The following is a 69,772-nucleotide window of genomic DNA, read 5'->3' on the forward strand; positions in this document are numbered from 1 at the left end:
CAGGCAGGTGGAAAGAGCAGACCCTAGAAACACCTGGAGCTCCCCACAGCACTTCTGCCACCGGGGTCAGCTGTTGAGCGACTCACAGCGCCCCTCCCCTCCCATTACATTCCAGGAGGGGGTGGCAGCACCCCCCACCCAATGCAGGGGAGAGGGCTGAGTGTATCTCTGCACCCTGAGCCCAGGGCACCCACTCTCTCTGCCCCACACATCGAATCTGGCCTTGCAGCAGAGTGACCCCTAAGAACCAGCAACTTCCAGGACAGCAGATTTGGCCTCAGAGCAGGGAATGTGTCCCTCATGCTGCTTTTAGGCCACTAGGTGCTCTGGAAACAGGAGGGCTCTGAATGTAACCTATAGCACAAATGGCCCATCTGGGGATGTAGCTCAGTGGTAGAGCACATGCCCAGAGGTCCTGGGTTCAATCCTAGCATCTCCAGGTTCTTTTCACCCTGCTGCTTTGCTCCTGCCCTGCAGGAGTTTCAATCCTGCTCAGTGAGGGGCAAGTGCCAACTGCATGGAAGGTCTGGGGGGGTTTCTGCTCCTAAGTCTCCTCTGCACATTTAAGATTCCTACCTGCTGTGCTGCTTGGGACAAGGGTAGATGAGAAGGGCAAATCCTCCAGCACTGGAGGGAAAGGTCCCATCTGCAAAGACTGAGAGGCAAAGACTAGACTTATTTCTTGTCTGGGCCCAATCTTTTCACCTGCTATAGCCCTTGTTCCAGCTCAGGTGGTAGCTAGGGGATGTCTCATGACTGCAGCATGTTTGTTCAGTTCCACCCCCTTATAGAGCTTTGGTACCAGGCAGGAATCTTTTGTCTCTCTCTCCTGGGGAAGAGCCCCAGGTTTAAGATGGATTCCTGTACCAGGTGACATGGTCACATGTCCCATGAGACACCCCCCCCCCCCAAGCCTTCATTCTTCCTGGCCTGACTCACAGATGGTGCAGGACAGAGCCATCTCCAGTCAATTGTCCTGGTTAATGGGAGCCATAAAGAGTCCAAACCACTATTAATGGCCCACACTTTGCATCATTACAACAGGACCTCAGAGTTATAGTTCATATTTCTAATTTCAGATACAGGAATGATCGGTTCATACAATAGGATGAACACACACAGTAGATTATAAGCTGTGTAATGATACCTTACAAGAGACCTTTTGCATGAAGCATAGTCCAGTCACTTTATATTCACACTCATTAGCATACTTTCATAAAATCCTATGGAGTGCAACGTCACAGCAGGGAAAGGGTTTTACTGCGGCACCTGGGAGCAGTTGAGTTGCATGTTCAGGCTGTGGTATGAGTTCCTTCACGTTTCTCGTAAGCACACAGAGACCTTCGCGGGTGCTCTCGATACAGGAATGGCCCAGATATGATAAAGTGATGGGAATTGCATTTTCCTTTTTTATTTCTGTTTGTGATTTCATTTTGCTTTGTATAACTGTTTTCTCCTGGATTTGATATTTAACAAAAAAAAGAATACGGCCTCAGGGCACCAGATGGAGGAGCAGGCGGGGCTAGGACTGCTAAGAGAGCGAGAGTAGCAGGTTTTCTGTATAGTTTCCTGCCCTCATTTTTCTTGACTAGTTTCTCTTCTGTATGAAATTTGCTTTTTGAAGAATATGAGCCTAGCTAGCTCAGTTGGCAGTGCATCAGCCTTCTAATTTGAGGGTCCAGATTTCAAGTCCCTGGTCAGGGGAAGAAACACTTTCCCCCTGTGACATACCCAAAGAGTTTTAGAAGGACCCTCCTTGACTTTAGTTTTTCCTTTTCAGGACATGGCCTTTCCCAGGAAGGGCCCTTTACTGCCTGAGACTGAAGGTGCTACTGCCTCACCTGTCCACTGGCCTCGCAGTCTGGAGGAAGAAAGGCCTCTGGGCCTGCAGCAAAGTGCTGGGTGCTGACTTTTTCAGCAAATGCAGGGCTGGCCAGAGAGGCATGTTCCCACTGAGTCCTCCCTGCCAGAAAAAATTGTCCCCACAGACAGGGGCGGCTCCAGGCCCCAGCACGCCAAGCGCTTGCTTGGGATAGCAAGCCACGGGGGGCGCTCTGCCGGTCGCTGCGAGGGTGGCAGGCAGGCTGCCTTCTGCAGCGTGCCTGTGAAGGGTCCGCTGGTCCTGCGACTTCGGCGGACCTCCCGCAGGCAAGCTGCCGAAGGCAACCTGCCTGCCGTGCTTGGGGCGGCAAAATGCCTAGAGCCGCCCCTGCCCACAGAGTCCTCCCTGCTGGAAGTCTACAGTAATCAACAGGTGCTCTGCTGGTCCCATGGTGTAAGGGCCAGCACTCAGGACTTTGAATCCTGCAATCTGAGTTGAAGTCTCAGTGGAATCTGAGAACAATTCCTGGGCCACAAACCCTGCTGGGTCTTCCAAAGCTCTATCTTGCTTTCTCAAAGGCCACGAAAACCTCTACAAAAGGTTTTTTTCTCCTGCTGATAATAGCTCACCTTAACTGATCACTCTCGTTATAGTGTGTATGGCAAAACCCAATTTTTCATGTCCTCTCTGAGTGTGTGTGTGTATTTTCCGGCTGTATTTTCCACTGCATGCATCCAGTGAAGTTGGTTTTAGCCCAGGAAAGCTTATGCTCAAATAAATTTGTTAGTTTCTAAGGTGCCACAAGAACTCCTTGTTCTTTTTGCAGATAAATTAATGGAGGTTAAGTCCATGAATGGCTATTAGCCAGGATGGGTAAGGAATGGTGTCCCTAGCCTCTGTTTGTCAGAGGGTGGAGATGGATGGCAGGAGAGAGATCACTTGCTCATTACCTGTTAGATTCAGTCCCTCTGGGGCACCTAGCATTGGCCACTGTTGGCAGATAGGATGTGAGGTTGGATGGACCTTTACTATGTGGGAATCAGGAAAATTATTAGAGAAAAAAAAGTATTGATAGCCCTAGAGGTGTTTATGTTGTTGATCTCCCTTGCAGATTCTCTGATGACTAACATGGGCAAAGTGCCCACAGAAGGTTTTCCCGCACTCACTGCATTCATAGGGCCTCTCCCCTGTGTAGATTCTCTGATGGGTAAGCAGGTGTGAACTGCGACTGAAGGTTTTCCCACACTGACTGCATTCATAGGGCCTCTCCCCTGTGTGGATTCTCTGATGTTGAGAAAGGGCTGAGCTGTCAGTGAAGCATTTTCCACACTCAATGCATTCATAGGGCCTCTCCCCTGTGTGGATTCTCCGATGTTGATAAAGGCCTGAGCTGCAAGTGAAGCATTTTCCACACACACTGCATTCATAGGGCCTCTCCCCTGTGTGGATTCTCTGATGGGTAAGAAGGTTTGAGCTGCGACTGAAGGTTTTCCCACACTCACTGCATTCATAGGGCCTCTCCCCTGTGTGGATTCTCTGATGTCGAGAAAGGGATGAGCTGTCAGTGAAGCATTTTCCACACTCACTGCATTCATAGGGCCTCTCCCCTGTGTGGATTCTCTGATGGACAAGAAGGTTTGAGCTGCTAGTGAAGTTTTTCCCACACTCACTGCATTCATAGGGCCTCTCCCCTGTGTGGATTTTCTGATGGGTAAGAAGGTTTGAGCTGCTAGTGAAGTTTTTCCCACATTCACTGCATTCATAGGGCCTCTCCCCTGTGTGGATTCTCTGATGTTGAGAAAGGCCTGAGCTGCTAGTGAAGCATTTACCACATTCACTGCATTCATAGGGCCTCTCCCCTGTGTGGATTCTCTGATGTTGAGAAAGGGCTGAGCTGTCAGTGAAGCATTTTCCACACTCACTGCATTCATAGGGCCTCTCCCCTGTGTGGATTCTCTGATGTTGATAAAGGCCTGAGCTGCTAGTGAAGCATTTACCACACTCACTGCATTCATAGGGCCTCTCCCCTGTGTGGATTCTCTGATGCCTAATAAGGTGTGAACTGTGACTGAAGGTTTTCCCACACTCACTGCATTCATAGGGCCTCTTCCCTGTGTGGATTCTCTGGTGTTGAGAAAGGCCTGAGCTGCTAGGGAAGCATTTTCCACACTCACTGCATTCATAGGGCCTCTTCCCTGTGTGGATTCTGTGATGCTTTATAAGGATGGAGTAATCACATACGTTTTCCCCAAACTCAGTGCATGTATTTTTTCTCTTTCTGCTGAGGATTTCCTGTTGTGTTGTGGTTTCCTTGAGATCCTTCTGAGTTTCCTGACAGGAAATACATTTACCCACTTTCTCCCCTGGCTGGTTTCCCTGCTCTCCTTCTGGTCTGTGCTGAATGTCATGGGATTTTTCCTGCTTATGACTCCAGGACACATTCCTTTTCGATCTTTGTGATAATGCTCTGTGTTTATCCACTTGCTCAACATTCTCCTGCTGAGAATTCTCCTCCTCTTTCTCACATACCATTGCGTCACCTGCTGTGATAGAGACAGAAACCTCAGACAGGGATGGAAAGGGGAAGGCCAAACCAATACAAGTACTGGAGAGAGGTCAAATAAAAACAAGAACTGAACTCCCCCAAGTTCTTCCCCAAACAGGAGAGAGGAGGGGATCAATTCAGGCTTCACATCCCATCCAAATTCACAGGGGGAAGGGAGGAAGCTACTGCCTGGTGTCTGCTAGTGTCTACAGGAAGCCATGAGCTATATTTACCCTAAGGATACGACCCCTGCTAGGGACAATATTGAACTGAGAGACCTTCCAAGGGCATTGTAGGGCATCCCAGATGTTTCCTTCAGGCACTTACAGATTCTGAGTTGGTTTAATATTTCCTCACCTGTGCAGGGAGCTCTCAGGATCTCTCTTTCCTCTGAACCCTGGAGGTCTGGGACCCATGGCTCTTCCCCTTGTTCCAGCTGGGAGATCACATCAGGTTGGGAAATTGGAAACCCTGCTCAGATGAAAGAAAACAAAGGAGGTCACTTGATTTCATAACTTTGTCATAAAAAACATTCTATTAATTTAACTTCAGTGCTTAGTGTGACGGGTGTGCCTGGGGCAGTCCACACTGAAAATGCCAGGGTCAGGGCAGGATGAAAAAGGGAGAGCAGATGCTCCCAAAACTGGTGGTTAACACTGAAGTTAAACTCAACGACCAGTCACAAACTGTGCTTCTGATCCCACACACGGGTTATCGAGAAGCTGAAAAAAGAAATCACACGGCCCCCTTTATTGCATTCCAGTTCTCCGACTCCCAATCAGCACCTAGGTCCAGTACAGTGAGAGGTTATTTAAAAACTCTGCTCATATACAAAATGTTTTTCTGACCCCAAAAGGTCAGCCACATTACAAGATCACTATAGGTTTGGATCTTACCCAAAAGACCACACTGCCAGCCAATCCTTTAGCATGGAAAGACAAGACACGACACGACACAAAAAAAGTTGTTAAATGGAAAAGCAGTGAGATGCATTCCAAAATCTATATATCAGGTTATTAGCAGTATTGCTGAGCTGCTGGCTTGAAAGTCCGTCTGGAACACATCCACAAGTTCGATGGGTCTTTCAGTCCTTTGTTCCAGGCTTCAATTTGTAGAGAAGTTGCTCCAGAGGTAGGAAGAGGGATTGAAGACAAAATGGAGATGATGCAGCTGCCCTTTATATTCCCTTTGCCATGTGGCTTGTACTTCCTGTGTCCCAAACACAAGCTTCACAGCACATGGCATGGAAAAGCCTCATAGGTCTCAGCACACAGACATACCCCTGCATGTCTTGCTGACTCAATAGGTTTATGCCCTTGATCAGGGATGGGCAAATTACGGCCCACGGGCCACATCCAGCCGACAGGACCGTCCTGCATGGTCCCTGAGCTCCCGGCTGGGGAGGCTAGCCCCTCCCCCACAGCCACGCCACCGCGTGGGCAGCGCTCCTGCGGGGCGGGGCTGTGCGCTCCTGCTGGGCAGTGTGTCTGGCTCTGCGTGGTCCACGTGGCTGCCAGACACGCTGCTCTGAGCGGCATGGTAAGGAGGTGGGTGCGTTGGATAAGGGGCAGGGAGTCCCAGGGGGCAGTCAGGGGACAGTTGGATGGGGCGGAGGTTCTGGGGGGACGGGGGCTGGATAGGTGTGGGAGTCCCAAGGGTCTGTCAGTGGACAGGGGGGTGGATAGAGGTCAGAGCAGTCAAGGGACAGGTAGCAGCGGGATTGGGTAGGGGGTGGGGTCCTGGATATGAACTCATATCCACACCCCTGCCCCCTGACAGACCCCGGGACTCCTACGCCTATCCAACCCCCCAGTTCCCCATCCCCTGACCGACCGCCCAATCGTCCCCTGCTCCCTGTCCCCTGACTGCCCCCCAGGACTCTCTGCCCCTTATCCAACCCCCTGGCCCCCTTACCACAGCCACGCGGCTCGCCGGAGCTAGATACGAGGTCCCTCAGGAGCGCGCAGACCAGCCCCCTTACCATGCCACTCAGAGCAGTAGGAGCTCGCAGCCCCACCGCTGCAACACTGCCCAGGAGTGGTGGGCCAGAGCGCTGGTGGTGCGGCATGTTGAGTCTACAGTGGGACAGCAGGGGTTAGGGAACAGCAGGGGAGGAGAGGGAGAGGGGAGCCTCCGCATCCGGGAGCTCAGGGGCCGAGAAGGCTGGGCCCGCGGCACAGATGTGGCCTGCGGGCCGTAGTTTACCTACCCCTGACTTACACGTTAGTTTGTAAAAAGAACAGGAGTACTTGTGGCACCTCAGAGACTAACAAATATATTTGTGTTTTATCTGCATTTCTTTTGTAAACAATTCTGACTTTTATGCCTCGTTACCTGTAGTCACTTAAAATCTTTTTTTTTTTTTGGTAATTAACAATCTTGTTTTATTGTTTTATCCAACTAGCGTGTTTGGATTAAAGTGTGTTGGAAACTGCATTTGGGATGTAGCCGGGTGGACCCCCGCTCCTGCTCAGAAGGGTTAAAAACAGCCCTGGGAGGGGGCTGTGGCTGGAGAAAGCAGCTTTTAGGCTGGGCTGATTGGGGGAAGTGGTTGCAGCTGGGGCCAGGCCCCAAACAGACTCAGCTGGCCTATAAAGGCAGAGAAGCCAGGGGCAGATAGAATCTCTCTCTGTTTGTAGAGGGAGATGGGCCTGGCTGCAGGGAGCTGGACACAGGGTACCTGAGTGAAACAGGGCTGGGGAAAGGCAGAGGAGCTGGGGAGCTCCAGCCTGGAAAGCCCCAGGCTGCGGCCTAGCAGAAGGCAATAGGTACTGGGGGGTTGCAGAGGGCAGCCCAGCGGTAGGCAAAGGCAGCAGGTCCAAACCCTCCTTGCCAGTGATGAGTGGCTGATCCTGCAGCCTGCCCCAGGGTGTGGGGCTAGACGATGACTGGCCTTATACTGAGCCGAGGCGGGAATAGTGGGTGGGAGTTCCCTGGGGAGAGGAGACCCTAAGACTGAGGGGTTACTGCCAGAGGGCAGCACCCCGGGTAAAGGGGCACCAGGTCCAGGGAGGGACACGGGGGGCCAGAGGAAAGGCGGATCACCGGCCTGCAGAGGGTGCGCTGGAGCTGGAATGAGCTAATTCCCAGAAGTCACCAGCAGGGGGTGCCGCAGGGGTGAGTCCCCTCATCTACATGGGATAACAAGGCTGGTGCATGTCAGTTTCCACTGATGAAATGACAGACTTCATATGAGCTTGCTGTGACGTTATTGATATAAATGGGGACCATATAGAACATGGGTTGCAACCAAGGTCCTGTAGTGGCACCAAATCCTAAGTAAAGGGGGTCATATAAGGTGTCTAAGACCAGGTTCCGGGTTGCTGGTTATAATTATGCTGTCTGTATGTCTGTATCATTTTTAGTTGAAGTTATGAATGTTGGCTCTATGCTGTCAGTATTTCAAGTTTGTGCTGTGCTTCTGGGGGAAGCCTCCCAGACAAGCTGGTGTTAGCTCTGCCTAGCCTGTTTGATGGCCCATTAAAGGGCCATCGGCTACACAATTGACCCTTGGAGAGAAGGCAGACACGCCTTGTGACTCAGCAAAGTATGCAGGGACTGGCTCATGTGACTCCAGGCTCCATTTTGCTGTAAAATTCCACAGTGAAGACAAAGAGGTTCTTACACCTGGAAAAGTCTATATAAGCCTAATGCCTCATCTCCATCTTGTCTTCAATCCTGCTTCTGACCTCTGGAAGGACTTTGTTACAATCTGAAGCTCTACTCACGGGACTGACTGACCCATCCCAGCGGGGGATGTATTCCAGAGACTCAAATTGAACCTGCAGTTTACTCCATCACTGCTGCAAGCCTGAACTAAGAACTTTGCCATTACTGTATGTAGTTGATTCCCTTTAACCAATTCTACCTCTCATCTCTACCTTTTTCCCTTTGGAAATAAACCTTTAGATTTTAGATTCTAAAGGATTGGCAACAGCGTGATTTGTGGGTAAGATCTGATGTGTATATTGACCTGGGTCTGGGGCTTGGTCCTTTGGGATTGAGAGAACCTTTTTCTTTTATTGGGGTGTTGGTTTTCATAACCATTTATCCCCAGGACGAGTGCACTGGTGGTGATACTGGGAGACTGGAGTGTCTAAGGAAATTGCTTGTGTGACTTGTGGTAAGCCAGTGGGGTGAGACCAAAGTCCTTTTTGTCTGGCTGGTTTGGTTTGCCTTAGAGGTGGAAAAACCCCAGCCTAGGGCTGTAACTGCCCTGTTTGAGCAATTGGTCCTGATTTGGCACTCTCAGTTGGGTCCCGCCAGAATCGCTCCGTCACACTTGCCTTGTTCAGTAGTGTGCTGGACAGGGAAAGATGCACAATTCTGGGGGAAGTCTGGGAACAGAGACTTTTCTGGGGTTTTCCTGTGCTGCACTGTGAGTCGCTGACTAGCAGCACTAAATACTGTGTAGCTGGGAGCGAGTTACATGCTGGAGACTGTGTGTTACCTGCCCAGGAGCGGCTGCTCTCACAGAAAAACAGTGTAAAAGTCACCCCAGCCTGGGGAACTGAGGAGACACAGCTGTTCAACACTCCAGATTGCACTGTGCTTAATGTCACAGACACTCAATTTCAAAGAGGCTCCCAAAACACAGAGAAAGTAAATCCATGTCCCAGAAATCCAAGACTCCAGAGAGAGGGCAAGTCTCCCTGCCACTGCTTCTTGCTGACGGAGAGGTCCAGAGACAATGAGAGAGTCCTGGAGAAGCTGGGAACAGGAAGCATGGGCTGGTGGGGTTCAGTGGAGAAAGGGAACAGGAAGGGCAGGGATATGACTGAATGCAGGATCTCAGCAGTACTAGATGTCAGGATAGCACATAGTGCAGCCCATTGGAAAACATAATCCCAACTAGACATATAAAATGATGAGGTCTAAATTAGCTGTTTCCACTCAAGAGAGAGATCTTGGAGTCATGGATAGTTCTCTGAAAACATCCACGCAATGTGCAGCAGCAGCAAAAAGCGAACGGAATGTTGGGAATCATTAAGCAAGGGATAGAAAAGACAGAAAATATCATATTGCCTGTATACAAATCTATGGTGCGCCCACATCTCGAATACGGCTGTAGGAGCTGGATTTTATAATGTACTGTGAGAATTAATGTATGATTTGATTTCATCCTGTCAGCCACCCTGTTTGAATAGCAGAAAGGAATGACAGACCAGAACAATCCTTCTGACTGATTATGGTCACCTTTTGTTTTAGGATAAGTTACACTGTCTACTATGGTTTCCTCTATGTATTACAAATTAGGCACTCTAGTTAAATCTACATGTCTTTGTTTTAAGGTTTAGTAAGTAAGAGACAGGATTCTCTATTGTGTCTATGTTAAGTAGAGTAGAGAAACATTGAAGGCAAGGTTTCATTTGCAATGCCTTTTTGCTCGATATAAAATACTACTGTTTGTATTCTCAGTGGGTTTGTGTGAATGAGGATGTATGCATCAGGAAAAGAGAAGGTGTAAAGGCCATTGTTATAGCCAGAGTCAAGGAAGAAGGAGTCAAGAGACTTAAAGGACATCAAAGAATCAACAACGTGCATCCATAACGAAGGGCAGATTGATGACCCTGAGGTCAAGGCTGGCACCCCTGAGGACAATTGATTAAATCAGAACAAAAGGACAGGCTGACCCTCTCGGAGGTGCACTGGAATGTTTACAACAGTTAAGAAGTAACCGATCACAAACTGATACAGCAAAATCCATAGACTTCAACAAAGGAAAAAACCCTATAAGAACCAGGGTGCTTGGCCATGGGACTTTGGGTTCATCTTGCCACACTCCCGGAGCATTGGATTGCGACCGACAAGAGCCCAGCCCCACACTCGTGCTCAGTGTAATTGGCCATTAGATTGACTCAAGCTACAACAGACTGGTAACTATGAACAGCTCTGGCAGAGGGTGTGTGTGTGTGTGCGTGTTTATCTTCCTCTATAAAGATCCCATGTGCTTTGTAGGAGCATAACACTGCATGCAGATGTGGTCACCCCATCTCAAAGAAGTTTACTTATGCAAACAGGAGATATTTGACACTGTGCAATACTGTTCCTGTGTTCTGCAGCAGGGGAGGGTCTGTGGCAGTGTGTGGGTCATTGGCATATTGGGGTGATGCAGAGACAGGACAGAGCAGAGGTGGCAATGTGGGGCTGGCATGAACCATATCTCTTCATTTCCCCTTCGAAGAACTGAGGGGACAGGAATCCTTACCCAGCGAGGTCACATTCTCATAGTTCTCCTGCATGACGTCTCTGTAGAGGGCTCTCTGAGCAGAGTCCAGCAGAGCCCACTCTTCCCTGGTGAAATACACAGCCACCTCCTCAAAGGTCACTGGCATCTGAAAGAGCAAGAATCCAACACTCAGTACCTGCTGCCCCACTCACAGCCCCACTATTTGTGGGGAGAGGAGCCAATCAAATGCAAGCTTTGGGTGGATCACAGTCAGAGTCCCACCTCCACCCCACTCAGAGCATCCTGGAAACACCAGATTAAGGGGACGAATAGAGAGTCCCTTTTCTCTCCCAGCAGATCCATCACACTCCTACTAGCCACAGATGGATAAAGGAGATGGAGCCCCTAGCAGGGACCAGGGAGAGATCTCCGGTAGGAAGCCCAACACCCTCCTCATTGTGCAGAGCTGGATATGAAAGGAGGGGAATCTCCCCTAAACCTCACTAGTGGGTGCCCCCTTCATATCTCACAGCAGCCACTAGTTAGTCAGGTCAGGCTCCAGCACTGGGAGTCTGGTCAGTTTTCCTAGCCCCATGTAGGAGGGTTATTTTCTGTTTCACAAATTAGGGTATTTCCACCTCCTAATCTCATGGGTCTGTTCCTAGAATCTGGGCCACTCATTAAACTCCCCCCAGCAGGAATGTCACAAGCTGTCCTCCTCCCTTCCCCACCTTGTGCATTTCCTGCCCCGCTCCAAACCAGACTGTGCAAATCTTCCCATCTCCGGTGTATTTGCTGTCCCTCTCCCTCCTGCAGGAACCCACCAGCAACCCCCCGACAATCCTTACCTGAACAGGCTCCTCTGCAGCCATTTCTCTCCCCTGTCCCATGGCAGGATGGGATGAGCTGGAGTGAAACATGGATGTCATTCTGCAGCCTGGGAGGGTGAGAAGGGCAGTTGTGGGGGTTACAGAACAGGCTTTAGTTAATTTCACAGGACAATTCTCCCAGGCCCTTTCCCTGCAGACAGACATCCTAGATTCTGCCATCCTGGGAAAATGCTCAATCTCTTTATTACAGCGTGGAGCTGGCCCCTCCTGCCAGGCTAAGCCCACAGAGAGATTTTTAACCTTCCTTCTCCCTCCCCCAATCGGATAACAAAGTCTCTGAACACAAGGCTGGAAAAGAGCAGAACCCAAGGAGTCACTGTGGGGGATTCCCTCGGACACTGACCCCCCCGGCAGTCACACCCCAGCAGGGGGAATACGGAGTCAAGAACCAGCTTTTCCTCTGTCTGATCCTTTTCTTGTTCACTGGAAAGTGGTTCTGCCCAGGGATGCTGCAATACATGTGTCTGCGTGGACTAGAGAGCTGGAAATCTCTCCCCCCACTCATTTCTCCCACTGCCCCTTTCAGTCTCTCCTTCCCCTGTCCTGTCTCCCTGCCCCTCTGGCTGGGACAGTCCCATTCCTGGGGGCTTTGCTCTCCCAGGGCTGGATTTGCTCCTGGCAATTGCTAACGGGAGGAGAGGCTGTTTGTGTAGAGTCACTTTCTTGCCAGTCCCCAGCACTTTCTTAGAGGTCTTTCAGTTACCTGGACTCTGGTAGAATTTGTATTAACGGGGCCCAGGGCTGCCCCAAGGGGCTAGTACCAGCTGCAGAAAGTCATCACCTGGGCTGGGCAGCTATTGAATAACTAGAGGGAAAAGGGGGACTGTTTGATTGGATTTTATATTACAGTCCAATACATAAACAGAGGGTGGGAGTTCCCTGGGGAGGGGAGACCCTAAGACTGAGGGGTTACTGCCAGAGGGCAGCACCCCAGGTAAAAGGGGTATCAGGTCCAGAGAGGGACACGGGGGGCCAGAGGACAGGCGGATCACTGGCCTGCAGAGGGTGCGCTGGAGCTGGAATGAGCTAATTCCCAGAAGTCACCAGCAGGGGGTGCCGCAGGGATGAGTCCACTCATCTACATGGGATAACAAGGCTGGTGCATGTCAGTTTCCACTGATGAAATGACAGACGTGATATGAGCTTGCCTTGTTCAGTAGTGTGCTGGACAGGGAAAGATGCACATTTCTGGGGGAAGTCTGGGAATAGAGACTTTTCTGGGGTTTTCCTGTGCTGCACTGTAACTCCTGAGTCGCTGACTAGCAGCACTAAAAACTGTGCAGCTGGGAGCGAGTTACATGCTGGAGACTGTGTGATAACTGCCCAGGAGCGGCTGCTCTCACAGTAAAACAGTGTAAAAGTCACCCCAGCCTGGGGAACTGAGGGGACACAGCTGTTCAACACTCCAGATTGCACTTTAGTTAATGTCACAGACACTCAATTTCAAAGAGGCTCCCAAAACACAGAGAAAGTAAATCCATGTCCCAGAAATCCAAGACTCCAGAGAGAGGGCAAGTCTCCCTGGCTCTGCTTCTTGCTGACGGAGAGGTCCAGAGACAATGAGAGAGTCCTGGGGAAGCTGGGAACAGTAACCATCGGCTGGTGGGGTTCAGTGGAGAAAGGGAACAGGAAGGGCAGGGATAGTACTGAATGCAGGATCTCAGCAGTACTAGATGTCAGGATAGCACATAGTGCAGCCCATTGGAAAACATAATCCCAACTAGACATATAAAATGATGAGGTCTAAATTAGCTGTTTCCACTCAAGAGAGAGATCTTGGAGTCATGGATAGTTCTCTGAAAACATCCACTCAATGTGCAGCAGCAGCAGTCAAAAAGCGAACGGAACATTGGGAATCATTAAGCAAGGGATAGAAAAGACAGAAAATATCATATTGCCTGTATACAAATCTATGGTACGCCCACATCTCGAATACCGCTGTAGGAGCTGGATTTTATAATGTACTGGGAGAATTTAATGTACGATTTGATTTCATCCTGTCAGCCACCCTGTTTGAATAGCAGAAAGGAATGACAGACCAGAACAATCCTTCTGACTGATTATGGTCACCTTTTGTTTTAGGATAAGTTACACTGTCTACTATGGATTCCTCTATGTATTACAAATTAGGCACTCTAGTTAAATCTACATGTCTTTGTTTTAAGGTTTAGTAAGTAAGAGACAGGATTCACTATTGTGTCTATGTTAAGTAGATTAGAGAAACATTGAAGGCAAGGTTTCATTTGCAATGCCTTTTTGCTCGATATAAAACACTACTGTTTGTATTCTCAGTGGGTCTGTGTGAATGAGGATGTATGCATCAGGAAAAGAGAAGGTGTAAAGGCCATTGTTATAGCCAGAGTCAAGGAAGAAGGAGTCAAGAGACTTAAAGGACATCAAAGAATCAACAACGTGCATCCATAAGGAAGGGCAGATTGATGACCCTGAGGTCAAGGCTGGCACCCCTGAGGACAATTGATTAAATCAGAACAAAGGACAGGCTGACCCTCTCGGAGGTGCACTGGAATGTTTACACCAGTTAAGAAGTAACCGATCACAAAAAGATACAGCAAAATCCATAGAGTTCAACAAAGGAAGAAACCCTATAAGAACCAGGGTGCTTGGCCATGGGACTTTGGGTTCATCTTGCCACGCTCCCGGAGCATTGGATTGCGACCGACAAGAGCCCAGCCCCACACTCGTGCTCAGTGTAATTGGCCATTAGATTGACTCGAGCTACAAGGGACTGGTAACTATGAACAGCTCTGGCAGGGAGGGAGGAAGGGAGGGAGGGGGAGAGGGAGAGAGAGATGCTAACTGCTGTATTCTCAATAAATGCTGTGTATTTACCTTCCTCTATAAAGATCCCGTGTGCTTTGTAGGAGCATAACACTGCATGCAGATGTGGTCGCCCCATCTCAAAGAAGTTTACTTGTGCAAACAGCAGATATTTGACACTGTGCAATACTGCTCCTGTGCTCTGCAGCAGGGGAGGGTCTGTGGCAGTGTGTGGGTCACTGGCATATTGGGGTGATGCAGAGACAGGACAGAGCAGAGGTAGCATTGTGGGGCTGGCATGAACCGTATCTCTTCATTTCCCCTTGCAAGAACTGAGGGGACAGGAATCCTTACCCAGCGAGGTCACATTCTCATAGTTCTCCTGCATGACATCTCTGTAGAGGGCTCTCTGAGCAGAGTCCAGCAGAGCCCACTCTTCCCTGGTGAAATACACAGCCACCTCCTTGAAGGTCACTGGCCTCTGAAAGAGCAAGGGTCCAACACTCAGTACCTGCTGCCCCACTCACACTCCCACTATTTGTGGGGGAGAGGAGCCAATGAAATGGAAGCTCTGGGTGGATCACAGTCAGAGTCCCACCTCCACCCCACTCAGAGGATCCTGGAAACACCAGGTTAAGGGAACGAAGCAAGAGCCCCTTTTCTCTCCCAGCAGATCCATCACACACCTACTAGCCACAGATCGACACAGGAGATGGAGCCCCTAGCAGGGACCAGGGAGAGCTCCCTGGTAGGAAGCCCAACACCCTCCCCATTGTGAGGAGCTGGATATGAAGGGAGGGGAATCTCCCCTAAACCTCACTAGTGGGTGCCCCCTTCATATCTCACAGCAGCTGGTCAGTCAGGTCAGGGTCCAGCACTGGGAGTCTGGTCAGTTTTCCTAGCCCCATGTAGGAGGGTTATTTTCTGTTTCACAAATTGGGGTATTTCCACCTCCTAATCTCATGGGTCTGTTCCTAGAATCTGGGCCATTCATTAAACTCTCCCCAGCAGGAATGTCACAAGCTGTCCTCCTCCCTTCCCCACCCTGTGCATTTCCTGCCCTGCTCCAAACCAGACTGTGCAAATCTTCCCATCTCCGGTGTATTTGCTGTCCCTCTCCCTCCTGCAGGAACCCACCAGCTACCCCCCGACAATCCCTACCTGAACAGGCTCCTCTGCAGCCATTTCTCTCCCCTGTCCCATGGCAGGATGGGATGAGCTGGAGTGAAACATGGACGTCATTCTGCAGCGTGGGAGGGTGAGAAGGGCAGTTGTGGGGGTTACAGAACAGGCTTTAGTTAATTTCACAGGACGATTCCCCCAGGCCCTTTCCCTGCAGACAGACATCCTAGATTCTGCCATGCTGGGAAAATGCTCAATCTCTTTATTACAGTGTAGACCTGGCCCCTCCTGCCAGGCTAAGCCCACAGAGAGATTTTTAACCTCCCTTCTCCCTCCCCCGATCGCATAACTAAGTCTCTGAACACAAGGCTAGAAAAGAGCAGAACCAAAGGAGTCACTGTGGGGGATTCCCTCGGACACTGACCCCCCCCCCGGCAGTCACACCCCAGCAGGGGGAATATGGAGTCAAGAACCAGCTTTTCCTCTGTCTGATCCTTTGCTTGTTCACTGGAAAGTGGTTCTGCCCAGGGATGCTGCAATACATGTGTCTGGGTGGAATAGAGAGCTGGAAATCTCTCCCCCCACTCATTTCTCCCACTGCCCCTTTCAGTCTCTCCTTCCCCTGTCCTGTCTCCCTGCCCCTCTGGCTGGGACAGTCCCATTCCTGGGGGCTTTGCTCTCCCACGGCTGGATTTGCTCCTGGCAATTGCTAATGGGAGGAGAGGCTGTTTGTGTAGAGTCACTTTCTTGCCAGTCCCCAGTACTTTCCCAGAGGACTTTCAGTGACCTGGAGTCTGTGGTAGAATTTGTATTAACAGGGCCCAGGGCTGCCCCAAGGGGCTAGGACCAGCTGGTGAAAGTCATCACCTGGGCCAGGCACAGAAGCAGCTTTAATTAAGGTCACATCCCAGCACAGAGCCCCGCTGGGGGAGCAGCAGCTGCTAAGCCTGGTCTCCCAGATCACAATGGAAGCTGCAGCATCTGACCCAGGAAGCTGAACCCCAATATCCTGGGCAGAGAGGGACAGAGCGTTTGAGCAGCTTCCGTCCTTTAGCTCTCTGGGGAGAGCAGCTAATGAGAACCCCGCCTCACAGGGAGAACTGCTGATCTCATTTGCCCCACTGTCCATCTGGAGTCACTCCTTGTCTTTCCATGCAGTGACTCTGGATTAACAATGGTCTCAATGAAACCAGATTTCAGAATGAATGAGTCCAGAATTCTGTGGAAGAGACCATTGTGTGGCATTTCTAGCCCCCTTCCCACCTGCCGCACCCTCAAGATCTAGTATAAAGACTCGGGGCACAAATTTTCCCAATGGAACTGGAAGGTCCTGGAGTTTTCAAGATGTTTGATAAGTGGCTAGAAAGTTATCATGGTGACTGGGCCTGGCTGGGGAATGCTGGGATGTGCTTGGAGTCAGGATTCTGGCACAAGCTGATCAGAGAGAAGGAGCATGGTTAGTAGCAGCCCCCAGAGCCTCCATCCAGGGCCCTCCAGACACCCCCAGTACCCAGAGCACAGACCCCGCAGCCAGAGTCCCACCAGATATTCCCTGGGACCCAACCCCCAAAATCCCTGAACAGGAACTCCAGATACCCCTCAGCACCCCACTGGCCAGAGAACCCCCACCAGACCATCACTGGCAGGCTGGGAATCCTAAAGGTTCCCCCCACCAAGAGCCCCCAACAGCCAGGGACCACCCCCCCAGGGGACCCCTCACTGGGAATTCAGTCCCTCACTGCCTGCCCAGGATTCCCCTACTGCCTGCCTAGGACCCCACCTGCCCTCCAGCAGGACCTGCCAGGCCGTTTGCCTGGGACCCCCTGATGCTTTACAACGGGACCCCTCCCTCTGCTTGCCGGGCATCCCGACCTAGCTCCTGGCACTCCCCCACCCAGCTCTGTGCATTGGGCACGACTGAGCCCCTGGCACAGCACCAGGCTCCCTCCAGCCCCTGCCCCGCCTCCCCAAGAGACGCCCACCCTCACTGTTCTGCACCAACAAGTCCCCAGTGCTACCCACCTCCAGGACCCACAGCCTCAGGGCTGGGCACATCAGAACCCCCCCCCCAAACCTCCAGAACCCCCTGCCCAGTCACCCAGAGGCCTCCCCCTCCCACAATGCCCCTTCAGCTCCAGCTGCAATCTCCCCACACAGACACCCCATCCCCTACCCCAGCAACAGTTACCTCACTGTGTCTGCTAAGTGGATAGAAAGTTATCACTGCCCCCTGCTGGCCAGTCACCCGGGCAGAGGGATCCCTGGGGGGTGCTGCTTTAACAGGAGAATGGAAGGCCTGGAGGGCAAGAAAGGTCCATGCCCTGTCACTAGCTACATCTTCGCACTGCGAAGCAACCTCCCAGAGACCATTTGTCATGGGCTTTGGGATACTTCTGGACCCACGCTGCACTCAGAGTGACCTCCTCACCCAGTGCCAGCTGGAGAAAAGAAAAGGGTCCAGCCAACTCTCCTGTTACCAGCTGGGAACCACTGATCCCCCAAACAGGGGGAGGCCTCTGGATTTGATGGGTATTAAATACGTTTAGAGAGGAAAGTGGAAAATCAGAGGGATTTTATATCAGTTGTTGATACGAGTTAAAATCTGAGTGTTTCCCATCAGTATCTGATAACTGAATAGAGAGAAAATGGGCAACATTTGCCAACATTTTATATCCATGTTCAGGAATCTGAGAAAAGGTGTAAATTTGAGATTTTCTTAGTATTTTATAATTAGAGTGACAGGGAAAAATCTCAGACCATAGTCATTTAGAAATAGACAATTGGAGAAAAAGTGGGGCTTAGGATAATTTTTATCAATCTTTGAGATTTGCAGAGAATACATGTCAGAAACTACACAGTTGATACATGAGAGAGGGAAGAGGGATAGCTCAGTGGTTTGAGCACTGGCCCACTAAACCCGCGGTTGTGAGTTCAGCCCTTGAGAGGGCCATTTAGGAATCTGTGGTAAAAATCTGTTGGGGATTGGTCCTGCTTTGAGCAGGGGGTTGGACTAGATACTGCCTGAGGTCCCTTCCAACCCTGAGATTCTATGAACACCACCAAGATCTGAGGGGATTTTGTATTACTGTTAAATAACTAGAGGGAAAAGGGGGGCTATTGGACTGGATTTTATATTACTATCCAATACATATACAGAAAGTGATGGTTCCCCCCCCCCCACAGGCAGCAGGGAGCCCTGTGAGGAGCTGATTTAAGAGGGCAAAGGGGGGGGGGGGGGAGCGGGCTGGTCCCGGGAGGAGGGACGGGGGCAGCCGGGGGGGATGGGCTGGTGGCTGTGGTGGTAGTTTGGGGGCAGTAACTGGGAAACCGGGGTCCGGGCAGCCCCCAGGGGGGACACGTGCCCCTCCCGTCCCCCCCCGGCAGAGAACCGGCATCTCACCCCCCCCGCCCCCGCCAGGGGCAGCCACGTGCTGGGGACTGACCCAGGGGGACAATTTCCCACCCGGACAAGGACAAATCGCTGCAGGTAAAACGGGGGGGGGCCCCCCATGGGAGAGATTTTAAATGGACACTGGAGACTCATGGAGAGACCGGGGGGGGGGGCCGGGGAGCCGAGAGAGCGGAAGACGGGGGGGGGCGAATCTCCCCGGATGTTACAGCCCGAGCGAGACCCCGAGAGAGAAACGGGGCAGAACCGGAGAGACTCTGTGCCGGGGGCGAGAGGCGCCAACAGGGACAGGAGCCAATTAACTCCCCGCGGCTTCTCCCAGGTTCCCCGGGGCAGAGTCACGTGCCCGCCCCCCCCCCGGGGTCTCTCACTCACCGGCTCACACGGAGGCGGCAGCAGCAGCTTTATTCTCCCGCCCGCAGCGGGGCTCGCACGGAGCATGCGCAGTTCCAGCTGCTGACCCCTCCCTTACCTGGGCTGGGGAGGGCGGACGCGCCCCCGGGGCAGGCTGGGAGATGTAGTTCCGGACTCTCCCTGGAGCGGAAGTGACGTCAGCGAGGGAGGAGGTGCCGGAGCGCGGCCGCGCGCGGGGCGCTGCGGTTCTCCCTGGCTCGTGCGGGGCCGTTGGAGCCTCTCCCGGGCCGGAGAAGGTTTGTGCCGCTGGGGCTCTGGGCATGCGCAGATCGCGGCGGGAGAGACCTTCATTAACCCCCTCGTGCCCGGCCCGGGCCCCGCCCCCGCTGCGGAGCTGCAGCCTCCAGGTCCCGGCGCGAGCCCGGGGGCGGGGCCGGGGGAGACCGGGCGGCGGGGTCCCCGGGGGGGCTGGGGACGGGGGGGGGAGGAGCAAGTGTCCCCCATGGAGATGGCCCAGCCCCAGGTTTCCCCTCCCAGCTACTCCCCCCTCCCCCACCCGCCCAACCCAGCAGTGCCCACCCCCTCCCCCCGCCATCACCTGCTAGTCACATTCCCAGATCCCACTGCCAGCCCCTCCCCACAGCCAGTGACCTTCTGGCTCCAGCCCCCTCCTTTCCCCTGTGAAAGCCACATCACCCAGGGCTCCCTGCCGGCCATGGGAATGTGAGGCAAGAAGAATCCGTCCCAGTCTGTTGTTGGTTGAATATCGCTGTGTAATCCCCTCAAATTTCCACTCCTCTCTTGAACTGTCGAATGGTGGCACAAAATCTCCCCAGATGTTGGTGCTTCTCTTTTACATTGGCAAATATTTAGTTTGTGCCCCATTTTCTCCTCAGTTCTGAAATACTGATATCAAATTCTTGAAAATCTTCCCGCTTTTGTCCCCAGGTGTCTCACAGAGATCAGGGCTTTTATCATACTGAGCGTGGGAAAGGCCTGGCCTGAGATCACGTCCCCCAGTGTGCCGGGCACTGCACAAACCCTGACAAGTTTGGGGCACTGGTTGGGCCAGGAACTGCACAGACCCCTCCAGAGAGCAGGGACCTTGTTGTGCCACAGGCTGCAGTGTCCCTGACTGAGTTCCGGGCCTCTGTTGTGCCAGGCCCTGCATCAACACCAAGTGAAATCAGGCTCCCATTGTGCCAGGCGCTGTAGAGACAGCAAACAGAATCAGGGACTTTGTTGTTCCTGGAGCTGCAGAGACCCCGAGTGAGATCTGGGCCCTGTTTTACCAGGCGCTGCAGAGACCCCAACAGAGGTTAGACCCCACTGTTGTGACAGGTGCTGTGGAGACCCCAAGTGAGATCTGTGCCCCTGTTGTGCTGGGCACTGCAGAGACCCCATCTGATATCAGGCCCCCCATTGTGCCAGGTAAAACTGAGACCTGGACCGAGATCACGGCCCCGCTTGTGCCGGGCAGCGCACGACTGCGGCCCAGATTGCTGCCTCCATTGTGCTGGGCACTTGAGAAACCTTGATTGAGATCTGTGTCCCTGTTGGGCCTGGCACTGCACTGACCCCGACCCCAGATCATGCCCCACCACTGTACTGGGCACTGCACAGACCCTGACAGAGATCCTGGCCCCACATTTTGCCAGGCGCTGCAGGGATTGCCACTGAGCTGCATATTGACCAAAGGCGTGTGAATGGGGTGTGGTGCCTGGCGGGGAGCAGCTCATGGTGAAAAGAAAGCAGCAGATCCTGTCCTAGCAGCGGTTTGTGGGGATGTGGGGGTTTCTTTGCAACCATGAATGGCATTGTTGTGGGTGCAACTAGACCCCCCCTCTCTTCTCTGGTGGGGCGGGGCTTCTACTGTCTGCTAGGGAGAGGGGGAGATCCATGATGTCACAGCCCATGGTGGAGGGGAGGTTGAATCATGTTTCTGAAGTGGGAGAGCAACTTCCCCGGCTCCCACTCACTCTCCACTAGGGGGCTGGGCTGGGATCTCTAGGGAGGGGAGCACAGGAAAAAACAGTCTCCCTATGGAACCCAGGAGTCCTGGCTCCCAGTCCTCCTGCTCTAGACCCCCTCCACTCCCTGGGCCAGGGATAGAACCCAGGGGTCCTGGTGCCCAGCCGCCTCCCTGCTCTGACCACTTGACCCCACTCCCCTCCCAGGGTGGCCCAGGGGTCACTGGGTCCGTGTCTCAGCTCTGCTAAGGGCCTTGGCTGATTTTCCCAAAGTGCTTCCTTCTGAATCCAGCACATCTGCCCCCCCTGCCCAGTTGCTGCCCACCCCCGTGTGGGGGCACCAGCACTGTGCCGGATTGTGAAGGGAAATTGTCCAAAGTGGCCCAGGAGAGATGTGTGTGTCCCTGCTGCCCCCTGCTGGTGGGGCTGAGCCCCGCTCTGTGTGTGTGTGTGTGTGTGTGTGTGTGTGGTGGCTTTGCAGGATTTTGTATCCTGCAGCAAGTGACACACACACACACATTGACGCACAAAGGGACTCTCAGTCCCAAGAACACTCACACACAACACACCCAGAGGGGCATGCTAGCCCAACCCCCAAAGAGACAATCACACCACCAGCCACACTCACAATCACACATACACCAGAATATTCACAATTGTGCTCAGAGACACAACCGCACACAGTTCACTCCCACTGCTCCCAACACAAGGACCTCCTGCCCCACACAGCCTGTGCCGAGGCCTGTGGAACTCACTGCCACTGGACAGCTACCAATGAGAATGGACCTTTCCAGGAGACCAATAGACATCGCCATGGCGACAGAGCGGGCTGGGCTCCCAGGGTCTGACCCGGGCTGAGACTGGTTCTGACCTAGAGGGGTCTATCCAGCAGGGGGCAGCGTGACCCACACACAGACCCACCAGAAGCGCCTTTCTTAGCGGGTCTCCCAGGCCCTCCCCCACCCTGCCCCGGGTTGGGTAACAAAGGGGCAGTACGGGACTCTGGGCTGTGTCACAACCCGGCCCCAGCCCCTCGCTCCCACACGCTGGTGAGTTGGGTAACTGCCGAGGGATTGTACAAGAGAGAGTCAGAGCCAGGGACAGAACCCAGGAGTCCTGGCTCCCCCCCTGACACACACCCTAACCACTGGACCCCACTCCCCTCCCAGGGCTGGAGATAGAACCCAGGAATTCTGACCACCAACCCCCCTCCCCCGTTCTGACCACTAGACCCCACACGCCCCTTTTAGATTTTAGTCTCGCTGCCTCTTCTATCCACCCACCCCACCTGTCCATCCCTTTGCTGCAGGTTTCTGGGGTGTCACCCCTGCTCTGCGCTCCCCCAGTGCAGCCCAAGGCTTTTCCTCCCCCCAACCACACATCCTCTCCCCACTCGTGCTGGATTGTCTGCTTGTCCCCCTGCCCCCTCTCGGGGTGCGCTGTGCGGCGTGGCTGGGGATTGTGCAACGGCCCAGCACCAGGCAACACAGAATGGACACCACATGCCCTGCCCCACCTCACCTGAGCTGCTCTCCAGGTGCATCGGAGCCCAGTGCCCCACACCTGGGCCCTCCTGCCCCACAGGGGGTGAGCTGCTGCCCCCGCCACACTCCGCAGAGGGGAGAAGCGTCAGGCCAGCCAGCCCTTGTAAGATGGGAAAATCACCACCGGGGTCGACGGTATGGGGGCTGTGACATATAGAGAAACGGTTGTTGCACCAGCAGAGGGCAGCTGAGCATTCGCACACACATACACACACACACACACAATTGCAAACATACACGAACACATGCATGAATCCAGCCACACACACACACAATTGCTAATATACACAAACACCCACATAAATCCAGCCAACATCAACACAACTACTAACAGATGCAAACACATGCACAAATCCAGTCACATGAACACACACACATTTGCACAGCCACAAACACAACCCCCAGAGCTGTAATAACACCCCCCCACACACAAAACCCTTGCAGAAAACCACACAAACACATGCAGAAATCAATTCATCCATCCATTCACCCACCCACACATACACCATCCCCATTCTGTGCACACACCTTGGGTCACTGTGACACTGAAGACTTCAGTTGGATGGGGGGCCCAGCACCATGTGTCTTTCCAAGCAAGGTTGAGCAATTCCCCATGTGTGGCCTCATGCAGGTGATGGCTGATTCCCCCAACTTACAGCTAGTGGTGAGCTCCAGCCAGTTCACACCAATTCACAAGAACCGGTTGTTAAATTTAGAAGCCTTTTTAGAACCGGTGGTTCTAGGACAACCAGTTCTAAAAAGCTTTTAAATTTAACAAAGGCTCAGGCAGCTGTCTGCCTGGTCCCAGCTCACCTCCCTCTCTCCCCTGAATGCTCCGTCCTCCTTCTCCCCTGCTTCCCGCAAATCGAATGTTCACGGGAAGCCAGAAAAAAGCAGCAGGCAGGTAAGCTGGGTGTGGGGGCGGAATGGCTCCCTCTGGCCCTGGCCGAGTGCCCCAGCCCGGTCCCAGCCAAGCGGGCCCGGCCCGGGGAGTCGGGCCCCGCGGCTCCGGCCCCGGTGCGGGCGGAGCGGCTCTGGCCCCGGTGCGGACCGGCCCAGGAGTCGGGCCCGCAGGGCCGGTTGAGGTCCCGGAGTGGACCCGGTCCCGGCCCCAGGCAGTGTGGTAAGGGGGCAGGGTGCTGGGGGGGGGTATGTGGTTGGTTGTGAAGGGGTGGATAGGGGTCAGGGCGGTCAGAGGGCAGGGAACAGGGGGATTGAATGGGGGCAAGGATCCCGGGGGGCAATCAGGAAGGAGCAGGGGTTGGATGAGGTGGTGGGGGCACTCAGGGACAGAGAGAAGGGGTGGTTGGATGGGGCAGGGGTCCCGGGGGGCCATCAAGATGAGAGGAGGGGTTGGATGGGGCTGCAAAGGGCAGTCAGGGGACAGGGAAAGGGGGGGATGGGTCAGGGGTCCTGGGGGGTGTCAAGAACATGGGGGGTTGGATGGGGCATGACCTCCCAGGGGGGCACGAACCCCTCGTGAGGTGAGAAGGAGGGAACCAGTTGTTAGTATTTTGGCAGCTCATCACTGCTTACAGCATAGTGACAACCATACTACACAATTCTTATAACTTCATATGTATGAATGGTATACATCTATGGGTAGATAAATGACTTTCAGCAGATCATATCCTTTCCCTTGATACCTTACAAGTCATGCTCTATATGTAAGATCACGATTATATGAAAATGAGGAATATGGGGGTTACAGCCGCTCCCCCAAAGGTCTAGAATGTCACACTTAGATTCTATTTTCATTTACGTAACCAACTTTGATCTCTCTGCCTAACACTTATAATCACTTACAATCTATCTTTCTGTAGTTAATAAACTTATTTTAATGATTTATACTTACTTGTGAAATTGTCCAAAGTGCTTGGGAAAGCTGCTCAGATTAAAAAGGCTGGTGCATGTTCACTTTCTTTTTGAGGAAGTGGTGAATTAATTAATGAGCTTGCACTTTTCAAGAGGTTTTGAGCAGTGTAAGATGGTACATTTCTGAGGTGCAAGGCTGAGGGCTGGGGAGATATGCTGGTGTCTCTCTATGTATAATTGAGGAGTGGCTTATAGAGCATTCATGCCACTTAGTTGGGTGCATTGCTGCATGTTGTTGGCTGAGTGATCACAGCACATGGAGGAGGTTTTGCTGCTTGTCACTACTGCAGCATTGTAAGACACAGCCCAGGCTGGAGAGATAAGAGGACAGAGCAGTTCCACAGTTTGGGATTGTACCCCACGGATCCCACCACACAGAGACCCTGCTGTGACCAGCCGTGGTAATACTGTGCTCAGTGCTCTGCCTTGTAGCTTCAACAGCTGCACATGCAAGATGAGTTACAGTGACCTTGACCTTGTTTCCATGTTTATCCAAAGCCTCCTTTTGACAGTTGTCAGCAAAAGACCCGTTTCTTTTGCAAGCATTTGTATGGCTAGCCAGAGTCGAGCTTCTCCATTAACAAAAAAGATTGACCAAAAGGGGACAAGAGGAGGCACGTTCAGCAAGGCAGCACTGGATGCTGGATCCTGAATCTGCTCTTTATCCAGCAGCTCTCTTGGCAAGCTCTGCCATGGTGCCACGCTCTGGGACTTCTCCCCGAACTGCTCCATTTTTCATCAACAATAACATGAAAGGTGAAAGGACAGTCACTCTCCATTTCCTGCAAGCCCTGCAGAGAACCCTCTAGAAGGGGCTCTGTGCACAGATATCCCCAGTGAATTGCATGGCCGCACAACACAGGGTCTCCTGTCACAGCAAATTGCAGCGGAAGCAACCTCCTTGCCAATGCCAATAGCCTTTTCATCAACACCAGACTGAGGATTTGATTCTCTCCAATGCTCTGTTGGAAAGAAGCCTTTTCCTTCACAAGCAATTACTTGGATTGTCAAGGGAGGTCTCTTCTGTTTCCTAGGAAGACACAGGAAAATGTGAGCAGAGGAGACAAAAGCTATAGAACAAGGCACCACTGGGAGTTGAAACCAGGATCTCCTGTTTATTAGACAGGTGCTTTAGCCTACTAAGCCATGGTGCCTTCCCCAGCAAGCTGTTTGCAACCACTCCACTTGATGGTCCAAGACTACACCTTCAAATTCCAAAGTAAAAATGTTCCCCATTTCCCTCAAGACTTGCAGATCTTGAGCAGGCTGGCTCAGTGCACAGAAAGCCACAGCTGAGCTGACAGAAGGCTTATAACATGCGCTTCTCCCACAAGCTGCTGTGATCAGATACTGATTAGTGCTCTGTGTTTCAGTCACAGCAGCTTCAGCTCAACTCTGAGTCATGGTAACCTTTCTATCAGCTCCAGATTTACCACTTAACACTTTCCAAGACTTAGCAAGGAAGGGTCTCTGTGTCTTGAACAAGCACTTACAAGGATTGTGCAGTGAGGTCTTTTCTTTTCATTAGAAGAAATAAAAGAAAGGAGCCTGACAGACAAACTAGGTTCAGCAAGGAAGAACTAGCAGGTCAAGCCAGGATCTCCTGGTGAGTAGGAAGGCTCTTCAGCCAGCTCTGCCCAAAGATCACTATCCAGAGGCCACTTCCCACAGAGTCCAGTTATGGTTACAGACCCATCCTGAAATTAGAGCAGGATATTTTAAAGCTTATTCTCACAGTAAAGTAACACAATTCAGCCATGTCGGCACAGAGGAGAAAGTACTCTGTCATTTCACAGTTATTGCGACTGATCTCACTGACAAACTTCCTTTTCTCGGGGCTGCTCCCAGCACTTTAGGGAGTTTTTCCTCTTCTCCCTTCCAGCTGTGGTGATGGGACTGCAGCAGCTCCCCAGGGCCAGCTTTGCTCTTTCACTTACATCCTTCACTTCTTTGGCTGAAGCTCTGTTTGCCACCAGTTTAATCTGTAACTGAGACCTCAGGTACCAGCAGCTAGTTACAAAGGCTCAATTCCCATCGCCATCAGTGGGAGGTTATCCTGGGCTGCAGGATTTGGCCCATGGACAGTCAAGGTGCTACAGCAGCTACATTCTTACATGCTGAGTCCTGCAGCCTATTACCAAACTGCTCTGCCATAGTCTGCAGGGGGCCTGACTTGCTGAGAATCTGGCAGAGGAGAGACCCTGGAGCAGAGAAGGAAAATGTCCTCAGCAGTCACAGCCGGCAGGAGCAGCAAAGACTGAGTATCAGACACACTTTTTCACCAGGACAATAAATGTGCACGACCCCCTGATATATTCTCATTTCACTCCCCCTCCCAAGGAAGCCCTATTCTGCTCTATTACACTCTCATGGGATGAGAGGGAAGGTCCTCTCATGGGTAAATAACTGGTTACAAGGTAGAAATAAATTGTGAGTTTTCAAAATGGAGAGAGGTCAATAGTGGTGTCTCCCAGGGGGTCTGGGACAAGTACTATTCAACGCATTCATAAACGATCTGGAAAAAGGGGTAAACAGCGAGGTGGCAAAATTTGCAGATGATCCAAAACTACTCAGGAAAGTTAAGTCCAAAGCAGCCTGCGAAGAGTTACAAAAAGAGCTCACAAAACTGGGTGAAAGGGCAACAAAATGGCAGATTTGTTGATAAATGCAAAGTGATGCACATTGGAAAACATAATCCCAACTATACATATAAAATGACGAAGCCAAAAATAGCTGTTGCCACTCAAGTGAGGGATTTTGGAGTCACTGCGGATAGTTCTCTGAAAACATCCACTCAGTGTGCAACGACGGGAAAAAAAGCAAAATAATCTTGGGAATCATTAAGAAAGGGATAGAGAATAAGACAGAAAATATCATCTTGCTTATGGCCGACCACATGCATTGGCCTCCTCTCAGGCAGGGGACTTATAGGCCCTTCTGCCAGTTGGTGTTGGCAGCAGCAAGGGCTGGGTTCAATGTCTAGGGGAGGAGAGCAGCAGAGAGGGAGGAGGAGAGAGAGTCCCAAGAGCAGAGTGCAAACCAACCAGCTGAGGGTCTCACAGGAGTCCTGAAATAACAGCAGCTCCAGGTCCCATCAGGGCCGCCCAGATGGTGGAGTAAGTGGCGCAATTTGCCCTGGTCCCCGCAGGGGCCCCCACAAGAGTTTTTTGGGGCTCCTGGAGCGGGGTCCTTCACTAACTCCGGGAGCTCTGGAAAACTCTCGTGGGGTCCGGGCCTCCGGAGATTCTTCCACTCTGGGTCTTCAGCGGCAACACACATTTGAAGTTCTTCTTTTCACACTGTTGCTCATTCTCAGGTTCTGCTTTGTCTCCAGACAGATCCATTCTCTTTCAGGACAGCCTTGCTCTTTCTGTCTGTGTCACTCATTGAGGTGTCGGAGTAAACATTCCCCTTCCTTCTATTCTCAGACAAACACTAGTATTAAGTGTTTGCTACTGATGGGTCTAGAAAGCATTTGTCAAGTGGAAGATGCTGTTTCTGGGGGATTGCTCCCAAGATCTAGTACTTTGGGTTCAAACGTCTCCCAGTTTCCTTGGGGAAAATAACACCAAGGCTTTGTTGCAATATACAAGAAGGAAGGAGTTTTTCCACCCCAGATGGGACTTGAACCCACAATCTCTGGCTTAGGAAGCCAATGCCTTATCCATTAGGCCACTGGGGCCCTGAAGAGCAGTAGAAAGAAGGATGGACATTCCCTCTCAGGATTGCACATTCCTCACATTCACTCAGAAGCCAAATACCCATTTAATGGCCTTACAGAAACGTCTGCATCCCCTGGCAGCAAGGCAGCTGGGCAGGTCGCTGACAGAGCTGAGCACCACCTTTCTGCCAGCCATCGTTAGAGAAGAACCCCACCCTAGAGTCACCCCTCCCTCCTTCAGCACCTCCACGGCTGTGGCTCTGAGTGGCAGTAGGATGATTAGGGGGTGAATCCAGGGCTGGAAGGGGGGTGAGGTCGGCCTGTAAGAAGTAACCAGGTGGGGCAGACCCGGGGGAGGCTGTGGGCTGCTGGTTGGTTGTTGGGATCCGAGCTCTAGATCAAAGCTGCACAGTGACCTGACACCCAGGGTTATAAGGCCGACACAGTGACCCCCTTACTGGCCTCGGTGAGCCCCAAACCCTTGTCACTAAGGGCATTGAGGAGTCTCTGTCCCTTAATAACTTCTGGGAGCTCCCCAGCAGGCTGCGGGCATCAGCCGCCTCCTGCCGCACAGGTTAGACTCTTGGTGCTGTGCCAGCCGCCCCCTCGCTTGCAGGCCCAGTGTAAGAAGCAGGAGGCCCGGTGCTGGCAGAAGAGGGTTTTGATTAATCGACCTCTGTGTGCTGGGCACAGGACGCTTCCACTCAGTAGCACAGCTGGGGGGGAGCAGGGGGAGCAGCTAAGGGCGCCCGGTTCCTCCGGTGGGGGTGTGGAGCAGCCGTTCGTTTTCCTGTTCGCACTCCTCTGCGGTGTGAAAATCGGGGAGGGGAGGCAGAAGCCCCACTTCCCTCCCGAACTGACGCCCAGTGGGGGAAGCCAGGACAACAGGGTGGGGCGGCAAGCGGTGGCCAGACTCTCACCGTCAGGGTCTAGTCTAGCTCAGGGTCCAGCTCAACTTCCTCCCCGCACCACTGGCCCCCAGTCCCCTTCCCCCACCAGGTCAACCCGGGCACTAGGGCAGGAACGGGGTGAGGCAGCAAGTCAAGCTGAGCAAGGCAGGCAAAAGCGAGTCTTGTCTTCATGGGCCGCTCCCAATGACGTCCTTTTTGTCTGCAACTGCTGCAAAAATATCTCAAGCAGAGAAGCAACAGGCCAAAACAGTCCCACACAGCTGCCAAAGTAGCTCAGTTGGGAGAGCGTTAGACTGAAGTTCTAAAGGTCCCTGGTTCAATCCCAGGCTTTGGCAGGCCCTTTCATCCCTCTTTGCACAGGGGTGGCTTTTTTTCTGGGAACACAGTGGTCCCTGCACCCAAGATGAATCCCTGAGCTTGGGCTCTACAGTAGGAAAAGATATTGTGGGCTTCCACCCCTAATTGGCTGGCCTGACCTTTAACAATGAGGGACAGGAGCTGTCTCTCCTAAGTGAGTTATTGGTGGACCCAATATGGCAGGGAGGGGGTGCTGGGGAGTGACAGGCAGGTATAGAGGATGAAAACTCTTCTGTGCAGCTGAGGGAGGGCAGTGCCAGGGAAGGGGCATGTGTGAAAGTGGCCCTGTGGAAGGGAGTTGGGGGCCCAGGAGGAGGCACTTGATGTTCAGTGTCTTGGAGCAGCTGGGCTTGGCCATGGTGGGTGTTCAGGAAATGCACATTAACGACTCTAGGGTAGCTTGATGGGCAGAGGGTGATGGGAGGAAGGGCCCATCTCTCTGGTCCTCTGGGCCAGGGAAGAATGATGGGGTTGGAGTCTTGTTCTTCACATTCATGGTACGAGTACAGAAGGTGGTGGAGCTCCGACCAGAGAGGGCATTACTGGTGGCTTTGTGCTCCATGGCACTGGTTACTGCTACATTAGTGTGTATGGTCCCCAGTTAAGGCATGAAAGGAAAGTTCTGTGAAGGAACTGGCTCCCTTCTTCTAGACTGCACGTTGTTTGGTGTCGGGGGGGATTTCAATTGTTGCACTGGCCTGAGGACTGCTGGTCCTGTTTTCCCAACCGTCAGAGGAAACTCTTCTATGATGAGCACTACCTGGTGCAGGTCTATAGCGAGGTCGGCTTAGAGAACGTGTTTCTGCACAGTGGAACCAGTGGAGGATGAGCAGTAACCTCCTATTCCTCTGACCCGAGCTCACACCAGCCGCAGAGGGGATACACCTTTCTGCGGGGACAGGCCAGGAGTCGCACTGACGGGATTTCCGTGAAGGAGAGCACGTCGACAGCCCAGTGCAGGGTGGTGCCAATGGACTGTTCGGATCACGCAGCTCTCACCATGTGCTCAATGTGGGCAATTCCCTGACCCAGGGCAGAGGATATTGGAAGCTGAACATCCAGAGCTTGCAAGATAAAGGAGCAGGGGGTGAGGCCTGGTGGTGTTGGCAGAATGGGAAAGCATCAGAGGGTTCTATGGCAACCAGGGGGAATGGTGGGAGTCGGTGAGGGAGGAGTTGGGGGCTTTGTTCCAGCGGCTGGGGAAACACCACAACATTAAAGAACCCAACAGTGCCAAGTCCTGCAGCGTCACCTGTGGGATTTCTACAAGAGCATCCAGGCAGGGGAGCCAGTCAGCGTGTGACTGTACGACCGGATCAAGCGACAGCTGCCCGAGTTCCAGGAGATGAGGCTGCAGCTGGCCGATATGAGCGGGAGCACCGAGTGAAGGGAGGAGCAGCCTCCCCTGACATTTTTGCAGCCTGCAGGGAACGGAGACAAAGCAGGGGGATGCAGGGACTCAGGGCAGGCCCCACAGATCCGGTAGTGCAGGACCACAGTCACTGGAGGAGGAGAGAGAGTCCCGCGAGAGGAAGCTGATGGTGGGAAGCAATAAGTGCAGAGTGCAAACCAGCCAGCTGAGAGTCACAGGGGTCTAGAAAATGAAATAGCAGCAGGTCCCATGGTGTAATGGGCAGCACTCAGGACTCTGAATCCTGGAATCTGAGTTCAAATCTCAGTGGGACCTCGTGGCGACATGTTGCTTTGCTACAAAGCCCTGGAGCTCAATGTGTTTGGCTACCTTCTCTCAGGGTGACCTAGAGTGAGTTTTTTTCCCTCCTGCTGGGTGACTGATCCCCACTGGAGACAGGTCTTTGGTCTGGCTGGTTCAATGTGCTGGCGGCTATAGGTTGGGGTCCTAGAACTTAACAGTCTGGCTAGAGATTCCTGTGGATTGATCATATGGTTGTTTCTCGCTGCTTCACCTGATGTCCACAACTTTGATCTCTGTACCTGCAGCTGCCACACTCTTCCTCTTGCCCACATGGCATTTAGAGGAAGGAGTGTCAGGGCCAGGCTTCACAGTCAGGGCTAGGCAGGAGGGAGGCAGAGTCCCAGGCTGGAGCCCAGCACCTCTCCTCCTCTGGGCACCTAGGACAGAGGCGGCTGGTGCTGACAGCTCCAAGGGAAGCTTAAAAGCCACAGAACAACCAAGGGCAGGGCAAGAGGAGGGGAGAACCATGCCTATGTGTGGCCAGCAGACAGCCACAGAGACACCCGGCCAGCCTGCTCCCTGCTCCCTGCCATGCCAAACCCCCACTGAAGGCCACCCACAGACCAGCATTCGTTCTGCGGCCGACTAGCATCACAAGGTGGTTGGAAAGCAGGTGGGGCCTCTGACCGTTCCCACTCCTCTTCAACAATACAACACATAATCTTCTTAAGCCCCTGCCCAGTAACCTGTGGAAACTAACCCTGGCCACTGGGTGCCTCTAAGAGGTGGTACTAACTAACAGGTGCTCTAGTGGTGCAATTGGTTAGTACACAGTGCTGGGAGGAGCTATGCTGAGATTGTGAGTTCAAGCCTCACCTACAACACTGGTTTTCATTAACCAAGTGGCATCACCCCCTTATCTGGCCCTGTGGAATGTAAAATTCCAGCCCAGTGGAGCCGGAGAAGGGGAAGAGTTAATAATGCCCCCTTCAATTATTTTCTCCTCTCCAGAGCACAGGTCAGAATCTACAATCCTTTCTCCCCCGCCAGCCCCTGTGCCAGGATCCCTCAAGCAGAGCCTGGAGTCCTGCCCCTGGCGTCTGTACTATTGACAAAGACTAAGTGACAGGGACGAAACACTCAAATCCTGCCTGGTGCGGGGAGACAGGTTTGCTCTTCAAATTCTGTCGTTGGTACATTTCCAGGCCTGGGAATGTCCCACAACAGCATTTAATGGGAAGCTGCCTGCAGAACAGTGACACTGCACAGAGCTCCTGTGGAGGAGGGGTGGGAATTAGTAACATTTTGAGGATCGTTTGGGAAATGAGCCTTTGCTGACAAGGTTTGTCTCTGTTCATATTTCACTCTCAGGTGTTATGTTGAGGGATCTTTAATATATTTTTGGGAGGTTAATAACTATCTCCTCAACTTTATTTACTCAACTTAAAAATTGGTGTCACTTGATTTTTGCATCTCCCTGTGAAAATACAACTGACGTGTGGCTTTCTACATGGGGTCATGATGTTAAAGTTAAGGAATTCAGTCTCTACTTCTGGGCGGGGGGGTGTTGCTTTTTTACAGCTGCCTCAGAGCCAGGCACACCGGGCTGTTCGCTTTACCCACTGTCCTTGCCAGGGGCCCCTGCTGAACCCTGGGCGGCTGCACTGCAGTGCTGGGGTGACTCTGCAGGGGGAGAAGCTGCTGTGGAGCAATGTAGAGCAGGTGCAGGAAGGAGACGGGGTCACTATTCTCATGCTGAACTGCACAGTTTTCCAAATTTGGGACTAGATTAATAGATTAATAGACTTAAGGTCAGAAGGGATCATTATGATCTAGTCTGACCTTCTGCACAATGCAGGCCACAGAATCTCACTCACCCACTCCTGTAACAAACCCCTAACCTATGTCTGAGTTATTGAAGTCCTCAAATTGTGGCTTAAAGACCTCAAGGTGCAGGGAATCCTCCAGCAAGTGACCTTAGCCCCATGCCGCAGAGGAAGTTGAATGTCCAAGAACAATTCTAGGGGAAGGTGAACGCAGAGCATTGGACATTGGAGGTGCCCAGACCTCCACTCGGGGCACTGTGGAGGTGCCCAGACCTCCACTCGGGGCACTGTGGAAATTAATAATGGGAAGATCATTTGTGAAATTAGTCGTCACTGACAAGATTTGTCTCTGTTCCTATTTCACGCTATGGTGTTAGTTAGAGGAATCAGTACAGATTTTTACTATATTAATTAAACACTTAATTTTATTTAATCAAGCCAAAAACTTAGTATCACTTATTTTTTCTCTGTCCTAGCAAGAATGAATTGAATTTTGTGACTTTCTGGAAAGTGCAGCGAGATTAAATGTGGGAAATTCAGTCTCTGTGTTTGTGAGCTGATGTTTTCCTCTCACAGGTCAGTGCCTGCATTGAAATACCCAGAGGGATCTAAGGGCTGGTGAACGCTGGGCACTGAATTGGCAAAGCGATGTCTCCCAGGGTGTGACACCCCCCCCAAACCCATATAGTTAAGGTGACCTAAGCCCGGGTTAGATAGTGCTAAAGAAAAGGAAGAATTGTTCTGTCCATGCAGCTATTACAGGGATGAGAAAATCCCTCCAGTCACTGTCTACTCCAAAGTGCTATAGCAGTGCCACAGCAGCGTTTTAAGTGTAGACAGAGTAAAACTAGATTTATCTCCAGTTCCCACTGTGGATGCTCAGGCACTAAGAGTACAATAATAACAACAGCAGCGCAGTGGGCAGGATTCGGACCTGCGCAGGGAGACCCCAATAGATTTCTAGTCCATCGCCTTAACCACTCGGCCACAACTACTTGACATGCAGTTGTTTCACTGCATGATGATTTTGTTCTCACTAAATTGTCACTTCAAATTGTTTGCCCAGACCAGCTTCCCCAGCACACTCATGGCTGCATTAGTGTAAGTGTGTCCTGGGCTGAACAGCGAGAATTCCTGCCCATTTCCCTTCCGGCTGGAGCAGCATGAGAGTGTGTTTGTGTGAACGACATTGCTGTAGATTGTTGTTCATTCCCCACTCTGACAATTCAGACAGTCCCTTTCCTAGTCAAATCTCCAGCACATCATTCCAATAGCAGGGGGCAGGATTTCTCTGGGGCACTGAAATTTTTGCAGGGGGCTGGTGCGTGAACTCAGCCTTGCATTCCACCCTTGATGTTTCATGGACTAACAACAGCAGCAGAAAGAAAGAAAGAGCGGAGCCAATATCTCCCTGGCAGGGATGCTGCGGGTTGGGAGTGAGGTGCACCAGAAGAGCTGTGAGTCTGCAGGTGTGGACTGGTATAGTAGGGGCTGCGGGTCAGGAGTGAGGGGCACCAGCAGAGCTGTGGGTCTGGAGGTCAGGACTGGGATAGCGGGGGCTGCGGGTCGGGAGTGAGGGGCACCAGCAGAGCTGTGGGTCTGGAGGTCAGGACTGGGATAGTGGGGGCTGCGGGTCGGGAGTGAGGGGCACCAGCAGAGCTCTGGGTCTGGAGGTCAGGACTGGGATAGCGGGGGCTGCGGGTCGGGAGTGAGGGGCACCAGCAGAGCTGTGGGTCTGCAGGTCAGGACTGGGATAGCGGGGGCTGCGGGTCGGGAGTGAGGGGCACCGGCAGAGCTGTGAGTCTGCAGGTCAGGACTGGGATAGCCGGGGCTGCGGGTCGGGAGTGAGGGGCACCGGCAGAGCTGTGAGTCTGCAGGTCAGGACTGGGATAGCCGGGGCTGTGGGTCGGGAGTGAGGGGCACCCGCAGAGCTGTGGGTCTGCAGGTCAGGACTGGATAGCAGGGGCTGCGGGTCGGGAGTGAGGGGCACCGGCAGAGCTGTGGGTCTGCAGGTCAGGACTGGATAGCAGGGGCTGCGGGTCAGGAGTGAGGGGCACCTTATCACCAGGAGCTGCTCCCCGCCAGGCACCACACCCCATTCACACGCCTTTGGTCACTATGCAGCTCAGTGGCAATCACTGCCCCGAAGTGACTCCGGTGCAGGCACCCACAGCACGAACTCCCCACACCGGATTCTGTCCACACGCAGAGAATTGTCTCCGCCGGGCTCCTTCGGTTCCTCTCGCTGCTCCCCGTCCTGCCGCCAGACACTGCTCATCTGCATAGCCCCGCCCATGGACACGTGACCCCTTCTGTCGTTTTGGTCTCCAGTGAATGAGTCGCCTGCAGAGAGTGAACACGTCACCTCACGTCACAGCCCCAGCGCACGTCACAGCCGCCGGGCGGGGATTGTCTGTGAGCCCCGCGCTGGGGGCGGGGCTTCAGGGAGAGACCCAGCCCCATAGACAGCCTGGGGCAGGGAGCTATTGGGGAAAGGGATGAGGTGATGGGGGGAGAGACCCAGCCCCATAGACCCGTAGGGGCAGGGGATCTTGGGGTCAGGAGGGGAGAAGGGGGATTGGCAGAGACCCAGCCTGGGGTGCAGGAGAAATGGGGTGGGGTGGAGGGAGACATGTCGGGTGGGGGTGGGGTGTGTGAAATGTTGGTCCAGGGAAACTGAGTCACTCCCAGGACATCGTGTGCAGGGAGAGAGCCCCAGCCCCACAGAGCCCCAGAGGGATATTGGGGGCAGGAGAGGGGATGGCAGAGGAGACACCCATCTCCATAGACCCCCAGAGGCAGGAAATGATGGGAGAAGGGGGGCGGGAGGGATCCAGCCCTACAGACCTGTAGGGGCAGGGAGATATTGGGGTCAGGAGGAGAGGGAGTTGGCAGAGACCCAGCACGGGGTGCCGGGGAAATGGGGTGGGGTGCAGGGAGCTGGGGGAGAGACGAGACATGTGGGGGGGGTGAAATGTTGGTCCAGGGAATCTGAGTCACTCCCAGGACATGCTGTGCAGGGGGGAGCACGGAGGCAGGGAGAGAGCCCCAGCCCCACAGAGACCCAGAGGGATATTGGGGGCAGGAGAGGGGATGGCAGAGGAGACACCCATCTCCATAGACCCCCAGAGGCAGGAAATGATGGGAGAAGGGGGAGGGAGGGATCCAGCCCTATAGACCTGTAGGAGCAGGGAGATTTTGGGGGCAGGAGGGGAGAAGGGAGGTTGGCAGAGACCCAGCCCGGGGTGCAGTGGAAATGGGCTGGTTCGGAGGGAACTGGGGAGGAGAAGAGACACAGGGCAGGACACATGTTGGGACAGGGAAACTGACTCACTCCGAATACATGCAGAGCAGGGCAGGGCAGAGGCAGATCATGCTGGTCCCAGGGTAATTTCGGGGGGTTCTGATTCCCCACTCAGCCGGGGGGCTCCCCTCTGGGCTGAGGAGCCCTGGGGTGGGCGGGTGCAGGGTGTGTGTGTGTGTGTGTCAGGCTGGGGGAGCTGCCTGGGCAGAGGGGCTGGAACTGGGGGGGCTGCAGCAGCCCCTGGCTTGACGTGGTTTCCATCACACCCAGGGGTTACAGTTGGTTCAGTGGCTCAGCCCCCCCCCCCCCATACAGATTGTTCTGGCACCACTGGCCTAGGGTCACCGTCTAGTGCTCAGGGCCTGCCTGGCTCTCCTAGAGCAGGGCGAGCGCCCAGCTCTCCTGGGGCAGGGCTGGCGAGAGCTCTGGACAGATACTAACAGCGCCGGGGAGCCTGGATGAATATTAGTTGGACAGAGGAGCCTGGAGCAGTTTTATCAGAGAGCAGAAATGAATCCCGCACACAGCGCTGGAGCTGCAGTGCTCGGGGTGTGGGCCTAGGTCTCCTGCACAGTCTCCCTGCACCCCCTCATGGCATAACAAGTTCCCTGCAGAGAAGCAGAGGTGCAGGAACGAGGGGTGCGGCGGGGGCTGCAGCACCCCCATGTCTCACTGTGCAAAGCTCCAGGTGCTGTGGGAACAAAGCCAGCATTATTGTGTGATTCCAGAGAACCCCGGAGCTGTGCTGCCCCTGTGCAGTGTGAGCGGGAATTGCACGTTTTCACACTGCTTGTGAACACCAGGGCCGGTGCAACCATTTGGGCAAACTAGGCGGCCGCCTAGTGGTTGGTGGCGCCTAATAGCCCCCTCAGGCGAGGAGGTGGAGCGGAGGTGAGCTGGGTGGGGGGGCGCGCGGGGAGGGCTGTCCCCAGTAACGGGGGATTGGGGGCGCAGAGGGAACCGCTCCCACCCCAGCTCACCTCCGCTCTGCCTCCTCCACCGAGCACACAGCCCAGCTCTAATTCTCCTCCAGTCGGCGTCGCAAGCCTGGGCGGGGACGAGCATTAGAGCGATGCCGGGGTGCTCAGTGGAGGGGGTGGAGCCGAGGTGAGCTGGGGCGGGCTCCCCAGGCAGGCTTAGCTGCCGCAGGCAGGGGCGGCAGGTTATATCTGTGTGCGGTGCCCGGGCTCCAGGAATATTCACGGCTGGGGGCCCTGCTCCAGCAATATTTGGAGCTGGGTCTCTCCCCGGCCCTGAGCCTCCCAATGCCCCAAACCATCATCCCCAGCCAGAGCCCTCATCCCCCTGCACCCTAAGTCTCAGCCCCAGCCAGAGCCCTCACCCCTGCACCCTAATCCTCTGCCCCAGCCCTGAGCCCCCCTGCGCAGCATGAACCCCTCATCCCCCTGCACCCTACCCCTCAGCCCCAGCCCCGAGCCCCGCAGCATGAACCCCTCATCCCCTCACCCTAATCCTCAACCCCAGCCAGAGCCCTCATCCCCTGCACCCTAATCCTCAGCCCCAGCCCTGAGCCCCTGCGCAGCATGAACCCCTCATCCCCTGCACCCTAATTCTCAGACCCAGCCCTGAGCCCTCGTCCCCCTGCACCCTAATCCTCTGCCCCAGCCAGAGCCCTCAGCCCCCCGCACCCTAATCCTCTGCCCCAGCCCTGAGTCCCCTCCTCCATCATGAATCCCTCATCCTCAGCCCCACAGCCCTCACCCCTGTATTCCCTCCTATCCCCAAACTCCCTCCCCACAAGGTGCACCCCCACCCCCGTCCCACAAACCCCGTCCAAACCCCAAACACACTCCCAAACCCTGCACCCTTCACCCCCTCCTGCACACCCACCCCCTGCCCCAGCCCAGAGCCAGCACCCAGCACCCAAACTCCATCCCAAAGCCTGCACCCCTCCTGCACCCTAATCCCCAGCCCAGGATCTGCACCCCAGACCTCCCACTCCCGAGCCCCCTCCCAGAGCATTAGGCAGGTGGGAGCAGAGTTGGGGGGGCAGAGTTGGGGGGCGGGTTCTGGGCACCACGAAAAATTCTACAAACTTGCCATCCATGTCCGCAGGAGGTCTCCCCAGGCAGGGTTAGCTGCCAGGGCAGGGGGTGGGGTGGGGAGGAAGTCTCCCCAGGCAGGGTTAGCTGCCACGGGGGGATGGGGGAGTAGTTGCTGCAGGGGGGCTCCCCGGGTGGGGGGCTGAGTTAGCTGCGGGGGGTGGGGGGAACGGACAGACGCGGTTAGCTGGGTGGGAGGGTGCAAGGTGGAAGTTTCACCTAGGGCCCAAAACTTCCTTGCACCCGACCTAGGGCTTTCCGCACCCCTGACAGGCTGATTAGACACCTGCAGCCAATCAAGGCAGGCTACTCAGGGCACCTGGGTTTAAAAAGGAGCTCACTTCAGTTTGTGGTGTGCATGTGAGGAGCTGGGAGCAAGAGGTGCAAGGAGCTGAGAGGGAGAGGGTGTAGCTGCTGGAGGACTGAGGAGTACAAGCGTTATCAGACACCAGGAGGAAGGTCCTGTGGTGAGGATAAAGAAGGTGTTTGGAGGAGGCCATGGGGAAGTAGCCCAGGGAGGTGTAGCTGTCATGCAGCTGTTGCAGGAGGCACTATAGACAGCTGCAATCCACAGGACCCTGGGCTGGAACCCGGAGTAGAGGGCAGGCCTGGGTTCCCCCAAACCTCCCAACTCCTGATCAGACCCAGGAGGAGTTGACCCAGACTGTGGGTTCCACCAGAGGGGAAGATCACTGAGGTGAGCAAATCTGCCAATAAGCGCAGGACCCACCAAGGTAGAGGAGGAACTTTGTCGCAGCCTCTAATTGCAGCATTTTTAAACCATCTGCATGTTGCTTGCAGGCTCCTAACACTTGCCACAGCAGCTCCTTTTAACTTCCATCCAACCATCTGTACTTATGCCGATAGGTCGACTTTAGGTCTTTAACTTTGATTGGTAGCTGAGAAGATGGTATATCGGACAGAAACCCGTTCGACAAACCTCTTCATTTCCTTGTTATTTCCTGTCTTCTTTATTCATCACCTTTTCCTTATTTCCCTGCAGATTGTCTAGATCTGGGTGCTAGCAGGGGGACCTGACGGGCTCCTTATTTTCTGATTTCTTTCGGAAGCATTGAACTTGCCAGGGCACAGTCAGATTCTGGATGCTCATGGAAATGTAACACCTCGTGCTCAGCTTTAGTTCTGTTTCTCAGCTCTTTTGGAAAATCGATCTTTAGTCTGTCATGTAGCATCCTTGCATTAGGAGATGGCTAATTAATAAGACCATAAACCTTGGCAATCAAATGGAACCTGAAGTCCACAGAAGAGCCCGAAAGGCCCTTGGGGAGTGGAGTGCAAGTTGAGGAAGACTTCCCTGCACAGCTTCTCTCTCAATTCTCGTTTTCCTGGATTGAGCGCAAAAGTCGGGAATCAGCTCAGGGTAGGGTTATACCATGTGTGTGCAGTGGTTAGACAAGGAACTGGACTGGTATGGAGCAAAACTATCTTATATGTGCCTGATGACTGTACGTTTGAGAAGGAGCAGAAAAGAGCATTGGGGCTGCGGGATAGCGCTTGCATAGGCTTTCTCTGGCCTGTTTTGCTGTAAGAGTTAACAGTGAGAGATTGTTAGTCACAGGTCAGTGGGTGGGTTTATGCAAATTAGTCGTGTACAGGGAAACCAGCAAGAGGATGGAGGGTGAAAGACTTCTCTGTCTTTGAACAGAATTGTGTGTTAAGGGCTCTTGCTTTGAATTCTTCCAGTGGAGTCACTTCGGGGAAGTGATCATCACTTCGAGTTACCTAGTTATCAAGTGTCGTGAATGGTGTTTGGTGCGTGTCTGGGTGCTCCTCGTGCTGAAGTAGAAAGAAGTGGGGGAAGAGCAGCTGCCTAACGTCCGAGACTCATAGCATCGCTTCTTGGCCTTTTGGCTAAGATCAAGCGTAGTGTCTGTTCTTATCAGTTTAATATCTGATAAGTCCTTTATTTGAGGACTGTATATTAAATTGATTTTTGAAACAAGGGGATGGAATAGGAGCTTGCTCTCACCACCCCATGCATTGACCTGGTATTGCACTATTTCCAGGACCAGTGCCTCTCCTTTTGGGGAGAATTGTGTGGTTAAAAAAGCAGAATAAGATTCACTCTAAAGATGCTGATTTGAGAAGATTTTTTTTTAAATTAGTTGGAAAATCAGGTTTCTTTAGCACTTAAGTTCTTCATAACAATGTATTGTTAAAATTCCTTGGGAGTGTTTTCTGAGTCTACAGCTGTGAGTTTCTTTGTCTTGCTGGAAAATTGTTTTAAAAGCTGAGATTCTTCTATCAGAGGGGTAGCCGTGTTAGTCTGGTTCTGTAGAAGCAGCAAAGAATCCAGTGGCACCTTATAGACTAACAGATGTTTTGCAGCATGAGCTTTCGTGGGTGAATACCCACTTCTTCGGATGCAAGCAGTGCAAGCAGTATTCACCCACGAAAGCTCATGCTGCAAAACATCTGTTAGTCTATAAGGTGCCACAGGATTCTTTGAGATTCTTCTGTTTGCTGTGAGTTTTTTCAACAACATGAGGGATGAATGCTTTCCAGACTGAGGGTCTGTTTGGGAGATGGTTGGTTGGGGGGGGCGGGTTGTGTGGGGAGGGGGGGGACACAGATTGGCAATATTCGAGGTCACATGTATATCAATAACTGGATGAGTTACACAGACTTCTCCCCACCCAGCCTATGTTCCATGTATCTTGACTGAGCCTGTCGCCCACCATCCCAGAGCAGAAGCCTGAAGCCTGAGCCCCAGCGCACGTGGGGAGGAGGGGAACTCCCGCTGGTTGCCTGCTCCTGCAGTGTTTATGACTCCGGAAGGGGGTAGGGACCAGCCCCTGCAGGCAGTCGGGGGGATGAGCCGCTGCTTTGCTGCCCCCGAATCCCCCTCAATTACAGCCCGGGAGGCTGTGGCCACAATAAAAGCCCCTGGTGGCCACATTTGAGAAATGCTGGAGCCTCACAGTAAACAAATCCCAGCAGGTTTGTCACACCTATCCCCACCCTGGGATTTCCTGCCCTCTCCCACCCAGACCAACCTCCTGGAAGCTCCCACCCCTATGTATTTACTGCCCTTTCTCCCGCCAAGGGAACCCGCCAGCAACTCCTGATAATCCCTCCCTCAACTGGCTCCACTGCAGCCATTTCCCTTCCCCGGCCCCTGGGAGGACGGAATGAGCTGGAGCAAAACATGTATGTTGCGCTGCAGCCTGTTAGGGCAAAAAGGGCAACTGGGGACATGTCAGAACAGGAAATAATTTCCCAGCACAATTCCCCCCAGGCTCTTTCCCTGCACACGGATATTCCAGCTTGTCCTGCATGGGACAGAAAAATTCAAATGTAGGGCTGTCAATTAATCGCAGTTAACTTACACAATTAACTTTAAAAATATCATGATTAATCTCAGTTTTAATCACACCGTTAAACAATAGAATATCAATTTAAATTTATTATATTTTTTGATTTTCTACATTTTCAATTAGATTGATTTCAATTACAACACAGAATACGAAGTGTACAGTGCTCACTATATATAGTTTTATTACAAATATTTACACTGTAAAATATAAAGTGCTGTAGTGCAATCTCTTTATCATTAAAGTGCAACTTGCATAGGTAGATTTTTTGTTGTTGCATAAGTGCACTCAAAAAGAAAACAATGTAAAACTTCAAGTCCAGTCAGTCCTACTTCTTGTTCAGCCAATTGCTGAGACAAACAAGTTTGTTTACATTTACTGGAGATAATGCTGCCCGTGTCTTGTATACGTCACCTAAAAGTGAGAACAGGCTCTCTCGTGGCACTTTTGCAGCCAGCATTGCAAGGTATTAACATGCCAGATATGCTAACATCCATATGCCTTCATACTTCAACCACCATTCCAGAGGACATGCTCCATGCTGAAAACGCTCGTTAAAAAAATAATGCATTAATTTGTGACTGAAGACCTTGATGAAGAACTGTATGTCTCCTACTCCATGGTTCTATCCGCATTCTGCCGTATATTTCGTTTTATGGCAGTCTTGGGTGATGACCCAGCACATGTTCATTTTAAGAACACTTTCACTGCAAATTTGACAAAAAACACAAAGAAGGTATAATGTGAGATTTCTAGAGATAGCTACAGCGCTCGAGCCAAGGTTTAAGAATCTGAAGAGCCTTCCAAAATCCAAGAGGGACGAGGTGTGAAACATGTTGTCAGAAGTCCTCAAAGAGCAACACTCTGATGCAGACACTACAGAACCTGAACCACTAGACAGGAAAATCAATCTTCGGTTGGTGGCATCTGACTCAGATGAGGAATATGAATGTACTTTGGATCGTTATCGAGCAGTACCTGTCATCAGCATGGAAGCATGTCCCTGGCCTCTGATTGCTGGAAGCTGGGAGGGGAGAACAGGGGCTGGAGCTCTCCATGGCCGCCTGGTCTGGTCACTCCCTCTGAAGCCCATAGCCAGGGCCAGCCTTAGGGGTGGGTGCCACCAGGGCATTGCCCAGGGGTACCATGGTCAAGGGCGGTGGTGTACGGTAGCAGAGAGGTGTGTGCTGCCGGTGTAAAGTCAGAAACTGCTCCCGGCTGGCAGGGGAGTGCTGCTTGGGGTGCTGCCCAGATTTCTCCCTGCTCCCTCCCGGCATAGGAACATGGGGGGAGGGAGGGGAAGAGAAGGGGGAGAGAGCGGTGATGAGCGGCTACTGCTCCCCCCAATGTTCCTCCGTGCCCCCCTAGGGGGCTGTGAGGGGGGAGCAAGGAGCGACATCAGGGCTCCCTGCCTCCAGGTCACCTTCCCCACCTGGGCTGCATAAGGGGAGGACAAAGAGCAGCCTGCTGCCCTCGCGGTGACCAGCAGAGCCCCCTGCAGCTTGCCCCCCCTCAACCACGCGCTGGGTGTGCTGGTGCTGGGAGCCCCCCCAGTTCCAGCCCCTCTGCCCAGGCAGCTCCCCCAGCCTGACACACACACCCAGCCCCTGCACCCAGCCCACCCCAGGGCTCCCCAGCCCAGAGGGGAGCCCCCCGGCTGAGTGGGGAATCAGAACCCCCCTGAAATTACCCTGGGACCAGCATGATCTGCCTCTGCCCTGCCCTGTTCCGCATGTATTCGGACTGAGTCAGTTTCCCTGTCCCAACATGTGTCCCCCAATGCGTGTCTTCTCCTCCCCAGTTCCCTCCAAACCACCCCATTTCCCCTGCACCCCGGGCTGGGTCTTTGCCAACCCCCCTTCTCCCCTCCTACCCCCAATATCTCCTGCCCCTACAGGTCTATAGGGCTGGATCCCTCCCTCCCCCCTTCTCCCCTCATTTCCTGCCTCTAGGGGTCTATGGAGATGGGTGTCTCCTCTGCCATCCCCTCTCCTGCCACCCCATATCCCGCTGCCTCTAGGGGTCTATGGGGCTGGGTCTCTCCCCCCTCCATCCCCTCCCCTGCCCGCAATATCCCTCTGGGGCTCTGTGGGGCTGGGGCTGGGTCTCTCTCCCTGCCCCTGTGCTCTCCCCTGCACACGATGTCTTGGGAGTGACTCAGTTTCCCTGGACCAACATTTCACACACCCCACCCCCACCCGACATATCTCCCTCCACCCCACCGCATTTCCCCTGCACCCCAGGCTGGGTCTCTGCCAACCCCCCTTCTCCCCTCCTCACCCCAATATCCCCTGCCCCTACGGGTCTATGGGGCTGGGTCTCTCCCTTAGCCCCCCCATCCCCTCCCCCGATATCTCCCTGCCCCAGGCTGTCTATGGGGCTGGGTCTCTCCTTGAAGCCCCGCCCCCAGCGCGGGGCTCACAGACAATCCCCGCCCGGCGGCTGTGACGTGCGGTGACGTGTTCACTCCCCGCAGGCGACTCCTTCACTGGAGACCAAAACGACAGAAGGTGTCACGTGTCCATGGGCGGGGCTATGCAGATGAGCAGTGTCTGGCGGCAGGACGGGGAGCAGCGAGAGGAACCGAAGGAGCCCGGCGGAGAGAATTCTCTGCGTGTGGACAGAATCCGGTGTGGGGCGTTCGTGCTGTGGGTGCCTGCACCGGAGTCACTTCGGGGCAGTGATTGCTACTGAGCTACATAGTGACCAAAGGCGTGTGAATGGGGTGTGGTGCCTGGCCGGGAGCAGCTCATGGTGAAAAGAAAGCAGCAGATCCTGTCCTAGCAGTGGTTTCTGGGGTTTCTTTGCAACCATGAGTGGGATTGTTGTGGGTGCAACTAGACCCCCCCCCCCCTTCTCTGGGGGGTGGGGGCTTCTACTGTCTGCCTTGGGGAGGGGGAGGTCCATGATGTCACAGCCCATGGTAGAGGGGAGGTTGAATCATGTTTCTGAAGTGGGAGAGCAACTTCCCCGGCTCCCACTCACTCTCCACTAGGGGGCTGGGCTGGGATCTCTAGGGAGGGGAGCACAGGAAAAAACAGTCTCCCCTATGGAACCCAGGAGTCCTGGCTCCCAGTCCTCCTGCTCTAGACCCCCTCCACTCCTTGGGCCAGGGATAGAACCCAGGGGTCCTGGTGCCCAGCCGCCTCCTGTTCTGACCACTCGACCCCACTCCCCTCCCAGGGTGGTGCAGGGCTCACTGGGTCTGTGTCCCAGCTCTGCTAAGGGCCGTGACTGATTTTCCCAAAGTGCTTCCTTCTGAATCCAGCACATCTGCCCCCCCCCCCCACGCCCGGTCGCTGCCCACCCCCGTGCGGGGGCACCAGCACTGTGCCGGGTCGTGATGGGAAATTGTCCAAGCTGGCCCAGGAGAGATGTGTGTGTCCCTGCTGCCCCCTGCTGGTGGGGCTGAGCCCCGCTCTGTGTGTGTGTCTGTCTGTGACACTGTTTGTATCGGTGTGTTGCTGGGCTAACCAGTAGGAAATGGCTTTGCAGGATTTTATATTCTGCAGCAAGTGACACACACACACACATGCACAAAGGGACTCACACAATACCAAGAACACTCACACACCCAGAGGGACATGCTATCCCAACCCCCAAAGAGAGCAACAATCACCCCTCAAGCCACACTCACAATCACCCCCCCACACACACCATAATATTCACAATCGTGCTCAGAGACACAACAGCACACAGTTCACTCCCACTGCTCCAAATACAAGGACCTCCTGCCCCACACAGCATGTGCCAAGGCCTGTGGAACTCACTGCCACTGGACAGCTTCCAATGAGAATGATCCCCTCGTGCTGGATCATCTGCTTGGCCCCCTGCCCCCTCTTGGGGCGCGCTGTGCGGCGTGGCTGGGGATTGTGCAATGGCCCAGCACCAGGCAACGCAGAACGGACACCACATGCCCTGCCCCGCCTCACCTGAGCTGCTCTCCAGGTGCATCGGAGCCCAGTGCCTGCACCTTGGCACTCCTGCCCCACAGGGGGTGAGCTGCAGCCCCTGCCACACTCCGCCGAGGGGAGAAGGGTCAGGCCAGCCAGCCCTTGTAACATGGGGAAATCACCACCGGGGTCAACGGTATGGGGGCTGTGACATACGAAGAAATGGTTGTCGCGCCGGCAGAGGGCAGCAAAGCATGCACACACACACAATTGCAAACATACACAAACACATGCATGAATCCAGCCACACACACACAATTGCTAATATACACAAACACCCGCACAAATCCAGCCCACACCAACACAAGCCTGGGAGCCAGGGGAGCAGAGCAGGCTGAGGCCGGGTCACTCCCCTTCCCGCAGGAAGTAGCCAGCCCCTCTGGTCCCATGATGGCCTGGGGCCAGCCCCCCTCTGCTTCCCCCCACGGAGGCCTGGAGCCCCAGCCTGCTCTGCTCCCCTGGTTCCCAAGCTTGGGGGGAGGGGGGGAACCGCCCCACAGCACTCGCCAGCAGCGTGGCTGGGAGCCAGGGGAGTGGACCAGGCTGGGGCTGGGTCACTCCACTTACCATGCAGTGAGTGCAGGGGCAGGGGGGGTGGGGCTGGGGCAGAGCAGGGGCGGGGGCCATGGGGAAGAGCCGGGCAGCCCCCCCTGCAGCAGCTCCCCACCCCAGCTCACCTCCGCTCCGCCTTCTCCCCTGAGCTCGCCGGCGCCGCGCCACTTCTCCCGCCTCCCAGGCTTGCGGTGCCAATCAGCTGTTTAGTGCAGCAAGCCTGGGAGGGGAGGAGAATTAGAGCGGGGGCGGCCTGCTCAGGGGAGAAGATGGGGCAGAGGTGAGCTGGGACAGGGAGCAGTTCCCCTGCACACACACTCCCGCCCCCCATTACTTGCTGCGGGCAGCCCTCCCCCCGCACCTCCCCCAGCCCCTGCCACAGCTCACCTCCACTCCCCCGCCTCCCCTGAGTGCGCTTTATGGTGCCCCAACCACTTGGCACCCTGGGCGGCCGACTAGTTTGCCTAGTGGTTGCACCAGCCCTGGACACTGCCTGTCAGCAGGATTCCTCCTCCTCCTCCTCCTCAGCGCGACTAAATCTCTGCACCTAGACAGCCGGTCCGTCCGCTGCACCACAATCCCCCATGCCTGAGCCTCCCTGCCAGAGCCCTGCACCTGGCTCCAGAGAATTAAGTCTCACATCTCACTGGGAACTCGACTTCTTGTGCCCAGAGAGTCTCGGCCCCCCTCAGTAGCTGACCTGAGAAACACAGTGTCTGCAAAAGCAGCAAAGAGTCGTGTGGCACCTCACAGACTAACAGACATATTGGAGCATGAGCTTTCGTGGGTGAATCCCCACTTCGTTGGATGCGTCAGTGTCGGCCTTTTCCAAAGAAGTGCCTGGAGGGCCTTTTTCTGTGTGACCACGTGGCCTAATGGATAAGGCGTCTGACTTCGGATCAGGAGATTGAGGGTTTGAGTCCCTTCGTGGTTGTGGTTGTGCAATTTTACCTTTGAGCTGAACGTCCTGCTCCCTTCAGGGCTGGAACCTCTTCTTGGTCACTCAGGCCAATGCTCTGGCTTCAGCTAGAGCCCTGGGAAGGAGTTGGGGGGTGGGCGTCACAAAGGCTGGGGCATGAGCTCCAGGTGCTTCCAGTCTCGCCTTTGCCATTCCTGACTTGCCAAAGAAAATGGGCGGCTGCCCGGGCTAGCGTGTGGAGCAGTTTCCCTCTGTCCCTGTGCGTGAGGGGGGTTGCTACATGGAGCCTGGGTGTTTCTCTGCTTCTCGCCAGCTGGGGAAAAGCCTCTTGGGGTAAAATCTCCTGCCCCACTGCCAAAGTGAGCACCTGGAGTACGAACGGTCAGAGGCCCCACCATGGGGGCTGGCCCTGCTTTCCTACCGTCTTGTGATGTTGGCCACAGAGCATCAGCAGCTGCCCCGCATGCTGGTGACCTTCAGTGGGTGTTTGGCTTGGCAGGGAGCAGCCTGGCTGGGTGTCTTTGTGCCTGTCTGAAGGTCACACATAGGCATGGTCCTGCCCTCCTCTAGCCCTGCCCTTGGTTGCTCTGTGGCTTATAAGCCTTCCCTTGGAGCTGTCAGCACCAGCCGCCTCTGCTCTAGGTGCCCAGAGGAGGAGAGGTGCTGGGCTCCAGCCTGGGAAGCCTGGCCCTGGCCCTGCTTCCTTTAAATGCCATGTGGGCAAGAGGAAGAGCTGCAGCTACAGGGACCAAAGTTGTGGACATCAGGTGAAGCAGCAAGAAACCCAACCATCAGGTCAACCCGCAGGATTCTCTAGCCAGACGGTTAAGTTCTAGGACCCCACCCTCTAGCGGCCCAGCTGGACCAGAGACCCATCGCCAATGACCCTATCTCCAATGGGCACCAGTGACCCAGGAGGAGGAGGAAAAAGCATCCACTCTAGTTCAGCCAGGGAGAGAGTAACAAAGCACATGGCGCTCCAAAGCTTTGCAGCAAACCACTGTACCTGCCAGAGGTCCCACTGAGATTTGAACTCAGATTCCAGGATTCAGAGTCCTGAGTGCTGTCCATTACACCATAGGACCTGCTGCTGTTTTGCTTTCTAGACCCCTGTGACTCTCAGCTGGCTGGTTTGCACTCTGCACTTATTGCTTCCCACCAGCGGCTTCCTCTTGCGGGACTCTCTCTCCTCCTCCAGCGACTGTGGTCCTGCTCTACCGGATCCGCGGGTCCTGCCCTGAGTCCCTGCATCCCCCTGCTTTGTCTCCATTCCCTGCAGGCTGCAAAAATGTCAGGGGAGGCTGCTCCTCCCTTCACTCGGTGCTCCCGCTCATATCAGCCAGCTGCAGCCTCATCTCCTGGAACTCGGGCAGCTGTCGCTTGATCCGATCGTACAGTCACACGCTGACTGGCTCCCCTGCCTGGATGCTCTTGTGGAAATCCCACAGGCGACACTGCAGGACTTGGCACTGTTGGTTTCTTTAATGTTGTGGTGTTTGCACGACTGCCAGAACAAAGCCGCCAACTCCTCCCTCACCGACTCCCAGCAATCCCCCTGGTTGCCATAGAACCCTCTGATGCTTTCCCGTTCTGCCAACACCGCCAGGCCTAGCCCCCCTGCTCCTTTATCTTGCAAGCTCTGGATGTTCAGCTTCAATATCCTCTGCCCTGGGCCAGGGATGGGGCGGCTCCAGGCACCAGTGCAGCAAGCTGCGGGGGGCGGCCTGCCGGTCGCTGTGAGGGTGGCAGGAGGTCCCCTGGTGATGCGGATTAGGTGGCATGCCTGCGGGAGCTCTGCCAGTGCCCCAGCTGCAGCCGCAATTCGGTGGTGGTACGCTGAAGGCACAGGACCGGCGGACCTGCCACAGGCATGCGGCCGAATCCGCGTTACCAGAGGACCTCCGGCAGGTGTTGGGATAGATCTGTATGACATTATACACTAATGTTAGATGTGTAGAAAGTGTGACTAGAAAGGAGCAGTGTGACAGTGCTGCCCGTGGGAGCCAGCTGAGGTCACTCAATCAGGGTGAACTCCAAACAAAACGGGGCAGACAAACCCCAAACGCTGGTGGTTATTCTAATACTTAGATTTACCAACCAGCACAAAACAGCTTCTGTAGCACCTCACTGGTTACTCAGAATCCAAACCACGCAGTTCCCTTGAAGTGGCCAGCCTCAGGCCTCCGTCCAGACACACACGTCAGATATGATGATGATTCCTGAAAATCTGATCTCATCACATCAAAGAAAAGGTTTTTCCAATCCCAAAGGATCAGCCACATACCCAGGTTCAATTATAACTTAGATCTTACCCAAAATACACGCTACAGCCAATTCTTATTAACTGAGCTAAAATTTATTAAAAAAGAAAAGAGAGAGAGAGAGTGTTGGTTAAAAGATCAATATACAGACAGACTTGAATTCAATTCTTGAGGTTCAGATGCATAGCACAGATGAGCTTGTAGTTGCCAAAAGTCCTTTTAGAAATAGTCCAGAGGTGATAGTCCAATGTCCATATTCAGGGTGACTCCAGTCATTGACTCGGGATCTCAATCCTTATGGCTTAAGGTTTCCCCGTCTTAAATCCCAAAGCAGATCTGAGATGAAGCAGGATCATGTCCCAGGGTTCTTATACATTTCCAGCAGCCTTTCAGCCTGATAAAACAACAGGCTTAACTCCTTCTCCCAAACATCCTGGCAATTAGCACAGGGTAATTTACCCATTAAACAGTTCGGATCCAGGTTAGCACAACCTTCAAAGAGACACACAGACAATAATACTATTTCACTCAAGTATCATCATAAATGTTAATATTCCTTTTTTGATCTTTGAATTAAAACTACAGCAATAGACAAGACTTGTTTGCTGACATCACAAGACCTGAGCAAACATCTCCCCTTCTACCTCTAACAATGCCGACTTGCATTTCAAAGCTCTATTCATTTACAGATCTTCCTAATCAGTCCGTAAGGTTCACCCATGGGTCAGGTCAGTGGGTGAGGTGAGTTAATTAACTCTTTCTGGCCCTGTCACCTTTCAATGAAATATTATATTACACTCATAACGTCACTGGAGGTCAGGAATAGGATAGCAGGGGCTGCGGGTCGGGAGTGAGAGGCACCAGCAGAACTGTGAGTCTGGAGGTCAGGACTGGGATAGCAGGGGCTGCAGGTCAGGAGTGAGGGGCACCAGCAGAGCTGTGAGTCTGGAGGTCAGGACTGGAATGGCAGGGGCTGCGGGTCAGGAGTGAGGGGCACCGTCAGAGCTGGAGGAGCACAGGGGCTGCGGGTCGGGAGTGAGGGGCACCGAAAGAGCTGGAGGAGCACAGGGGGCTGCGGGTCGGTGAGAGGCACCAGCAGAGCTGTGAATCTAGAGTTCAGGACTGGGATAGCAGGGGCTGCGGGTCAGGAGTGAGGGGCACCGTCAGAGCTGGAGGGAGCACAGGGGGCTGCGGGCCGGGAGTGAGGGGCACCGAAAGAGCTGGAGGGAGCACAGGGGGCTGCGGGTCGGGAGTGAGAGGCACCAGCAGAACTGTGAGTCTGGAGGTCAGGACTGGGATAGCAGGGGCTGCAGGTCAGGAGTGAGGGGCACCAGCAGAGCTGTGAGTCTGGAGGTCAGGACTGGAATGGCAGGGGCTGCGGGTCGGGAGTGAGGGGCACCGTCAGAGCTGGAGGGAGCTCACCAACACCTTCAGCTGGCACCTTTGCAGGGCAGGGCCCAGGCCATCTGTTGCCTGGAGACACGGTGTCGGCCATTCTCTGTGCAGACGGCATCACACTGTCCCTCTTGGGCTCTACAACAATCACACCCCCTTATCCCACCATCTAGAGCCTTGAGAAATGCATAGGGGAAACTGAGGCACACAGACAGTATTCAGAGAAAACATTAAGCACATTCCCACTTCGTAACACCTGTATACGACCAGTTACATACTTTGAAGGGTGTAAAATAATCAAATATTGTGCTAAATACAATGATACTCCAAACTGACCACCAAATTTAAGTTGCATGTTTTTCCCCTCAGGTGAGGGTTCTGGGGTGGGGCTGGGGATGAGGGGTTCACAGTGCAGGAGCATGCTCGGTGCTGGGGGTGCAGGCTTTGGGGTGGGGCAGGGCTGAGGATGAGGAACTTGGGGTGCAGACAGGCTGCCCCAGGGCTAGGGCCAGAGAGGACTCCCCCCCCACCACCACTGGCAGCAGCAAGCTCCAGGGGAGGGACCCCTCCTGCCCCCCACGGCACACACACTCTGCACATGCTCCTAGAACCCCTCTCAGGTCCAGAAAGCTCACTCCCCTCCCCTACGATGGGTACCGGGCGGGGGGTTGCCATCACAGGTGGCCTTCCATGCTGCTGCCCCTCACCATAACTTCACTGTGGATGGGGGATGGGGCTGCCCCTTGCCCAGCATGGGGCAGAAGTGGGGTAGGCAGGGTGGTGGCTATGGGGGGGGGGGGGAGCAGGGTGTCATAAAATTCACCCAAGCCCCAGCTGCTCAGGTCTAGGAAGCCTCCCTCTCCCATCCCCTGTGGCGGGTGGGTTGGTGGAGTGCTGGGGAGGGGCATTGCCTTCACATGTGGCTTCCTGCCTCCCTGTGCAGCCTGCTGCGCCTCACTGGGGTAGGGATGGGGCTTTCCCGTCCCCAGCGTGGGGCAGTCGTGGGGGGGGGCTGCAGGGGGGGGGCGGGGGGGGGGGACAGGGAGAGCAAGTTGGCACAAAATTCACCCAAGCCCCAGCTGCTCAGGTAGGCCTATGAACCCCCTCCCCCATCTCCCCTGTGGTGGGGAGGGGCACTGCCTTCACATGTGGCTTCCTGCCTCCCTGACCCCTGCTGCAGCCTGCTGCCCCTCACCACAGCCTCACTGGGGGACGGTGGGAGGGGATGGGGCTGCCCCCCCCTTCCCCAGCGTTGGGCAGGAGTGGGGGCTGGGGCTGGGGTGGGTGCAGGGGGGGAATCATAGGGTCAAACACTCACGGAAGCCCCAGCAGCTGCTAAGGTGAGTGAGGTCCGTCTCCTGGCTGGAAGTCCCTTCGCGTCTCCTCCAGGTAGGGGGAGGGGAGGGGAGGGCTGCCAAGCACGGCACGGCCCCCTCCACTCCCCTCCCGCTCCTGAGGTGCTACAGCACCAGCAGCTTGCACTGCTGTTATGCTGTAGCCCTTAGGCGGCGGCAGCAGCAGCAGCAAGGGAGAGAGACGCGCGCTGCGCACTCTTCACGTTCAGGCAGGGAAGCTCCAGGGTGGGGAGCGGGGGGGAAGCTCGAGCCCTGGCAGCGGCGGCGGCAGGGGGGGAAATGAGAGGCGGGGGCGCTCCAAGCAGGGGAGAAACCTAGCTCCAAATATTGGTGGAGCAGAGCCCCTGACTGTGAATATTCCTGGGGCTTTAGCCCCAGGAGCCCATATAAGTTGGTGCCCCTGGCCTCCACGAGTGCCGCACTCTGACCAGCTGAACCAGGCAAGCCACGGGAAGCTTCTCAAGGTCTTCCCCTGGTGTGGGCTTGGATGCGAAAAGCACCTGGCCGTTCATCAGCTGTTGCAAGAAGTGTGCAGAGTAGGAGTAGCGATGGGGCTGTAGCTTTCCACAGCATCTCAATTTGGGCAGCTTTCCATTCCCCTTTTCTGTGTAATGTCCCTCCCACGGGTTTCACTTGTGGAGCTGTACGACTCTGGCAGGGTGGCCATTTAGAAATCTTTTCCTTGCTTTTCTTTTTCGCCTGGCCCCAGCATTAGGACCGTTTGGGTGTTTCAGTGTGTGTGTTTTCCCATTTGGAAGTTTGGAAGGGGAGCCGAAAAAGGAGTCTTTTTCACAAGCAAGTTGGCTTTCTGCACAGGTAGGGCCCTTGGCCATAAAGCTTAGCTCCGTCAGTGCGTCTGCATGGGGTTCCTCCAGTGCCTCAAGAGCCCGTGCTAAACTCTCAGTGTGGGCGTTTGGCTTGCACCAGTCAGAGTGCCGTGCCTGCGTCTTCCCAGGCCCGGCTCCCGTGAGGCACGCATAACTTGGGAGGAAAGGGGTAGAAGAGAAAGCAAGTGAAGCTGACTTTGAGTGGTGGTGTCCCTGGGCGGAGTGGTCCTCCTGCTCCTTCCTGTCGGAGGGGTGGGCTCCAGTGTGGGCTTGGGGGGTCTGGCTGTGGGCGGTGGGAGGATGGTGTCCAGGGAAGTCCCAAAGGTCACCCTGCGCCGGCGGAGTGTGAAGCCTCTCCCCTAGGTTGGGGTGCCGAGGATTAAGCCTTCCTCTGTGGCTTGGGCTGGGGAGCGTGATCCGGCATCGGGTCCATTTGGGTGGAGCTGGCGGCCGGCAAGAATTCGGGCCATCAGGTCAACCCTCTGTGGACAATGGGGGCGAGCCGGCAGGCCTGTGATTTTGGCTTCGCTGGGCGGGCAGCTCAAGCCTGGCCTCCTATGAGCCTGGAAGGCAGCCGGCCGGGCTCACCCGTCTCCTCCCTGGGCCCAAGTTCCTTTCAGGCAGCAGGTGGAGCGAGGAGCCCAGGGAGGGGAGACCAAGGAGGTGTCCGGAGCCTCGTCCTGCCCGGTGCCCAGCAGGGCTCTTGCCCGCTCCCGGCCCACCTGGTTTTGGCCTCTGCCACCCCTAGCAGTCAGCCAAAAGAGCAGAAGTCACCCTCTCCCTCCCGCAGTGGCCAGCATGGGGCTTGAACCCATGACCTTGGCATTATTAACACCATGCTCTAACCAGCTGAGCTAGCCAGCCTACGGGAAGCTCTCCCTTGCCTGACCCTTTTGGAAGGAGTCACCGGCTGGCATGGGGAAACGATGTGGCCTCCGTTATCGAATGGATGGATCAAGACGCCACCTGCCAAGGTAGGGGAATTAGCTCAAGTGGTAGAGCGCTCGCTTCGCATGCGAGAGGCAGACGGATCAATGCCCGCATTCTCCAGCGGCAAAGCAGCCGTGGGATCTTTTCTTGCCCTTCTTTTAGAAGCCATGGACAGTCAGCCAGCTCAGCTCCTCCAGTGGCCTCCATCCCTCTCCCCGCTTGGCCTCCCAAAAGGCCAGCCCTTGCGGACCACAAAGCTCTTCCACCCCGGCCCTTCTCCCCCTTGCGCTGACTGGGAGGCTGGCGACAGCTGGGGGAAGTTAGCTCAAATGGAAGAGCATGGGAGAAGTAGTCAGACCCAGACACACATTCTCCAGCCTGCTCTGCTCTGCTTTGCTCTGCTGGGCTGGGCTCTAGTGGGGGACCTGCACCTTTCTTTCTGAGCTCTCACTGGAGCACAATCCCTTTCCTCCTCCCTCCCTGCTAGTCTACGCCAAGCTCATTGGCCGGGAGGGAGAGCCACTCAAATACAGAATTACTCACATCCCAGGGGTCCATGAAGAGAATGAGGAGATGGGCGGGGTGGCATGCGATACCAGCTCAGCTGAGACCATGAGACCTCGCAGCCTCCTGATCTCAGGCAGCATGGCAGCCGTGGAGCAGAGCAGAGCATGCAGACAGCTTGGAGACAGCCAAAGCGGGGAAGGGCTGCGTTGGTCTGGAAGAGGGAGTCGGTGGCTGTCTATCCTGGCGGAGGCAGGGTCGTTTTGCTGTATGCTGGGCCAGAGGCCAGGGAGTCTGCTAGAGTTGCTGAGCTGGGCCTGCTTCTGGCTTTGCTTGGGTTAGAGGAAAGTGGTGAAGATAAGAACGGCCCTCCTGGGTGAGACCGATGGTCCAGCTAGGCCACTATCACGTCTTCTGACAGTAACCGATGCCAGGCGCTTCAGAGGCAATGGCCAGAGCAGGCAATCGTCAAGTGATCTATCCCTGCGTTGTCTTCTGAAGCTTGGTGCTTGTTTCAGGGGCTAACTCTCAGCCCAGACACACTCCACGGAGGGAGCATTGGTGTTTGTGCCGAGGAGCGTGGCTGGGACTCGGACCCCCTTCCCCAGCTCTGGGTAGCGCCTCGCCCCCACCGCCCCATTTCAGGCTGTGTTCTGCTTAAGGCCACAGAGCCCTTGCCTTTTTTTGCCCGGTGCCTGAGAGTCAGACCAGCTGCGGGAATTAGCTCAGCGGCAGAGCGCTCGCTTTGCATGCGAGAGGTAGTGGGGGACGCCGCCCGCATTCTCCAAGCCTGTCGACTAAGGGCTCCTGATGAGCGTGGTGGCCGGGAGAGCCGGCCATCTGACTTTTGGCCTTGCTGCACGTAGCGGTCAGGCTGAAAAATCAAAAGCCATCCTCCCCAGGCCCACAGCCACCCAGGGGCTCCTCTGCACCATCTTGCCTGAGCGGGTGGAAGTGGAGCCTGGAACTGAGCTGATGCGCTGAGGGTTATTTGCACTGTGCGCTTCACATGGAGGTGAAAACACGGGGCACAGATCTTTGAGCACAACCCCCGTCCTGAGGAATGGGGGGGGGGGGTGCTGCATAAAGAGAGACCGGCTCTCCCTGGCGGGGCTGCAGCGGCTCTTCACAGGGTCAGTCCCACTGTCTATTGGTACCAGAGTTTTGAAAACCTCCTTTTCTGGGCTGGCTCCTCTCTCTCTAGGGAGACTGGCGACCCCAAACTTCCCAGAAACCAGCATAGCGAGGCCAACCTGAGCACAGACACCTGCTCAGCACCCCAGGGTGCAGCCCTGAACTCCGGCAATCAGCTACGCTCAGCTGCCCACCCAACAAGCGTTACACGCAGGAGCCTTCGTGCCCCGCGTGTTCAGGTCCCTCCCAGCGCCAGCTTTAAACTCCGCTGCTCAGTTCTAAGCTTTGGCCACACGGGGGCAGCCCGGAGCTCAGCCAACGCCTCCCGTTGCTGGTTGCATTTCCCGCTCCTCGTGGCAGGTTCACACCCCGCAGGCAGATCTCTGAACCAGAGCCGAACCGTTCCCCAAATCCAGCGCTTTAGCAGCAGCTTTGCTAGGAAAGCGCTGACGTCCCCAAGTAACGTAAGAGCCAGAGCGCTGTGTGCGGGATCTTCTATTGGGCCCCGCACCGTGGTGTCTGTCAGGCGCAAGGAGAAACCAGGGAAATGTTTTCATGGCGTTTAAGGGCAGAAGGGGCCATTAGCTCAGCTAGTCTGACCCCGAATAACACAGAATTACACCATGACACACACTGATCCCACAGACCTTAGATAGATCAAAGCGTTTCAGCCCTCAGGAAGGAGGCTAAACTGGGTGCCAGAGGCAGCGAACAAGGGGCCCCCAAGGCAATGGCAGGGAGCTGACGAGGTGAAATATGCCCAGATGATCCCAGCAGGCGACCCACCCCCATGCCACAGATGTGGGAGTCCCTGTTCCTCCTGCCCTTAAGAATCTCTGGTGGTAAGTGGGTCCCCCCAGTTCCCCAGATAAGAATCCTCCATGTGGTTTCCCTGGCTTCACCTCCAGATAAGAACATTGTGTGGAGGGAGTGGGAGGCAGGTTGTCTGGCAGATATGTAAAGGGGGACTGTGTCTCCCGGTCTGGCCCAGGCTCCTGGGAGGAAGTGATCTCAGTGTGTCTGGCTGTCTCCATTCCTCCCACCCATAAGAATCTCTGGTGTGTGGGTGTCCCCCCACCCATTAAGGATCCGTGTTGTGCGGATGCCCCCATTCTTCTCATTAAGAATGGTGCAACAGAGCATAAGGGTGTGTCCCCCACCCCATGAACTAGCTCCCATGTATGGTTCCCCTGCTCCCATCCAGGCTCTGTGGGTGTCACTGTTCCGCTTTTCAAGACCCGTGTTGCAGGGGGCGTCCCTCCCCCCAAGTCAGAATCCCCAGCGTGTGGGTGCTCCCATCCCCCCCTGCAGTCTCTGTGGTGTGTGGGTGTCTCTGTTCCCCTTTTCAAGATCCGTGTGCAGGGGGGCGTCCCTCCCCCCAAGTCAGAATCCCCAGTGTGTGGGTGCTCTGCGGGGGGAGGGGGGTCTTAAAAGAGACCGTGTCTCACTGTCTTGCCCAGGCTACGCTGCAGGGGCTACTCACAGGTGTGATCCCACTACTGATCGGCACAGGAGTTTTGACCTGCTCTGTTTCCGACCTGGGCCGGTTCACCCCTCCTTAGGCAACCTGGCGGTTGCAGGCAGCCCAGAGCCCTCTGATTCCCAGCCACGGCCGGGATTTAAAGGGCTCTGGGCTTCCCGCGGTTGCAGGCAGCCCAGAGCCCTCTGATTCCCGGCCGCGGCTGGGATTTAAAGGGCTCTCGGCTCCCCGCGGTTGCAGGCAGCCCAGAGCCCTCTGATTCCCGGCCGCGGCTGGGATTTAAAAGGCTCTGGGCTCCCTTCAGCAGCGGGCAGCCCAGAGCCCTCTGATTCCCAGCCGCGGCTGGGATTTAAAGGGGCAAAACCTAGCTCCAAATATTGGTGGAGCAGAGCCCCTGATTTTGAATATTCCTGGGGCTTTAGCTCCACGAGCCCATATAAGTTGGCGCCCATGGCCCTGAGCCCTGACAACCAGCTTCCCTCCGCCTCCTGCTGCACAGCGAGGATCCCACGCGAGAGCCTTTGTGCCCCACGTGTCCAGCCAGGTCCGTTCCAGCTCCAGCTTTCAACTCTGCTTGTGAGCTCCCATCTCCGGCCATACGGGGGCAGCACTAACGGCCTCATCTAAATTTGACCCTTCAGACCGCAGATTATAACCCAGTGGGCAGATTATAGCCCAGGAAGCCAAATCCTTCCCCAAACTGACAGCTGAAGCAGAAGATCCCCTTGGAAAGATCAGGAATTTTGCCTTTAAAAACAAGGAAAATGTGCATTGGTCTCTTCTGTCTACAGCGAGAGATTGAAGAAACTCAATTGATTTCATTGACTGGAGGTTAAGGGGGATTTAGTCACTGATTTTAAATACACAGTTTTAAAAATTCCCAGAGGGGGGAATATCTGATTTTAAAGGGTTCTTTAATTCACCAGACAAAGGTTGAACATGACCCCCTTGGTTTGCAGTCAATGTCACAAAACGCCAACTGGAAATTACCATTTTTTAACCGTGAGGCTAATTATCTAGTGGAACAAGTTCTGCGCAGGAATTGGTTAAATCCCCATCACTGCCCTGTGTAAATGAAGACCGCAGCTCTTGCTGCAAGACACCTGGTGTGTGAGTGTCCCTGTTCCCCCTTCAGAATCTCTGGTACATGGTGCTTCCCTCCTCCCAGTTCAAGATCCCCATCATGTGGGTGCTCCCATCCAGGATCTCTGGTGGGTGTCTCTGTCCCCCACCCCATGAACTAGCTCCAGTGTGTGGTTTCCCCTGCCTGCCCCCATCCAGGATCTGTGGGTGTCTCTGTTCCCCTTTTCAAGATATGTGTTGCTTGGGTGCATCCCTCACCCCAAGTCAGAATCCCCAGCGTGTGGGTGCTCCCATCCCCCACTCCACGCTCTGCGGGGGTGTCTGTATAAAAAGAGACCATGTCTCACTGTCTTGCCCAGGCTACGCTGCAGGGACTATTCACAGGTGTGATCCCACTACTGATCAGCAGGGGAGTTTTGACCTGCTCCATTTCCGACCTGGGCCAGTTCACCCCTCCTTAGGCAACCTGGGGACCCCAAGCTTCCCCGGGATCACCATATTGATGCTGAACTTAGTGCGGACACCCGATCGGCACAACCCCCTGCAGCCCAGAACTCCTGAGCTCCGCCAGCCTCAGCCTCCCCAGGAGCTGGGATCACAGGCACCAGCCACGGAGCCCAGCTTGTTTTGGTGTCTGGCAGCTCGAGCTTTAAACTCTGCTTGTGAGCTCTGTGCCTTGGCCAGACGGGGACAGCCTGGAACTCGGAAATGCTCCTGCTCCCCCCGCCCCCGTCTCATGTCGAGCTGCAGGCGCCGCTGTCCTGCCAGGTAAGATCCCGGATGTTTTGGTGCCCCCCATCCCCTGTCCAGGAGCCCAGGTGTCCGGGTACCTCTGCCCCCCATACAGAATCCTGGATGTGTGGGTGTCCGTCCCTCTGCAGAGGATCCCGGAGTGTGGATGCCCTTGTCCCCCGCTACAAGATCCTGAGTGTGTGGGTGCCACTCTCCCCCCCTAGAAGATCTCGGGTGCGTGGGTGGGTGCCCCTGTTCGCCCTTACAGCATCCCTGGTGCACGGGGGCCTCCCTCCGTCCCAACTCAGGGGCCCCAGGGTGTGAGTGCTCCCATCCCCCGATACAGGCTGGGGGGGGTATAACTGGGTCTCCCTGTCCTGCCCAGGTGGTGCTACAGCAGCTGTTCACAGGGGCAGCAACCCCACTGTCAACCTGCAGCTTTAACCTGCTCCAGGGGTGACCCATGCGGGTCGGGATTGAGGGGCACCAGCAGAGCTGAGAGTCTGGAGGTCAGGACTGGGATAGCAGGGGCTGCGGGTCGGGAGTGAGGGGCACTGGCAGCGCAGTAACTGGGGAGCTCAGCGGGAAATCCAGGGGGCTGCGGGTCGGGAGTGAGGGGCACCAGCAGAGCTCTTGGTGTGGAGATCAGGATTGGGATAGGAGGGGCTGCGGGTCAGTAGTGAGGGGCAGCAGCAGAACTGTGAGTCTGGAGGTCAGGACTGGGATAGCAGGGGCTGCGGGTCAGGAGTGAGGGGCACCACTAGAGCTGGGGGGAACCCAGGGGGCTGTGGGACTGGAGTGAGGGGCACCGGTAGAGCTGAAGGGAACCCAGGGGTCTGTGGGTCAGGAGTGAGGGGCACCAGCAGAGCTGGTGTATGCCTAAGGGGCTGCGGGTCGGGAGTGAGAGGCACCAGCAGAGCTGTGGGTGTGGAGATCAGGATTGGGATAGGAGGGCTGCGGGTCGGGAGTGAGGGGCACCAGCAGAACTGTGGGTCTGGAGCTCAGGATTGGGATAGTAGGGGCTGCAGGTCGGGAGTGAGGGGCACCGTCAGTGCTGGGGGGAACCAAGGGGCTGCGGGTCGGGAGTGAGGTGCACCAGCAGAGCTGTGGGGCTGGAGGTCAGCACTGGGATACCATCCAGCCTGATGGTAAGCGATGCCCAGCTGAGCCCATGGCCAGTACGTCCTGCTCCACCCACGGCCGGGCTGGGAGTCAGGACTCCTGGTTCTTCTCCCCAGCTGTGGCAGGGCAGTGCAGGCTAGTGGTTAGAGTGGGGGTTGGGAGCCAGGGTATCCGGGTCTCACCACTAGCTCTGGGAATGGAGTGGGGGCGAGTCGTGGTGCCCCCCCCCGGCTTGAAGTGGTTTCCATCCTGTGCAGGGTTTAGTTTTGTTCACTGGCTCTCAGCACCTCCCACTATACAAATTGTCCCAGTGCCGCTGGGTCTAGTGGTTAGAGCCGGGGAGGCCGGGAGCCAGGCAGGGGCGGTGGGTATAAGGGGCCCGGGGAGGCACCTGGCCCGTGCTCCACCCAGAGGCCCTGCTCCCACTCGTCCTCTCCCCCGCAAGGCCCCATCCTCACTTCGCCCTTCCCCAAGCTCCATCCGGCCACATGGGGCCGAGGGGGGAGAGGTCGGGGGTGCAAACGGCAGAGAGGCAGGAGGGGGGGCCTTGGGGTGGGGGCGAAGAGGCACAAGTGGCAGGGCCTCGGGAAGAGGCGTGAGAGGTGGGCGGGGGTCAGGGGAGTGGAACAAAGGGGTCCTGAGGCGTGTGGGCGGGGCTGAAGGGGCGTGTGGGCGGGGCTGAAGGGGAGTGTGGGCGGGGTGGAGGGGCGTGTGGGCGGGGCTTTGGCAGGAGGAGGCTGAGTGGCAGCAGGCCTTGGGGCAGGGCCACAGTCCGGGCCCGCCCAGCCTCCCCAAGTGGAGGAGTCCCAAGCTGCCCATGGAGCCAGGACTCCTGGGTTCTATTCCTGGCTCTCCCCCAGACTCCCAATCTGAGCTGGTGCAGCCCATCTCGCCCTCCCTGGTGCCTCAGTTTCCCCCGTGTGAGACGGGTCCCAGTGTGAACGGCTGCAGCGCCGTGGAGAATCTCGTCCCTTCTCCTGGCGGCTCCTTGGTAGCCCTGGGGAAGCAGCCAACTGCTGCAGCCCCTGGATCCCGTCTGGGCAGCCCGGGGTGGGGGTGGGATCTGGGCAATGGGAAGAAGAATCCCCTTCCCCACCCCACCCCGGGGACATGGGGAGGCTGGTGCTGCGGGGGCAGGGAGTCCTGCAGCCCTCGCAGGAGAAGGGCAGGTTCGGCTTGGCTGCTGATGGGGCGGGGTGGGGGCACTGCTGGACTGGGGGCACCCCCCGGCGGGGGGGAGGTGGAGCACGGCCTGCTGGGAGCGGCCGTCTCCTCTGGATGGGGGAGGGTGACACTGGCCAAATTGTGGGAGCCCTGTCCCCAGACAAGGGAGGGCCTCTCAGCCTTGCCGGCTCGTCTCTCTTTCACCAGGATCGGCCCATCACCTGGCCTGGCCCAGACCCCCCTTCCTCAGCGCCTGCAGCTGCCCATTGTGGGGAGTGGAGCGGCCGGGGTGGGGCCTCTCAAGCCCCGGGAGCAGGGTCGGGGCACTGGGGGCAGAGGCTGTGATGGGGAGGTGGGTTGGAGAGATGTCGGGGGTGAAGCTGGGACTCAGGGAATGGGGCAGGCTGCAGGGAGGAAGTGTGGGGGCCCCGGAGGCTGGGGGCTGGGAAGCTGCGGGGACACAGCCAGGGGGTAGTGGTGACACCGCAGAGGGGGCTGCTCAAGAGGCAGTGGGCTGGGGCAGGGCGGGAGCTCGGACAGGGGTGGGGTCAGGCTGTTGCGGGTCTCCTGTGAATGGCACCAGACTGCAGGGAACCCCACGGCCGGCAGCCCCCTGCTGGGGTCTAGTCACTGCAGCCCCCGCTGCACCCTGCTGGGGTCTAGTCACTGCAGCCCCGCTGCACCCTGCTGGGGGTCTAGTCACTGCAGCCCCCGCTGCACCCTGCTGGGGCTCTGGTCACTGCAGCCCCCGATGCACCCTGCTGGGGCTCCGGTCACTGCAGCCCCGATGCACCCTGCTGGGGCTCCGGTCACTGCAGCCCCGATGCACACTGCTGGGGCTCTGGTCACTGCAGCCCCCGATGCACACTGCTGGGGCTCTGGTCACTGCAGCCCCCGATGCACCCTGCTGGGGCTCTGGTCACTGCAGCCCCCGATGCACCCTGCTGGGGCTGTGGTCACTGCAGCCCCGATGCACCCTGCTGGGGCTCTGGTCACTGCAGCCCCGATGCACATTGCTGGGGCTCTGGTCACTGCAGCCCCCGCTGCACCCTGCTGGGGCACTGGTCACTGCAGCCCCCGATGCACACTGCTGGGGCTCTGGTCACTGCAGCCCCCGATGCACCCTGCTGGGGCTCTGGTCACTGCAGCCCCGATGCACCCTGCTGGGGCTCTGGTCACTGCAGCCCCGATGAACACTGCTGGGGCTCTGGTCACTGCAGCCCCGATGCACACTGCTGGGGGCTCTGGTCACTGCAGCCCCGATGCACCCTGCTGGGGCTCTGGTCACTGCAGCCCCGCTGCACCCTGCTGGGGCTCTGGTCACTGCAGCCCCCCGCTGCACCCTGCTGGGGCTCTGGTCACTGCAGCCCCAACCTCACACTGGAACTGGGCGGGGAAGGTTTCTTCTCGCGCACCCATTGGTCAGGGCTCTGCCTCCTCTTCCTATTGGCTGTCTCGGGAGGCGGAGTTTCGAGAGGGCGTCACGTGGCCTTGAAGCGTTCGCGAGGCGGCTCCTGAGCAGCCCAACCCCAGCTCCCCTCCCCACTGCCGCCCCTCCCCTCCCCCGCCCCCAACCCCGTGCTCCCCTCCCTGCCCCGCCCCAACACCCCCAGCTCCTCCTCCCCACTGCCGCCCCTCCCCTCTCTGCCCCGCCCCCAACCCGCCCCGAGCTCCCCTCCCCAGTGCCGCCCCTCCCCTCTCTGCCCCGCCCCAACACCCCCAGCTCCCCCTCCCCACTGCCGCCCATCCCCTCTCTGCCCCGCCCCAACACCCCCAGGCTCCCCTCCCCACTGCCGCCCCTCCCCTCTCTGCCCCCGCCCCAACCCCCAGATCCCCTCCCCAGTGCCGCCCCTCCCCTCCCTGCCCGCCCCCAACCCCAGGCTCCCCTCCCCAGTGCCGCCCATCCCCTCCTCCCCGTCCCCAACCCCCGAGCTCCCCCTCCCCAGTGCCGCGCATCCCCTCTCTGCCCCGCCCCAACCCCAGGCTCCCCTCCCCACTGCCGCCGCTCCTCCTCCCCGCCCCAACACCCCAGGCTCCCCTCCCCAGTGCCGCATCCCCTCTCTGCCCCGCCCCAACACCCCGAGCTCCCCTCCCCAGTGCCGCCTCCCCTCCTCCCCGCCCCAACACCCCCAGGCTCCCCTCCCCACTGCCGCCCATCCCGCTCTCTGCCCCCGCCCCAACCCCCAGCTCCCCTCCCCAGTGCCGCCCATCCCCTCTTCTGCCCCGCCCCAACCCCGAGCTCCCCTCCCCAGTGCCGCCCATCCCCTCTCTGCCCCGCCCCCAACCCCCAGGCTCCCCTCCCCACTGCCGCCCATCCCCTCTCTGCCCCGCCCCAACACCCCCGATCTCCCCCTCCCCAGTGCCGCCCATCCCCTCTCTGACCCCGCCCCAACACTCCCGAGCTCCCCTCCCCAGTGCGGCCCCCTCTGCCCGCCCCAAACACCCCCGAGCTCCCCTCCCCAGTGCCGCCCCTCTCCTCTTCTGCCCCGTCCCCAACACCCCGATCTCCCCTCCCGGTGCCGCCTCCCCTCTCTGCCCCGCCCCAATACCCCAGGCTCCTCGATGCCGCCCATCCCCTCTTCTGCTCCCGCACTCAAACACCCCTGAGCTCCCCTCTCCCAGTGCTGCCCATCCCGTCTCTGCCCCCGCCCCAAACACCCCAGGCTCCCCTCCCCAGTGCCGCCCATCCCCTCTTCTGCACCCACCCCAAACACCCCCAGGCTCCCCCTCCCCAGTGCCGCCCGTCCCCTCTCTGCCCCGCCCCTAACACCTCCCAGCTCCCCCTCCCCAGTGCCGCCCATCCCCTCTTCTGCCCCCACCCCAAACACCCTCCCGAGCTCCCCTCCTCCAGTGCCGCCCATCTCCTCTCTGCCCCTCCCCAACACCCCCAAGCTCCCCGATGCCGCCCATCCCCTCTTCTGCTCCGCACTCAAACACCCCGAGCTCCCCTCCCCAGTGCCACCCATCCCCTCTCTGCCCCTACCCCAAACACCCCTGAGCTCCCCTCCCCAATGCCGCCCATCCCCTCTCTGACCCCGCCCCAAACACCCCCAGGCTCCCCTCCCCAGTGCCGCCCATCCCGTCTCTGCCCCGTCCCTAACACCCCCAAGCTCCCCTCCCCAGTGCCGCCCATCCCCTCTTCTGCCCCCACCCCCAAACACCCCCAGCTCCCCTCCCCAGTGCCGCCATCCCCTCTTCTGCCCCGCCCCCAACACCCCCAGGCTCCCCTCCCCAGTGCCGCCCATCCCCTCTTCTGCCCCGCCCCAAACACACCCCGACACTGCTCCTGGTTTTGGGAGGAACAGGAGAAAGGACAAAAGAAGCAAGAGACGAAGAAAAGGAGGAGGGATGGATGGAGGAAAAGGTGAAACAAAAAGAACAAACCCTAATGTCCCCAGTGATTTTAAGGGACAAAATCCCAGGTACGGAATAAAATTCTGCCTCCTTAAGCTCGTGTTTTCCATGCCTAGAATTCAACTGTCACCAGATGGATCAGACTGAACAGGTTTCAAACCTCAAGGAGGCTCTTACCTTCTAAACAGGGACGGCTGTTTTCTAGTAAAATCACTAAAAGGGAAGGAGAAAACGCGAAAGAGGTTCCTCCTGGCGCTCAGGTACCTGAACCCGAATACTCTCTCAGTCCTCAAAGAGAGACCTGGAGAAGGAGACTTGCTGAAGCAAAGCCACAGGGTCTCTGAGGTTTCCCTGGCCCCTCACCCCTGTCCTGCCTGGCTGATGTCAGCATCTCTCTGTGAGGTCACCACCTCCCCACCACCTTTGACCAATAGTCTGAGGTCCTGCAAAAGGCCTTTGTGATGTCACTGCCACACCCCTCCCTTGCTGTGCTAATGTCGTGCCCCTGGCCAGGCACTTTGGAGGTTTGAGCTACTCCCTGTGGATCACCCCACTCAAGGAGCGTTCGTTCTAGGCAGCAAGCCGGCTAGACAGGAAAACATCAGATGCTGCTCCCAATGCTACACTCCATTTTTCAGAAATTAGTCAACTTTATGACCAGAAGAGACCATTAGAGCATCTAATCTGACCCCCTGCATATCACAGGCCTCCTGTATGACACAATAGCTACTTTTGGAGCAAACACATTCCAGAAAGGCATCTAGTCTTCATGAAATGACATCAGGAGATGGTGAATCCATCACTTTCCTTGGTAGATTGTTCCTGTGGTGAATCATCCTCGCTGTTGAATATTTGTGCCTTATTTGTAATATGAATTTGTCTCTTTTCACCTTCCAGCCACTGGGTCTTGTTATGCCTTTCTCTGCTAGATTAAAGAGCCCTTTAATACCCAATCTATTCTCTCCATGAAGGCCCTTCAACACTTCAATGAAGTCACCTTTCAATATTCTTTTGATAAGCGAAACAGGTTGAGCTCCTTCAATAGCTCACTAGAAGGCATTTTTCTCCATCCCTCAGAACATTTATTGGCTCTTTGGTCATCAGACTCCTGAACTGTACCTGGATGTGGTTCTTGTTCTTCTGCACAACATAGCTCCTGGAGAAGAGGATCTTCAAATCTACATTCCTATGATACCTTTGTTTAATTGATGAAAACATAAACTAGACAGTTAGAGGATTGGAACTGATTTCAGCTGATGGACAGCTTTGCTAGGTTTTTGTGCATTTGGACAGTGAAATGTTGAGTGTTTACATTCATATCAAGCACCCCCGTATAGTGGAGCTCCTAAACATAATGAAGAATGGAAATGAAAATGTTTTCCTTTTTTTAAAAAAAAGAAAGAAGGTTATAAGAGAACACTGGGGCTTGAATCAAGGATCACTTGATCTACCATCAAGCACTGTACCACTAAGCTATACCCCCATGACCATGGACTCATGATCTCCAAGACTTTGAAGGACAGACCCTGCTTCCTCGAGATCCTTTGCCATTCCCAGACCAGAAGTGGTTTTAAAAATGGGGTTTGATTAAACTTCTTAAATGTGGTGAACACCACAGCTTGCACACCCACCGATATAGCTTCTCCCACTGACATAGCTGCCACCTCTTGGGAAGTGGATTAACTGCACCCACATGAAAACTCTCTCCCCTCAGCATAGAGCAGTGGTTCTCAAGCTGCGGGTCAGGACCCCAAAGTGGGTCATAACCCTGTTTTAATGGGGTTGCCAGGGCTGGCATTAGTGCCTGGGGCTGAAGCCAAAAGTCTGAGCTCCACCACCCAGGGCTGAATGCCTCAAGCTCTGGTTTTGCCCTTCCCCAACTGGATAAGAGGGCACAGTGTGAAATGTTTGGGGACCACTGTTTTAGGGTGACGTTCTCAATCACTTCTATGCAGTCCAATGAAAGCTATTCCTCACCCACCTACCCCTCCATCAGGATGGACTAGGTATGTTCTGCTGCCCTTCACTCATGCAGGAAGGATAACAACATTTCATTCCACTCAATCCTAAAGTGATTTGTAACCTGCCACCAGCCAAAACTGGTCATTTTGGGAAAGCGGCCCCATCATGCTGCATAGCTAGGCAGAGTAGGTGTGTCTATGCAAACGCGGTCTGTTCCTGAAGTCTTTCACACAGCTCCTCACTAGATGTGAAGGGGGAGCTCATTTAGCCTCTGCTTCCGCCCAGGAACGACGCGCAGCGCCCGGAGTGCCTCCGTCCGCTGCCCCGCGTCGCCAACGCAGACGGTCTAGAGGCCGACTTCACGCCCAAAGAGGTGTCGGCGCGGCTCTCCAGAACCAAAAACACCACGCCCGGAAAAGATGGCATCCCTTACGGCCTCCTCAAGAAGCAAGACCCCGGCTGTCTCGTGCTCTCCGGCATCTTCAACCTGTGTCGGCGCTTCAGCCGGTCGCCCACCTCCTGGAAGAAGTCCATGTCGGTCCTTATACACAAGAAGGGCGAGCGAGAGGACCCCAGCAACTGGAGACCCATCTCCCTCTGCTCTACGATGTACAAGCTGTACGCCAGCTGCCTGGCAGCCAGAATCACAGAGTGGGCGACGACCGGGGGAGCCATCAGCCCGGCCCAGAAGGGCTTCATGCCGTCAGAGGGGTGCTACGAACACAACTTCCTGCTCCAGACCGTCCTCCAGACGACCAGGAGGGCGCAGAGACCTGGCCAACGCCTTCGGGTCCATCCCCCATCACCACATCTTCAGCACGCTACGGGAGTTCGGGATGCCGGAGACCTTCCTTCGCCTGATCCGTGAACTCTATGAGGGCTGCAGCACCACCATCCGCTCGGTGGAAGGGGAGACCGCCGAGATCCCAATCCGCAGCGGCGTGAAGCAGGGCTGCCCCCTCAGCCCCATCGTCTTCAACCTCGCCATGGAGCCGCTCCTGCGGGCGATCTCTGACGGCACCGACAGCTTCGACCTACACGAAGAGAGGGTGAGCATCTTGGCCTACGCGGACGACCTGGTCCTGACCGCAGACGACCCCGAGAGGCTACAGAGCATGCTCGACACCATCGGGAGAGCCGCGGACTGGACGGGTCTCCATTTCAATGCCAAGAAGTGCGCGTCCCTCCACATCGATGGGAGCAAGAGGGACTCGGTGCTGACGACAGAGTTCCTCGTCCAGGGTGAGCCCGTTGTCCCCATGGCGGAGGGGCAGGCGTACCAGCACCTCGGCACGCCGACGGGCTTCCGCGTCCGGCAGACCCCCGAGGACACAATCCGGGAGATCCTGCAGGATGCGGCTAAGATCGACGCATCCCTGCTGGCGCCATGGCAGAAAATCAACGCCCTCAACACCTTCCTGATCCCCGGCATCGCCTTCGTCCTGAGAGGGTCCGCCGTGGCAAAGGTGCCCCTCAACAAGGCGGACAACAACATCCGGCAGCTGGTGAAGAAGTGGCTGTCCCTACCCCGGAACGCCAGCAACGAGCTCGTATACATCGCCCACCGACACGGGGGCGCCAACGTCCCCCGCATGGGAGACCTGTGTGACATCGCGGTCGTCACGCACGCCTTCCGCCTCCTGACGTGCCCGGACGCCATGGTCAAGAACATCGCGATGACCGCCCTGCGCGCCGCCACCGCGAAGCGTATCGCCGGATCCCCCTCCGACCAAGATGTGGCCGCCTTCCTGAACGGCTCCCTGGATGGAGAATTCGGCCGGTTCAGGGGCGATGTCGCCTCGCTTTGGTCCCGCGCCCGCAACGCCACCCGCCGACTGGGAAAGCGACTGGGCTGCCGCTGGGTATGGAGCGAGGATCGGCGAGAGCCAGGAGTCCTGGTACCGCGGATCGGGACGGAGGACAACACCATCGTCAGCCCTGGAGCCAGAGGCATGCTGGAGAAGACCCTGAAGGCCGTCATCCACGCGCTCTACGTGGACACCCTGAAGAAAAAACCTGACCAGGGCAAGGCCTTCGAGGTGACCAGCAAGTGGGACTCCAGCAACCACTTCCTCCCCGCAGGCAGCTTCACCCGATTCGCCGACTGGCGGTTCATACACCGCGCCCGGCTGAACTGCGTCCCTCTCAACGGAGCTGTCCGCCACGGGAACCAGGACAAACGCTGCCGGAAGTGTGGCTACGCCATGGAGACCTTGCCCCACGTCCTGTGCAGCTGCAGGCCCCACGGCAGAGCCTGGCAGCTGCGCCACAACGCCGTCCAGGACCGCCTGGTGAAGGCCATCGCCCCGCACCTGGGAGAGATCACCGTCAACCGCGCCATTCCCGGCAGCGACAGCCTGCTGCGCCCGGACATCGTCATCACGGATGAGGACCGGAAAAAGATCATCCTCGTCGACGTGACGATCCCGTTCGAGAATAGGACCCCGGCCTTCCACGAGGCCCGAGCCCTCGAGCTTGAAAAATATGCCCCCTTGGCGGACACCTTGCGGTCAAAGGGCTACGAGGTCTGCACCGATGCCCTGATCGTGGGGGCCCTGGGCGCCTGGGACCCTTGCAATGAACGCGTGCTGCGGACCTGTGGGGTGGGCCGTCGCTACGCTCAACTCATGAGACGCCTAATGGTCTCGGACACTATCCGCTGGTCCAGAGACATTTACACGGAGCACATCACCGGCCACCGCCAATACCAGGAGTGAGTGGGCGTGACTCTGTGCACACGAAGGGGGGACGAGACCCGTGGACCCCCCCCGTTGGACTCTATCCCCTAAGCCCCAAACCCACCAAACTGTACTCCACCATGTGAGGGTCGTCCCAACCCCATTACTCAGCCCGCTTATTCGTGCCCATGACTATCTGTAACCTGTTTGTATGAGTGATGTACCCTCACCGTTTACTTGCTGTACCTTGAACTGACCCACCGTATACCCCGCATTGGGGACATGACAGACTATGTATATGTATGTGCTGCCTAACACCAAAACGCTAACATCCCCCCACAACCTGTATGTTACCCCCAATGACACAATAACTGACGCATCAAACACTTTGTATCGTTTATTTTAAATATTCTCTAATAAAATTTAAATCTGCTGGTTTGCAAGTTGACCATGACAGTTACACTGTGTCATCTGCTGCTGTTCTAAGTGCTCTTAGCCAGTCTCAGTGAGATTGACCAGAGGTGCATGGACAAAATGGGAATGACTCCCCAGATCATTCTGTTCTTTAAGTTTTGTCTAAAGGGAGAGTCAGTCCTGTCTGGACTATCGGGCAAGCCTACTAAAGAACTATAGAGGCAAACAGCTGCTCTGGATCAGAGCCCCAGACATCCCACAGCAATGATGAGTTGCATGTAATTCTAGGGGGTGTCCCTGCAAAACTCCACCTATTACTTCCCTCCTCCCTCACCCCTCCTCAGCTACCGTGGCAGTTATCCCC

At 55.8% G+C, this 69,772-nt stretch overlaps 1 protein-coding gene and 8 non-coding genes across 9 annotated transcripts; 4 read left to right on the forward strand and 5 right to left on the reverse strand.

The window, feature by feature from the left end:
- Positions 1-2,974: 2,974 nt before the first annotated feature.
- LOC120375527 (zinc finger protein 418-like) lies at positions 2,975-13,848 on the reverse strand (the record flags this gene model as incomplete). The annotated part of the gene is made up of 4 exons (XM_039496224.1): positions 13,839-13,848; positions 10,576-10,695; positions 5,663-5,682; positions 2,975-4,075 (listed from the first exon to the last, which is right to left on the reverse strand). Coding segments are annotated over exons 1-4 (1,251 nt in total), but the record flags the coding sequence as incomplete, so codon positions are not given.
- Positions 13,849-25,558: 11,710 nt separating this feature from the next.
- On the reverse strand, positions 25,559-25,632 carry TRNAI-AAU. Its single transcript has one exon. It is a non-coding gene; the product is annotated as a tRNA-Ile (tRNA).
- A 2,455-nt stretch (positions 25,633-28,087) lies between these two features.
- On the reverse strand, positions 28,088-28,160 carry TRNAR-CCU. Its single transcript has one exon. It is a non-coding gene; the product is annotated as a tRNA-Arg (tRNA).
- A 1,152-nt stretch (positions 28,161-29,312) lies between these two features.
- Positions 29,313-29,385, forward strand: TRNAF-GAA. The gene has a single exon. It is a non-coding gene; the product is annotated as a tRNA-Phe (tRNA).
- Positions 29,386-31,022: 1,637 nt separating this feature from the next.
- On the forward strand, positions 31,023-31,094 carry TRNAQ-CUG. Its single transcript has one exon. It is a non-coding gene; the product is annotated as a tRNA-Gln (tRNA).
- Positions 31,095-40,106: 9,012 nt separating this feature from the next.
- Positions 40,107-40,297, forward strand: LOC120376321. Its single transcript, XR_005587208.1, has one exon. It is a non-coding gene; the product is annotated as a U2 spliceosomal RNA (small nuclear RNA).
- Positions 40,298-46,955: 6,658 nt separating this feature from the next.
- TRNAR-UCG lies at positions 46,956-47,028 on the forward strand. Its single transcript has one exon. It is a non-coding gene; the product is annotated as a tRNA-Arg (tRNA).
- A 998-nt stretch (positions 47,029-48,026) lies between these two features.
- TRNAQ-CUG lies at positions 48,027-48,098 on the reverse strand. Its single transcript has one exon. It is a non-coding gene; the product is annotated as a tRNA-Gln (tRNA).
- A 5,543-nt stretch (positions 48,099-53,641) lies between these two features.
- On the reverse strand, positions 53,642-53,715 carry TRNAI-AAU. Its single transcript has one exon. It is a non-coding gene; the product is annotated as a tRNA-Ile (tRNA).
- Positions 53,716-69,772: the final 16,057 nt, after the last annotated feature.

Source organism: Mauremys reevesii, linkage group 12, assembly GCF_016161935.1.
Source record: "Mauremys reevesii isolate NIE-2019 linkage group 12, ASM1616193v1, whole genome shotgun sequence".
Lineage (NCBI taxonomy): Eukaryota > Metazoa > Chordata > Testudines > Geoemydidae > Mauremys > Mauremys reevesii.